The 72,089-nt window shown below is 45.8% G+C and overlaps 1 protein-coding gene across 1 annotated transcript; it reads left to right on the forward strand.

The window, feature by feature from the left end:
• The first annotated feature begins 5,130 nt into the window (after positions 1-5,130).
• On the forward strand, positions 5,131-49,120 carry LOC141191501 (oocyte zinc finger protein XlCOF29-like). Its single transcript, XM_073661396.1, has 4 exons — positions 5,131-5,197; positions 43,872-44,043; positions 44,173-44,352; positions 48,968-49,120. The coding sequence occupies exons 2-4, from the start codon at positions 43,972-43,974 to the stop codon at positions 49,118-49,120; spliced, it is 405 nt and encodes a 134-aa protein (XP_073517497.1). The 5' UTR covers positions 5,131-5,197; positions 43,872-43,971.
• The last annotated feature ends 22,969 nt before the right edge of the window (positions 49,121-72,089 follow it).

Consider the following 72,089-nt stretch of genomic DNA (forward strand, 5'->3'; position numbering starts at 1 on the left):
CTTATCCTCAGAAACAGAGGTGACACTTGGTCTTCCTTTCCTGGGGCGGTCCTCATATGAGTCAATTTCTTTGTAGCGCTTAATGGTTTTTGCAACTGCACTTGGGGACACTTTCAAAGTTTTCACAATTTTTTGCACTGACTGACCTTCATTTCTTAAAGTAATGATGGCCACTCGTTTTTCTTTACTTAGCTGCTTTTTTCTTGCCATAATACAAATTCTAACAGTCTATTCAGTAGGACTATCAGCTGTGTATCCACTAGACTTCTGCACAACACAACTGATGGTCCCAACCCCATTTATAAGGCAAGAAATCCCACTTATTAAACCTGACAGGGCACACCTGTGAAGTGAAAACCATTTCCGGTGACTACCTCTTGAAGCTGATCAAGAGAATGCCCAGAGTGTGCAAAGCAGTCATCAAAGCAAAAGGTGGCTACTTTGAAGAACCTAGAATATAAGACATATTTTCAGTTGTTTCACACTTTTTTGTTAAGTATATAATTCCACATGTGTTAATTCATAGTTTTGATGCCTTCAGTGTGAATGTATAATTTTTATAGTCGTGAAAATACAGAAAAATCTTTAAATGAGAAGGTGTGTCCAAACTTTTGGTCTGTACTGTACATATATTATCCCACATGAATATTGCTCCACTCATATGTGTGAGTGTGTGTGTGTGTGTGAGTATATATTATTATTATATATATATATATATATATATATATATATATAATGTGTGTATATAAGACAGTGTGCTTTGCTGGAGGGGGAAGGACTTTTCTCTGAACAGAAGCTCAGTCTGGGCAAATCAGAAGCAGATTTACAATAGTTGTGTAAAGGTGGTGTATACAACTCGTAACACCAGTTCCCTTCTGTCCTATCAGCTGAGGTTACCAGGGTTCATCATAGCTCTTAGTCAGTGATGGGGGAAAATGGGAGAATACAATAGGCTGGTGATATCAGTCCCCCACATCGGGGGCTGGAGATGCTCCTCTTGGACTGGATTTAAAATCATAAGACACATGTGCTGTCTCTCTCTTACTCCATGGACACAATGACGACCATATCTGGTTTTGATACATTACAGACCAAAAGTTTGGACACACCTCATTTAAAAGATTTTTCTGTATTTTCATGACTATGAAAATTGTACATTCACACTGAAGGCATCAAAACTATGAATTAACACATGTGGAATTATATACTTAACAAAAAAGTGTGAAACAACTGAAATTATGTCTTATATTCTAGGTTCTTCAAAGTAGAAGGGAAGGACCAAATGTATGACGATGGGAAAATGGGGGAAACCCAACAACTAGGGAAAATGAGAGAGGAGACCCCCTAGGCAGATCTTACAACACCCTGACTCCCCTATCGTCCTTAATCACCAAGAAACTCCAAGAAGAAACTAGCCAACTGCTAGAACTCCAGGCCTGAACAGAGGAAAATAGTTCACCGGTGACTCTCTGGAGACACTGTGGGTTTTTAAATATCAAGCAAGGGTGTGTCAATTAGCAGCAGAAAGAGGAGATCACTGCTGGGTCCTAGCGAGAGGATAGCACTACACTACAGGGATGAAAGAATCAAAAAGGTGTCTGCAAAGCCAAGCACAGCGACCTTCTACAGCAGGATCCAGAACTACTGTCTGTCAAACCTGATACACCCGTGACACCCTCCCAGAATGTTAGACATAATTATTCCAGCAGCCATTACCCCCATCGTGGGGGAGGAATAATAACAAATGTGGGATTAGAGGCTTAGAATACATAGGGGCGTGATGAATTCTAAGTCTTTCTATGAAATAGAATAAAAATGATAACAAAGATGGACGGGCACATTGGGAGATGAGAGGAAATAGGATGGGGTTTATTGATAATTACTATTTCACCCTTATTACTACTAACACTGAATGACTGCAGAGGTTGGCACCCTAAGAAGTCCATAGTCTAAAGGAAAGACTTAGAATTCATCATGTCCCTTTGTATTCTAAACCTCTAATACCAGAGGAATATCGTTTCCTAAGTGGGTTCACTGTAGTGGGAGAGGGGGTCTGCTGTTTTGGCCGCTGCACAATATTCCAGACAAATCAGCAATCCAGAAACCATATACAGTGGGTACGGAAAGTATTCAGACCCCTTTAAATTTTTCACTCTTTGTTTCATTGCAGCCATTTGGTAAATTCTAAAAAGTTCATTTTTTTCTCATTAAAGTACACTCTGCACCCCATCTTGACTGAAAAAAACAGAAATGTAGACATTTTTGCAAATTTATTAAAAAAGAAAAACTGAAATATCGCATGGTCATAAGTCTTCAGACCCTTTGCTCAGGCACTCATATTTAAGTGACATGCTGTCCATTCCTTGTGATCCTCCTTGAGATGGTTCTACTCCTTCATTGGAGTCCAGCTGTGTTTAATTAAACTGATAGCACTTGATTTGGAAAGGTACACACCTGTCTATATAAGACCTCACAGCTCACAGTGCATGTCAGACCAAATGAGAATCATGAGCTCAAAGGAACTGCCCAAGGAGCTCAGAGACAGAATTGTGGCAAGGCACAGATCTGGCCAAGGTTACAAAAGAATGTCTGCATTACTTAAGGTTCCTAAGAGCACAGTGGCCTCCATAATCCTTAAATGGAAGATTTTTGAGACCACAAGAAGTCTTCCTAGACCTGGTCGTCCAGCCAAACTGAGCAATCGTGGGAGAAGAGCCTTGGTGAAAGAGGTAAAGAAGAACCCCAAGATCACTGTGGCTGAGCTCCAGAGATGCAGTAGGGAGATGGGAGAAAGTTCCACAAAGTCAGCCCTCCACCAGTCGGGTCTTTATGGCAGAGTGGCCCAACGGAAGCCTCTTCTCAGTGCAAGACATATGAAATCCCGCATAGAGTTTGCTCAAAAACACATGAAGGACTCCCAGACTATGAGAAATAAGATTCTCTGGTCTGATGAGATGAAGATAGAACTTCTTGGTGATAATTCTAAGCGGTATGTGTGGAGAAAACCAGGCACTACTCATCACCTGCCCAATACAATCCCCACAGTGAAACATGGTGGTGGCAGCATCATGCTATGGGGGTGCTTTTCAGCTGCAGGGACAGGACAACTGGTTGCAATTGAAGGAAACATGAATGCGGCCAAGTACAGAGATACCCTGGATCAAAACCTCTTCCAGAGTGCTCTGGACCTCAGACTTGGCCGAAGCTTCACCTTCCAACAAGACAATGACCCTAAGCACACAGCTAAAATAACAAAGGAGTGGCTTCAGAACAACGCTGTGACCATTCTTTACTGGCCCAGACAGAGCCCTGACCTAAACCCAATTGAGCATCTCTGGAGAGACCTGAAAACGGCTGTCCACCAACGTTCACAATCCAACCTGATGGGACTGGAGAGGATCTGCAAGGAAGAATGGCAGAGGATCTCCAAATCCAGGTGTGAAAAACTTGTTGCATCATTCCCAAGAAGACTCATGGCTGTACTAGCTCAAAAGGGTGCTTCTACTCAATACTGAGCAAAGGGTCTGAATAATTATGACCATGTGATATTTCAGTTTTTCTTTTTTAATAAATTCGCAGAAAAATTCTACATTTCTGTTTTTTTTTCAGTTCAGATGGGGTGCAGAGTGTACTTTAATGAGAAAAAAATGAACTTTTTAGAATTTACCAAATGGCTGCAATGAAACAAAGAGTGAAAAATGTAAAGGGGTCTGAATACTTTCCGTACCCACTGTAGTGATTCTTCCCTTCCGAGCCGTGGAAGCGAGATCTTCTGCCACATTCTGGTGTCGCCTTATTGTTGAGAAACTGCTTTAAAAATTGTGTAGCCCCCTATAAGCTATTCCTGCCCACAGTGCCCCCATCCAGCGAGTGTTTGAGAAAGGTTATTACACTGAAACGTCCCGATATTCACAACCAAGGATCACAATCTCATTTATGATTGCTACGCGCTGTTTACTGCATCAATGGAGGGAACAACTGAGATTCTCCAGACTCCACTCGCTCCTCACACTCAGCAAATGTCTGCACTGCAGACTATATACCCGAGGCATCACACACACGGCATCGTACACGAACTACTTCTGTTACATACGTTCTGCTCCGTACACACAGCTCCACTCCGTGCACCTCGTACACACTGCTCCGCTCCGTACACCTCGTACACACGGCTCTGCTCCGTACACCTCGTACACGCGCGGCTCAGCTCTGTACACCTCGTACACACGCGGCTCTGCTCCGTACACCTCGTACACATGCGGCTCTGCTCTGTACACCTCCTACACACACGGCTCTGCTCTGTACGCCTCGTACACACTGCTCCGCTCCGTACACCTCGTACACGCGCGGCTCTGCTCCGTACACCTCGTACACACGCGGCTCTGCTCCGTACACCTCGTACACACGCGGCTCTGCTCTGTACACCTCCTACACACACGGCTCTGCTCCGTACGCCTCGTACACACTGCTCCGCTCCGTACACCTCGTACACGCGCGGCTCTGCTCCGTACACCTCGTACACACGCGGCTCCGCTCCGTACACCTCGTACACGCGCGGCTCTGCTCCGTACACCTCGTACACACTGCTCCGCTCCGTACACCTCGTACACGCGCGGCTCCGCTCCGTACACCTCGTACACGCGCGGCTCTGCTCCGTACACCTCGTACACGCGCGGCTCTGCTCCGTACACCTCGTACACGCGCGGCTCCGCTCCGTACACCTCGTACACGCGCGGCTCCGCTCCGTACACCTCGTACACGCGCGGCTCCGCTCCGTACACCTCGTACACGCGCGGCTCCGCTCCGTACACCTCGTACACACGCGGCTCCGCTCCGTACACCTCGTACACACACGGCTCTGCTCCGTACACCTCGCACACACGCGGCTCTGCTACATCCACACTGTAAACCCCTCCTGACCCCACACATAAACTTCAGCTCATCCAGCACCATGACAACCAGCACAGCAGAGTCCTGCATCCACTGAGGCCCCTGATCATGTGACCCCTGACTCCTCCCCTCCTGTGACCTCATCACAGGTACTGTGCGCACACAACAGCCATATATGTGGTTTGAGCCTAGAATGTATGGGCTCCTTCTAGGTCCTGAAGGACATGCCCCCGAAAAGACGTCATACCTGGAAGGAGCCCATACATTCTAGCATTTACCTATATATGTGGTGGCGGCTCTGCAGGTGGAGGTATGTGGAGACCCCCATTACTGGGACAGGGTGCATTAACCCCTTCAGCACGGAGGCTCTTTGGGGGTCTTGTGTTGCCCCTTTATAAGAATCATAAGGTTTCTGTTCTGTTTCCTGTAATAGATACACTATGGAGACAGGAAGGGAGGAAACGTATTGTTCTCAGAGTACAGGACCCCCCACAGTGTAATGCCCCCATTATACCCCTTATGCAGGATGTATGATGCCCCCATTATGCCCCTTATGCAGAATGTATGATGCCCCCACACAGTGTAATGCCCCCATTATGCCCCTTATGCAGGATGTATGATGCCCCCCACACAGTGTAATGCCCCCATTATGCCCCTTATGCAGGATGTATGATGCCCCCCACACAGTGTAATGCCCCATTATGCCCCTTATGCAGGATGTATGATGCCCCACACAGTGTAACGCCCCCATTATGCCCCTTATACAGGATGTATGATGCCCCCACACAGTGTAATGCCCCCATTATGCCCCTTATGCAGTATGTATGATGCCCCCCTCCACAGTGTAATGCCCCCATTATACCCCTTATGCAGTATGTATGATGCCCCCCTCCACAGTGTAATGCCCCCATTATGTCCCTTATACAGGATGTATGATACCCCCACACAGTGTAATGCCCCCATTATGCCCCTTATGCAGGATGTATGATGCCCCCACACAGTGTAATGCCCCCATTATGCCCCTTATGCAGAATGTATGATGCCCCCACACAGTGTAATGCCCCCATTATGCCCCTTATGCAGGATGTATGATGCCCCCACACAGTGTAATGCCCCCATTATGCCCCTTATGCAGGATGTATGATGCCCCCCACACAGTGTAATGCCCCCATTATGCCCCTTATGCAGGATGTATGATGCCCCCACACAGTGTAATGCCCCCATTATGTGACGCGCCCCTGGGCCTGTGTCGCGCTGCGCTGCGCATGCGGGAGCTTACCCGGAGCCGGATCTGTGGAGGGTTGTAGTCTCGTGGCGGTGACCCGGTCCGTGCCCAGGGAGTCAAACCAGACGGCAGTCCATTAGTAGTAAATGGTTGATGACTACGCCACCCGTTGAGTGCAGCCAGGGGGCTGCTGCTGCAGGGCAGACCGCTGAGGCCGATGGTGGGATTGTGCAGCGTGATAGTATAACCCCCAACGGGAGGGGTATGGCCTCAGGGCAGCCGACGTGGATGATGGGGGTAGCAGGAACCACTCAGAGACGGTACGGTGTAGTTCAGGGTCTTTACTGGTAACAACAAAAGACCCTCCCGGAGTACTTGCTAGCGGATGGGGCCTGGTCAGTCCTTGAGCAGATGGGATCTCCCCTGGCCAGGCGTAGTTGTAGGCCTCCCAAACTGACTGTACTCTTCTGGCTACCTTGCTAGGAGCTGATGTAAGTAGCCCACGTCCCTGAGTGTACCGTGTGGTGCTCACCCGTATGGCCGGTGACTCGGGGCCTTCTAATGGCTTCCGCTCCACAATGGCGGTGCTGGTCCCACGCGTGTGACCGTGCCTTCGGGCTTCTGGGCCAGAGGACCTGAAATCCCCTGCCTGACGGATTCTGCTGCTGGGCAGGAATTAGTCCCCACAGCCTCGGACTCCGGGTCCGGTAAAAAGTCTTCTTAGTCAGGGCGAACTCTGCAGCTGCCAGCCCCTGACTCCTTGTAACTGCTGTTTCTTCCTATGCTGTCTCTACTTCTTCTCTTCTTCTACTCACTCACCCTGCCTCAGCCCCAGGTTTATATAGGGGAAGTTCTTCCACTCCCAAGACTGGGCAGGAGGTGTGGCATGCACAGGATCCCTGACTAAAGGACCTCCCACCTGCTCTCAGACATAACATTACGTTACTGTGGCAACCAGACCCCTGGGGTGTCACATTCCCCCCTAGTAAAATTTAGTACTCCGGGACTAAACACATTTAGAAAACATAACAAGGCAAAACATTAATAATACAATAAGAAAACACATAAAGATGGTTACGGCGTGTCCGCAACCGGGTGCAGTCTCTGAAGAAAGCAAGGTGTCCATTTCACCAACACAGGGAGACGTAACCAGGTAGGGGTCTGTTCTACCCCGAGTCCTTGACAGTCTTTAGTCCATCCTGGGTTACGCTCCAACTATATACAAGGATTCCCGGTAAATCCACCAAGGATTCCTAAAAACAACTAGAAATACAAAATTACACACAAGCAACTATAGACAGGTAAACATTATAAAATAGCTTAAACATTTAGATCCTCCAACGTGCGGGTAACTGGCCTCTAGTGGCCCTAGTGGACCTACGGAGCTGACTGTCTGGCCCTGAACTACAGGGTGTAGGAGCTGTCAAGAGTAAACTGGGCAGCTGTCTACCGGCTCTTTGTCTCACTAGGGGTACGGCAGGCTCACTATAAGCAGAGGGTTGATTCTCCTGTTCTACTTGTGTGGAGTCTTCTGCCTCCTGGACCGGCTGTTCTTCCAGCTCTACCCGTTGCTCCGTAGGTTCTTGGGATGATGGTTGGAGGAAGGTGAGTACGGGTACCACAACTGCACCATTGACTTGAGTCCAAGACCGAGGGAAGTCCCCGAGCACGGTACTAACCATATCTTCCCTTTCTCCCACGGGTCGATGGTCTTCTTGTTCCTCTTCAGGGTTCCTCAGTTGTTCGGGACACTTCTTCAGGTGGTCCCGGGATACAATGGCTGTGGTTTCCCCTCCGTCTTTACTGATGGTACAGACCTTCGGGTTCTCGTGGCTTGAGGGCAGTACGGTGTACGGGTCCTTCTCCCACTGGTCATCCAACTTGTGGAGCCGTCTTTTCCTCTTCAAGACCTGCTCTCCGGGTACCAGGGGAACAGCGGGAGCATACTGGTTGTAAGTCTTCTCTTGTCTTTCCCTAGCCTGACAGAGACTTCGCTCCACGCTCTCCTGTACTCTCCGGTACTGCTGCTGCCTCTCTGTGTCCCAGTCTGTTTCTGGTGAAGTGTCCTCAGGTGTCAGGACTCCCATTTCCAGGTCAACAGGTAACTTACCAGGTCTCGCCCTCATTAGGTAAGCCGGGGTACAGTTGGTGGAACCTACCGGGATGTGGTTGTATAGGTCCACCAGATCGGGCAACTTCTCAGGCCACAGACTGCGTTTTTCCAGGGGCAATGTTTTTAGAAGATCCATTACCACCTGGTTCATTTTTTCACAAAGTCCATTAGTTTGCGGATGGTAGGGTGTCGTCCTTATCTTCCGGCAGCCATACAGATTGCAGAATTCCTGGAAGACCTCCGCTTCAAAGGCAGGTCCCTGGTCCGTCAGCACTTGGTCCGGGTACCCGTGTGGACGGCAGAAGTGCTGCTGGAAGGCCCTAGCTGCTGTTTGAGCCGTTAAGTCCTTGACGGGGACGACAACCAAGAACCGGGAGTAATGATCCACGATGGTTAACGCGTAGACGTAGCCACTTCTGCTTGGGGTCAGTTTTACATGATCCAAGGCTACCAGTTCCAACGGTTGCCGGGTGACGATGGACTGCAGGGGAGTCTTCTGGCTGGCCCGGTCCTTCCTTCTCAGATTGCACGGGCCACAGTCTCTGCACCACTTCTCGATGGTTCCCCTCATGCCTACCCAGTGGAACCGCTCGCGCAGCAGGAACTCCAGCTTTTTCCACCCGAAGTGTCCAGCTCCGTCGTGGTATGCCTCCATCACCATGGCTGCGTCTCTTCGGGGCACCACTACTTGCCAGAGTAGTTCATGCGTCCGGGAGTTGACCATTCTGCGGCACAACTTCCCCTTGTAAAGGAATAGTCGACTCTTCTCCGCCCATAGTTGTTTGGCTTCCTCCGGAGCGTCTGGTTCAAGGCGAGCCTCCGGCCGAGTCAGCATCTCCTTCACCAGTCGGACGGCAGGGTCGCTGTCTTGCGTTTCCGCCCAGTTGTAGTGGGGTAAGGGGTTCAACGTAGCAGCCTGCTTACCCCTTACCCGGTGGGAATACTGGATAGTCCCATGACGGTGGAACGCAGGGAGTTCAACTTCTTCCAGTCCCTCCGGATCTTCTCCTTCGTCCGGCAGGTTGGGCATCCTGGACAGGGCGTCCGCGTTAGTATTGGAGCGTCCTGCCCGGTATTTGATTGTGAACTCGTAGTTGGACAGACGGGCCATCCACCTCTGCTCCAGGGCACCGAGTCTTGCCGTGTCCAGGTGTGTCAACGGGTTGTTATCCGTGTATACGGTGAACCGGGAAGAAGCGAGGTAATGCCTAAAGCGCTCGGTGACTGCCCATACCACGGCCAGGAACTCTAGCTTAAATGAGCTGTAATTTTCGGGGTTCCTTTCGGTGGGTCGCAGTTTTCGGCTGGCATAGGAGATTACTCGTTCTCTCCCCTGCTGAATCTGGGACAGTACGGCTCCTAGCCCGATGTTACTGGCGTCGGTGTAGAGGATGAAGGGCTGGCTATAGTCCGGGTACGCCAAGATTTCATCCCCCGTGAGGGCCATCTTCAGCTGGCGGAAGGACTCTTCTTCTAGCTTTTCCCATTTGAAGGGCGGCTTCTGGTTCTTGGCCTTCCGGGACTGGCCTATCAGGAGGTCCTGCATAGGTGCTGCCTTTTTGGTGAAACCGGGAATAAACCTTCGGTAGTAGCCTACCAACCCTAGGAACTGCCGCACTTCTTTTACGCTGGAGGGGCTTGGCCATCCCTTAATTGCGGTGATCTTATCGGGGTCGGGAGCCACTCCGTCAGCGCTCACCACGTGTCCCAGGTATTGCACCTTTGGTTTCAGGAGGTGACACTTGGAGGGTTTCACCTTTAGGCCGTAACTCGCCAGAGCTTCGAACACCTCCGCCAGGTGTTTCAGGTGGTCCTCATAAGTTTTGGAGTATACGATGACATCGTCCAGGTACAACAGGACCGTCTCGAAGTTTCTGTGGCCCAGACAGCACTCCATTAATCGTTGGAAGGTTCCTGGGGCGTTGCAGAGTCCGAACGGCATGCAGGTGAACTCGCTAAGTCCCATCGGGGTGGTGAATGCGGTCTTCTCCCGGTCCGCCTCTGCTACAGGAACCTGCCAGTACCCGCTAGTGAGATCCAAGGTAGAGAAGAAGTTAGCAGATCTTAAAGCAGCCAATGACTCCTCTATCCTTGGTAAGGGGTACGCATCCTTGTGTGTGATACGGTTGATTTTCCGGTAATCTACACACATCCTCATGGTATTGTCTTTCTTTTTGACTAAAACTAGTGGGGCTGCCCAGGGGCTACAGCTATCCCGGATTACCCCAGCCTCCTTCATGTCTCTAAGCATCCCCTTGGCGTGTTGGTAATGTGCAGGGGGTACGGGTCGATACCTCTCTTTTATGGGAGGATGATCTCCCGTGGGGATGCGGTGTTCTACCCCCTTGACTCGCCCGAAGTCTAACGGGTGTTTACTAAACACTCTCTCATACTCTTGAACCACCCGATAGACTCCTTGTTTCTGATGTGAGGGAGTGGAGTCAGTACCCAGATGTAGTTGCTGACACCAGTCCTCCATGTCTTTCTTAGAGCCGTTACCTTCCTCCGGGTGAGATGGAGGCAAGGGTTCCACAGATTGTATAGAATTTTGATTAGTGGTATATAATTTGGCTAGCGTGGCATACCGGGGCAGGTACACTTCCCTCTCCCCGATATTTATTATGCGAACGGGCACCCTCCCATGGCGTACATTGACCACCCCCCGTGCTGTCAAAATGGTGGGCCTACTGTCTGAGTAAACTGGTTCTACCATTGCCTGGTAATCTCTACCTCTCAGACCAATAGCTGCCCGGCACCAAATCATCATTTCACTTTTTGGGGGCATGGCAATAGGAAAAGGGTCACACATTCTTACGCTACCAATCTCACCGCCGGAGAGTTCCACTTGTTGCCGTTGCATCAGTGCCCGGATCTCTTTCTGGAGCACCCGCTGCTCGCCGGAGCTGGCGTTCTTGGCAACCTGCTGTAAAAGGAAAATCACCTCTGCAAGACAATTTTCAATTACGTTAGTTCCTAGAGTTATTTTTGGGTGACTCTCATGTTTATCAATATCTACAATGATCAGTCCCTGTGCGGCCAGTTCGACTCTACCGATTTTGAGGGTCACCTCTTTAAATCCGATCTGTGGCACGGGCTGGCCATTGCTGGCGATGATACTCAAGTCGTCGTCAGGGTAGCGGGTAATATCCGAGTCATTCCAGTACTGCTTGAAGAGCACGTACGGGATGGTGGTGACCTGTGACCCGGTATCCAGTAGGGCACTCATGGGAATGCCATCCAGTACCACAGGCAAGACTGGATGTCCTCCCACATATCTGTCGCGCCAGTTCGATGGGCCTGGTGATCTTTTTCCTGGGGGTTGGCCCTCTACCCCAGGTTGTGCCCGTTTAAAGAACAGTACCTTTCCATATGTCCGGGTTGATTGCAGCGGCGGCAGATGGGTCGTCCGTCCTCGCTGTATCGGTCACTGGGTCTTCCTCTGGCCGGTGGGGTCCTCCTTGGTCGACGCCACGGGATGTCCTCCGGTCCGGATGCCAGCTGGATCTTCCCTGGGGTGGAAACCTGTAAAGACTGCACAGTTCGGGTTAGCGCAGCAACGCTCTTAACTAGCTCTTGGACCTGATGGTGTAGGTCTGGAGCCGGGTCATTGTCCAAAGCCTGCGCATGAGCTCCCACAGGCCCTGTCGACAAGGGCGCCGCCTCCTGGTGGTAAGTGATAGCTGGGCGCCTGTGGGTCACAACGCCACCCGGTGCTGGTTCTCGGAGCACCCGGATAGCTCTATCCTTGAACTGTGCAAAGTCCAGATGGGGATCCTGTAAGGCCATTGCCCGCAACTGGGTTCGGTGGGCATTGCAATATAAACCCTCTATAAATTGTTCAGTCAACAGCCTGTTCTCGTTTCCCACCCCATCAGGGTCGGTCTGCTTTATGGCCCTCAGGGCCTCTTGTAGGTTTAGTGCATAGTCCCTTATACTCTCATGCGCTCGCTGCTTGCACCCGTAGAATCTAAGCTTGATCTCGGCTGAGGTGCGGGTATCGAAGGTGTCCCTCAGCCGGGTTAGTATCTCTGCGACAGTCCTCCTCCCAGGTGGCCAAGATTTTACTTCTCTTTTGGCTGCCCCGGTTAGTTGGGCCACCAGGATGCTCACTTTTTGCTCTTCTGTGAGGGGGTACACCTGGAAGAGGCTATCCAGCTTTTCTCTAAAGTCATGCAGGGTATGTGACTCCCCTGAGTACTGGGGTAGCCAAGCTGCTCCCGGGATATAGGGCATGGTGAAGGGCATAACTGCAGCAGCGGTAGCGCTGGCGGGGGTTGAGGCAGTGAAGCTCTCCTCCGTATCCGACATCTTCCTCCCCCCTAGTGGACCGTGGCCTACCTTGCGATGATCCTCTTCCGTAGGCCGCGGCTCCGCAGTGGATCGTCAGGGTTGAGGACCTTCCGTCGCGCTCCTGTGACGTCGGCGTCTGCTGGGCTCCTTCCAGGACCTTACGCAACGTCCGGACGTGAGGCGGGGCTTCAGTTCTCGCGCGCTTTCGGAGTCCACGCCCCTCTTCTTCCCGCGCGGCGTCCTCAAGATGGCGTCCAATGGCGGGAAAACTCCACGGATGGCGGGAAGAAGGTAGAAGATGGCGCCGGATGGCGGGAAACCTCCACGGATAGCGGGAATCTTCACCACTGGTAAGTTTGAACAGTCTTTGCTTTTCAGGCACGCAGTACCCGGTGGTTGCGGGCACGAAATCCTGCCGACTACGCCAAAGTTGACGCGCCCCTGGGCCTGTGTCGCGCTGCGCTGCGCATGCGGGAGCTTACCCGGAGCCGGATCTGTGGAGGGTTGTAGTCTCGTGGCGGTGACCCGGTCCGTGCCCAGGGAGTCAAACCAGACGGCAGTCCATTAGTAGTAAATGGTTGATGACTACGCCACCCGTTGAGTGCAGCCAGGGGGCTGCTGCTGCAGGGCAGACCGCTGAGGCCGATGGTGGGATTGTGCAGCGTGATAGTATAACCCCCAACGGGAGGGGTATGGCCTCAGGGCAGCCGACGTGGATGATGGGGGTAGCAGGAACCACTCAGAGACGGTACGGTGTAGTTCAGGGTCTTTACTGGTAACAACAAAAGACCCTCCCGGAGTACTTGCTAGCGGATGGGGCCTGGTCAGTCCTTGAGCAGATGGGATCTCCCCTGGCCAGGCGTAGTTGTAGGCCTCCCAAACTGACTGTACTCTTCTGGCTACCTTGCTAGGAGCTGATGTAAGTAGCCCACGTCCCTGAGTGTACCGTGTGGTGCTCACCCGTATGGCCGGTGACTCGGGGCCTTCTAATGGCTTCCGCTCCACAATGGCGGTGCTGGTCCCACGCGTGTGACCGTGCCTTCGGGCTTCTGGGCCAGAGGACCTGAAATCCCCTGCCTGACGGATTCTGCTGCTGGGCAGGAATTAGTCCCCACAGCCTCGGACTCCGGGTCCGGTAAAAAGTCTTCTTAGTCAGGGCGAACTCTGCAGCTGCCAGCCCCTGACTCCTTGTAACTGCTGTTTCTTCCTATGCTGTCTCTACTTCTTCTCTTCTTCTACTCACTCACCCTGCCTCAGCCCCAGGTTTATATAGGGGAAGTTCTTCCACTCCCAAGACTGGGCAGGAGGTGTGGCATGCACAGGATCCCTGACTAAAGGACCTCCCACCTGCTCTCAGACATAACATTACGTTACTGTGGCAACCAGACCCCTGGGGTGTCACATATGCCCCTTATGCAGAATGTATGATGCCCCCCACAGTGTAATGCCTCCATTATGCCCCTTATGCAGGATGTATGATGCCCCCACACAGTGTAATGCCCCCATTATGTCCCTTATGCAGGATGTGTGATGCCCCACACAGTCTAATGCCCCCATTATGCCCCTTATGCAGGATGTATGATGCCCCCACACAGTGTAATGCCCCCATTATGCCCCTTATGCAGAATGTATGATGCCCCCCACACAGTGTAATGCCCCCATTATGCCCCTTATGCAGGATGTATGATGCCCCCACACAGTGTAATGCCCCCATTATGCCCCTTATGCAGAATGTATGATGCCCCCCACAGTGTAATGCCTCCATTATGCCCCTTATGCAGGATGTATGATGCCCCCACACAGTGTAATGCCCCCATTATGCCCCTTATGCAGGATGTATGATGCCCCCATTATGCCCCTTATGCAGGATGTATGATGCCCCCCACACAGTGTAATGCCCCCATTATGCCCCTTATGCAGAGTGTATGATGCCCCCACACAGTGTAATGCCCCCATTATGCCCCTTATGCAGAGTGTATGATGCCCCCACACAGTGTAATGCCCCCATTATGCACCTTATGCAGGATGTATGATGCCCCCACACAGTGTAATGCCCCCATTATGCCCCTTATGCAGTATGTATGATGCCCCCACACAGTGTAATGCCCCAATTATGCCCCTTATGCAGTATGTATGATGCCCCCACACAGTGTAATGCCCCCATTATGCACCTTACGCAGGATATATGTTGCCCCCACACAGTTTAATGCCCCTTATGCAGTATGTATGATGCCCCACACAGCTGGCCACATCCCAATCCACGCCCATTTACTATTTCTCCCCTGGCAGGAGGAGTAGTCAGAGGAGCGCTGGTAATGAGAGGTATTCAGCAGACGCCCGAGACTGCAGGGTGCACATCCAAATCCAGGACTGTCCTCTGTATCCGGGACAGTTGGGACTAGAGATGAGCTGATAGATTCCCGAGTCTCTGGTCCTGCATCCAGGTTGGTGGCGACTGGACAGGAGGTCATGAATCTCTAATGTTCCGATGTCCCCGGTGGCTTTTGATCACCCATGACAGCGCGATATCATCTGTGCTCCTGCTCATCTCTAGTTGGGACCTGAGGATTGTTTTTTGTTCCTTTATTCACAGTTGGAGGTGCCAGAACTTTCTCATCTTTATGTAGCTTCACTATATGACATTTTGCTTTTTTGTGTAAGGCCGTGTTCACATGTCCCAATCGTGGTATGCATGGCCCCCTCATCCCCAATCGTGGTATGCATGGCCCCCTCATCCCCAATCCTGGTATGCATGGCCCCCTCATCCCCAATCCTGGTATGCATGGCCCCCTCATCCCCAATCCTGGTATGCATGGCCCCCTCATCCCCAATCCTGGTATGCATGGCCCCCTCGTCCCAAATCGTGGTATGCATGGCCCCCTCATCCCCAATCCTGGTATGCATGGCCCCCTCGTCCCCGATTGTGGTATGCATGGTCCCCAATCGTGGTATGCATGGCCCCCTCGTCCCCAATCGTGGTATGCATGGCCCCCCCATCACTGCACACATGAAAAAAATAAACACTTCTTACCTTCCTTTCCTCTGCTCCAGCACTGCATCCAATTCTGCCAGCAGCTGCTCACCTCAGCAGCTGAGCAGGGCATGACATCACTGTCATGCATCCTCAGATGCCGAGGTGACCTGTGGGTATAGTCACTCTCCACACCAGGACTACAGGCGTGGAGAGGAGTAAATAGTCATTCTCCTTAATAGCGCGCACTGTCAGCACGGCAGCAGCTCCTGCTGCCGCTCAGCGATCCTGTGTGCCTGCCACTAAAGAGAATGAATATTCACTCTTCTCCACACCCATGGGAGTGGAGAAGAGTGAACATTCATTCTCTCTAATAGCGGGCACACAGGATCGCCTAGCCGCAGCAAGAAGCCGGAGGATGCGACTGACAGTGTGCGCTATTAAGGAGAATTACTATTCACTTCTTTCCACTCCCATGGGCGTGGAGAAGAGTGAATATTCATTTTCTTTAGCAGCGGGCACACATGGTAACTGAAGCTGCCGGCTATTACCTGTGCCCGCTGCTCCACCGCCATAACTTCCCCTCCCCCACCACCCTTTACAGCCAGAATGCATAGAAGCCGGGAAAACACCTGAGCTGTGACGAGACGCATGACTGAGCCCTCAAAGCGGGACAGTCTCGCGGAAAACGGTATGTTTGGGAGCTATGCCTTTGCCTGCTCCCCTACATGTATACTCTCGAGCATGTATATATGCATGTAGGGGAGCAGGCCTTTCTAGATATCGAGTCTTTGTACAGATATATATATAGTACAGACCAAAAGTTTGGACACACCTTCTCATTTAAAGATTTTTCTGTATTTTCATGACTATGAAAATTGTACATTCACACTGAAGGCATCAAAACTATGAATTAACACATGTAGAATTATATACTTAACAAAAAAGTGTGAAACAACTGAAAATATGTCTTATATTCTAGGTTCTTCAAAGTAGCCACCTTTTGCTTTGATGACTGCTTTGCACTATACCCATGTCTGGGTGTGAAGACAGAGGTGCATGGGAATAAAGTTAGACCTCCCAAAAAAAGACACTGGATTTGAGTTTATGTTACTCTGCTATCATTCAATGGTGTTTAGAAGTCTGGCCCCATCCAGCCTTTACTCATTTTTATAAGAGTCAGCCTGTCAGCATTTTCAGTTGACAGGCGGATGCGCCTATCGGTTAACTCCACCAGCGGCACTAAAAACCCGCTCTGATAAAATGCTAGCGGCAGGGCAGGCCAGGCCAGGATCTCCAAGGCGTAGAGAGCCAGTTCATGCCACGTGTCCAGCTTGGATACCGAATAATTATAAGGTACAGAGGAGTCACAGAGGACCTTGACTTTTCCCTCCTTGGGAGAGTACCCCACGCCTCAGGGCCTGTGCGATGTGAGGGTCTGAGAAAACTGTCCCAGAACTTTGACAGTGTTCCCCTGCCTCTGCTGGATTGCATTTGTGTCTCTCTCGCCTGTAGTTCTTGGTTGTCCAATAAACTATGACCTCTGCCACCATTCTTTTCAGATGGGAATTTTTTAAATAGTTCCGCAACAAGGGCCTTCTCGTACTGCCCCTTTTTATTAGGACTGTCCTGCGCAGGAATTAGAGACAGAAAGTTCTCCTTGTAGTGGGGGTCTAGAAGTGTCACCAACCAATAATGACTGTCACACAAAATTTGGACAACGCGAGGGTCACAGGAATGGCAGCGTAACATAAACTCAGCCATGTGTGCCAGACTGCAAAGAGGCAAGACTTCCATGTCCTTACCAAGAGGACAACTGACCATGCTCTCCCCCTCCTCCTCCCTGTCCTCAGGCCATCCACGCTGAACAGACTTTATAACAGTTGTGTCGATAGTACCGTCTATAGCGCAGGAAACTAGCTCCTGTTCTTCCTCCTCCTGTTCCTCATTGTCACCCAATCCACGTTGGGATGAGATGAGGCTGGGCTATGTGGAATCACCCTGTATGGTTCCTTGCTCCATCTCAACGTACTCCGCCTGCAATGCATCCTCTTTAATTGTGAGCAGAGAGCGTTTTAGAACACAGAGATGCGGGATGGTGACGCTAATCATGGTGTTATCGCCGCTCGCCATCTTGGTGGAGTCCTCAAAGTTTTGGAGGATGGTACATATATCAGACATCCATGTCCACTCCTGAGGTCTTATGTCTGGAGTCTGAACTGAATACCGACAGCCTTGTTGATGTTGACAGTCAATAACTGCACCCTTCTGCTCACAAATCCTTCCCAACATCTGCAGTGTAGAGTTCCAACCGCGTGGGGACATCGCAGATCAGTCGGTGAGCTGGAAGCTTCAAACGCTGCTGAATCACTGCAAGGGCAGCGGAAGCTGTAGCTGATTTTCTAAAATGGGCACACAGGCGGCGTACTTTCACAAGCAGATCCGACAGCTCCGGTTATGTTTTGAGAAACCACTGAACCAAGAGCTTAAGCACATGGGCCAGGCATGGTACGTGTGTGAGCTCACCTCGCCTCAGAGCCACCACCAGGTTCTGGCCATAGTCACACACGACCATGCCTGGCTGTAGGGTTAGTGGTGTTAGCCACAGATCTGCCTGCTCTTTCAGAGCTCTTCACAACTCTTCATAGTTGTGCGGTTTGTCATCTAAGCATATTAGCTTCAGAACAGCCTGTTGCCGCTTGGCTGAGGCAGTGCTGCTGTGATTCCAGCTTGCGACTGATGTGGTCATTTCGGAGATGGAGGCTCAAGAGGAAGAGGAGCAGGAGCTGTAGAATGTGGGGGCAACCCTTATTGACCCAGGGCCCGCAATCCTCAGCGTCGAGAGGACGTGTTCCGTCCCAAGGTCCAACTGGGTCCTGGCTTCCACTATATTAACCCAGTGTACCATCAGTGAGATGTACCATCCCTGCCCACAAGCACTTGTCCACGTGTTAGTGGTTAGGTGGACTTTCCCAGTAACTGCATTGTTGAGGGCACGGCTAATGTTGTGGGACACGTGCTCGTGTAATGCGTGGACGGCTCACCGGGAGAAATAGTGGCGCCTGGGGGCCCAGTAGCGAGGGACGGCCGCCGCCATCAGGTTGCGGAAAGCTTCCGTCTCCACGAGCCTAAAAGGCAACATTTTGAGCGCAAGTATTTACTAAATGTGTGAAGTGAATTTAGTAATATGGCCTGTTGGGCATTGGCTGCATATTTGCGCTTACGTTCCAAGGAGTGGGGTAGGGACAACTGAACGCTGCGCTGGGACAAGGATGTTGACGAGCTTGCTGATTGAGCTACTTGAGTCTGCATTAACAAGTGCAGGACGGGAGGCATCTTGGCATGCGCCGAGGACAGGGGATTGGCGTGCACGCAGAACAACAGAAGAAGCAGTGGTGTCACCCACAGACACTGTTGCTGTACCCTGGGGTTCGGCCCACTTAGTCGGGTGCTTTGCTGCCATGTGCCTGATCATGCTTGTAGTGGTCAGGCTGCTAGTTTTGTTACCCCTGCTGATTCTGGCCTGACAGATGGTGCAAATGGCCTTTTTGGGGTTACCTGCAGAGTCTTCAAAAAATAACCAGACTCAAAAAGACCTAACAGTTGTACTGGCAACTTCCGTCGTGTTGGCCTTACGAGGAACGCTTTCCCATCTTGTGTCTGTGGCCACCACACTGCTTCTTCCTGCCTGTTGTGGTGCTATGCCTCCCTCCCCTTGTGTGCTGCTGTCCTCTCTCTATATGTCCACCTGCCAGGTTGGGTCAGTTACTATAATATTCACCACTTCGTCTTCAACTTCCGCACCCTGGTCCTCCTCCTGACTTTGTGGCAATTGTGTCTCATCATCATTATCCACCTCTTGCGACAGTAATTGCACTTTCCCACCATCGCCTTCGTGTGACCGTGGCTGCTCCAATATTTGGGCATTGCTACACGCATTCTCCTCTTGACTCGCTTGAAGCTGGCTGGGCGAGAGGCCTGAATCTACAAATGGAAAAGTGAACAGCTCTTCTGAGTGTCCAAATGTGGGATCAGTTGTCTCCAGGCACTCGTCTTGGTGGGAGGAAGGGGGCTCAGGGTGAGGAATATGCGGTCCTTACTCACGGCTACTGAGACTTGACCGTGTGGAAGACAGGGTGTTGGTGGTGGTGGCAAAGTGACTGGACGCATTATCTGCTATCCAACCAACAACCTTTTGACGCTGCTCTGGGTTCAATAGTGGTGTTCTGCGGTCTCCTAGTAATTAGGACAGGAAAGTCGAGCGACAAGGGGTGGGTGTTTGCTGTGGCACAATTTCAGCTTGCCCACAGCCAACTCCTCGTCCTCGAATGCACCATCACGTCCTCTTCCCCATCCCTTGCCACGCACCTTGCCCATTCTAAATGGAGGACAATATTTTCCACGTTCACGAGAAATGGCTGATTTTGGAACGCAGTTATATGTGATACGTCTGACAGAGAACCGCAAATCTTAAATAGCAGGCCTGTAATTTTCTACTATTATTCTACACAGAGACCTAGTGTGAATAGCTTAACCGACACACTGCAACAGAATGGAAATGGAAGAAGTGGCTGATTTTGGAACACTCTTATAGGTGTTATGTCTGACAAAGAACCATGGTTTTAAATAGCAGGCCTGCAATTTACTAATGCTATTTTTCACAGACACCTAGTGTGAATAGCTTGACCGACACACAGCAGCAGAATGGAAAATGAGGCTAATATTTTCCACTTTCAGTTCAAATTTCTGGATTTTTATCTCTCAAATATGGAACAGATCTGGCTTTATTCTGCAGTGCTAACAAGCAAATAGCAGACAGATCTTGTACTCTGGATTTCTTTTTAAGCAAATAACCAGGATTAAGATAAAAAAAAAAAAAAAAACAATTTGCCCTGGTATCTAGGGCTATGTCTACAAATATCTGTAATTATTGCAGCAGACAGGACGTTCAATGGACCATCTTGTGCTGTCTCATACACTTCAGTCAGCTACATACACTGTCTGCCTAGCACTGATTATATGCAGCTGGATTAGTCCTCAGAAGGACTGTTAGTTCAGATGGAGATATACAGTTAGGTCCATATATATTTGGACAGAGACAACATTTATCTAATTTTGGTTCTAGACATTACCATAATGAATTTTAAACAAAACAATTCAGATGCAGTTGAAGTTCAGACTTTCAGCTTTCATTTGAGGGTATCCACATTAAAATTGGATGAAGGGCTTAGGAGTTTCAGCTCCTTAACATGTGCCACCCTGTTTTTAAAGGGACCAAAAGTAATTGGACAGATTAAATAATTGTAAATAAAATGTTCATTTCTAGTACTTGGTTGAAAACCCTTTGTTGGCAATGACTGCCTGAAGTCTTGAACTCATGGACATCACCAGACGCTGTGTTTCCTCCTTTTTGATGCTCCGCCAGGCCTTCACTGCGGTGGTTTTCAGTTGCTGTTTGTTTGTGGGCCTTTCTGTCTGAAGTTTAGTCTTTAACAAGTGAAATGCATGCTCAATTGGGTTGAGATCAGGTGACTGACTTGGCTATTCAAGAATATCCCACTTCTTTGCTTTAATAAACTCCTGGGTTGCTTTGGCTTTATGTTTTGGGTCATTGTCCATCTGTAGTATAAAATGACGACCAATCAGTTTGGCTGGATCTGAGCACACAGTATGGCTCTGAATACATCAGAATTAATTCGGCTGCTTCTGTCCTGTGTCACATCATCAATAAACACTAGTGACCCAGTGCCACTGGCAGCCATGCATGCCCGCGCCATCACACTGCCTCCGCCGTGTTTTACAGATGATGTGGTATGCTTTGGATCATGAGCTGTACCACGCCTTCGCCATACTTTTCTCTTTCCATCATTCTGGTAGAGGTTGATTCTTGGTTTCATCTGTCCAAAGAATGTTCTTCCAGAACTGTGCTGGCTTTTTTAGATGTTTTTTAGCCTTTTTATTCTTGATGCTTATGAGTGGCTTGCACCGTGCAGTGAACCCTCTGTATTTACTTTCATGCAGTCTTCTCTTTATGGTAGATTTGGATATTGATACGCCTACCTCCTGGAGAGTGTTGTTCACTTGGTTGGTTGTTGTGAGGGGGTTTCTCTTCACCACGGAGATTATTCTGCGATCATCCACCACTGTTGTCTTCCGTGGGCACCCAGGTCTTTTTGCATTGATGAGTTCACCAGTGCTTTCTTTCTTTTTCAGGATGTACCAAACTGTAGATTTTGTCACTCCTAATATTGTAGCAATTTCTCGGATGTTTTTTTTCTGTCTTTGCAGCTTAAGGATGGCTTGTTTCACCTGCATGGAGAGCTCCTTTGACCGCATTTTTACTTCACAGCAAAACCTTCCAAATGCAAGCACTACACCTCAAATCAACTCCAGGCCTTTTATCTGCTTAATTGAGAATGACATAACGAAGGGATTGCCCACACTTGTCCATGAAATAGCCTTGGAGTCAATTGTCCAATTACTTTTGCTCCCTTTAAAAACAGGGTGGCACATGTTAAGGAGCTGAAACTCCTAAACCCTTCATCCAATTTTAATGTGGATACCCTCAAATGAAAGCTGAAAGTCTGAACTTCAACTGCATCTGAATTGTTTTGTTTAAAATTCATTGTGGTAATGTCTAGAACCAAAACTAGAAAAATGTTGTCTCTGTCCAAATATATATGGACCTAACTCTGTATGTGTATGTGTATGTGTGTGTGTGTGTATATGTATATATATATATATATATATATATATATATATATATATATATATATATATATATATATATACACATACACACACACACACACACACACACACACACACACACACACACACACACACGGTATGGAAAGTATTCAGACCCCTTTAAATTTTTCACTCTTTTTTTCATTGCAGCCATTGGGTAAATTCTAAAAAGTTCATTCTTTCTCTCATTAAAGTACGCTCTGCACCCCATCTTGACTGAAAAAAACAGAAATGTAGAAATTTTTGCAAATTTATTAAAAAAGAAAAACTGAAATATCACATGGTCATAAGTATTCAGACCCTTTGCTCAGTATTGAGTAGAAGCCCCCTTTTGAGCTAGTATAGCCATGAATCTTCTTGGGAATGATGCAACAAGTTTTTCACACCTGGATTTTGGGATCCTTTGCCATTTTTCCTTGCCGATCCTCTCCAGTTCCATCAGGTTGGATGGTGAACGTTGGTGGACAACCATTTTCAGGTCTCTCCAGGAATGCTCAATTGGGTTTAGGTCAAGGCTCTGGCTATACCAGTCAAGAATGGTCACAGAGTTGTTCTGAAGCCACTCCTTTGTTATTTTAGCTGTGTGCTTAGGGTCATTGTCTTGTTGGAAGGTGAACTTTTAGCCAAGTCTGAGGTCCAGAGCACTCTGGAAGAGGTTTTTATCCAGGATATCTCTGTACTTGGCCGCATTCATGTTTCCTTCATTTGCAACCAGTCGTCCTGTCCCTGCAGCTGAAAAACACCCCCCTAGCATGATGCTGCCACCACCATGTTTCACTGTTGGGATTGTATTGGGCAGGTGATGAGTAGTACCTGGTTTTCTCCACACATATCGCTTAGAATTATCACCAAAAGCTCTATCTTCATCTCATCAGACCAGAGAATCTTATTTCTCATAGTCTGGGAGTCCTTCATGTGTTTCTGAGCAAACTCCATGCGGGCTTTCATATGTCTTGCACTGAGGAGAGGCTTCCGTCGAGCCACTCTGCTATAAAGGCCCGACTGGTGGAGGGCTGCAGTGATAGGTGACTTTGTGGAACTTTCTCCCATCTCCCTACAACATCTCAGGAGCTCAGCCACAGTGATCTTGGGGTTCTTCTTTACCTCATTCACTAAGGATCTTCTCCCACGATTGCTCAGTTTGGCTAGACGGCCAGGTCTAGGAAGACTTCTGGTGGTCCCAAACATCTTCCATTTAAGGATTAAGGAGGCCACTGTGCTCTTAGGAACCTTGAGTAATGCAGAAATTCTTTTGTAACCTTGGCCAGATGTGTGCCTTGCCACAATTCTGTCTCTGAGCTCCTTGGGCAGTTCCTTTGTGCTCATGATTCTCATTTGGTCTGACATGCACTGTGAGCTGAGAGGCCTTTCCAAATCAAGTCCTATCAGTTTAGATTAACCGGTTCCCGACCGCCCACTGTAGATAAACGTCCGCGCTGCCTGGGCTCTGTGCAGCGCCAACGTTTAAAAACGGTGGGTGGTCTCGCAGTGCTCAGGACCCCCAGGGTCCTGCAAGCACTGCGATTCCAGTACAGAGCGTTAGCTCTGACAGGGTACATCATCGGGACCTGATTAGATCAGGTCCCAGTGATGTTAACCCTTTGCTGTCTTCTATATGCTGTGATCTATAGTGATCGCGGCATATAGGAGACAGCAGGAAGAGAGGGGGTCGTCTTACTTACCTCCGAAGACCTCCGTTTCGTTTGAGGACCTGGGGTTGCTATGGCAGCTGGAGGTCACATGACCGCCTCCAGCTCTGCCATATATGGTGTCCTTCCTGTCTGGCTTCAGCCTGTATGTAGCTGATGCCAGACAGGAAACTGACTGAAACAGTCAGTGAAGATCTCATGTAATGTAATATATGTCTATTACATTACATGAGATCAGTGATCAGAAAAATAAAAATTAATGTCCCATACAGGGACTAAGTAAAAATGTAAAAAAAAAGTTTTTAAACTATTAAAAAAAAAATCACAAAATAAATAAAAATAAATAAATAAAATATTAAACCAATAAATCCGTATATTATTACAAAACCAAAAAAAGTACACATATTTGGTATCGCCGCGTCTGAAACAACCCGAGCTATAAAACTGTCACACTAATTAACTCCTTCTGTGCACACCGTAATAAAAATAAATAAAAAACGGAGCAAAAAAATATGCTTTTTCATCATATCGCCAAACAAAAAGTGGAAAAAAATGCGATCAAAAAGCAGAATAGAAATAAAAATGGTACCACTGAAAACTTCATCTTGTTCCGCAAAAAAAAGCCGCCATACAGCTCCATCAGCCGAAAAATAAAAAAGTTATAGCGCTCAGAATAAAGCAATGCAAAAAAAATATTTTTTTTTCTATAAAATTGTTTTATTGTGTAAAAGCGCCAAAACATAAAAAAAATACAATAAGTGTAGTATCGCTGTAAACGTACTGACCCGAAGAATAACACTGCCTGATCACTTTTACCACACGCAGAACGGCATAAAAAAAAACTCAAAAAACAATTCCTGAAGTGTTTGTTTTTGTTAACTTTACCTCCCAAAAAACGGAATAGAAAGCGATCAAAAAATGTCACGTACCCAAAAATGGTTCCAATAAAAATGTCAACTCGTCCCGCAAAAAACAAGCCGTCACATGACTCTATCGGCCGAAATATGGAAAAATTATAGCTCTCAAAATATGGTGATGCAAAAACTAGATTTTGCAAAAAAAGCGTATTTTAGTGTGTGACAGCTGTCAGTCATAAAAACCCGATATAAATCTGGTATCTCTGTAATCGCACCGACCCAAAGAATAAAGTAATCTAATCAGTTATATCACACTAGGAACGGCATAAAAAATAAATAAAACAAATATTATTCACCTGCTACTGATTTGTTTATTATGTCTCCCAAAGATCCCAGTAAGGCTCTGCTCACATTTATCCTGTGCTCTGCGCTGAGCACTTACACCAGAGTTTCCGTGTAAATCTCTGAAATACGTGATTCAGCCAGAACCCATGATGGAAGATTCCCTGTAATGAGGCAGATATAGGCCACTGTGGACGCTGTCTAGCCTGGGATCCCACGGTGTCAGTTTTTTTAGGCGTGCATAAAAGTGCGGTTGGCCACAGTTTTGTGCACTTCTGAAAAAAAGGACACCGCTAAACAGAGGCCAGACGGAGTCCAGAGTAACTCTGCTGCCTCATTATAGTGAATGGATCCTGCAGGGGTTTCATCTGAATTACATCACTTGGAAATTTAGATGGAAACCCCGATGTAAGTGCTCAGCCTAGAGCGCCGGATAAATGTTGCATAAAATGTTCCCAATAAAAGCTTCAACTCAGTCCTCAAAAAAAGCTAGTCCCCACTCAGGTCCATCATCTGTTAAAAATATAAGGGACTTCCAAGTTACTGGTAGCAGAAAGGCTCTGGAAAAGCAAAATGGTCCTTGCCCCCCAAAAGAAATTCAGAAAATTTTGTGCTCCCAAATCCAAATGCCTATTCTACAATAATTTGTTCTCCAATTGTCAAATAGCACTCCTTCCCCCTCAAATCTCACCGTATGGCTAAGTGGTACGATACAGCCACATATGGGGTATTAACACTTTTAGAAGAAATTGTGTGATGCATTTCGGCACCATTTTTACCCATTGCCCTGTGTGAAAATGTAAAATCTGAGGGTAAAACATTTTTTTGTGGTAAAAATATAATTATGCTTTTTTCACTGCCCAATGGTATAAATTTAAAAATTAAAAAATGCTCACTACTTCCCTAGATGAATTCCTTGAGAGGTGTAGTTTACAAAATGGGGTCACTTGTGGGGGTTTCTGCTGTTTTGGCATGTCAGCGACTCTTCAAATGTGACATGGTGTCTGCTGCCTATCCCAGCCAACATAGCGCTTCTTTCTCTTCCGAACCCTGCCGTACACCAAAGCAGTGGTTTTCCCCCACGTATCGGCGTACTCAGGAGAAATTGTACAACAAATTTCATGGTGCAATTTATCCTGTTACCCTTATGATAATGCAAAATTAGGGAATGAAAAACATTTTTTATGGGAAAAATGTGAAAATTGCATTTTTACGGCTCAATATTATAAACTTCTGGGAAGCAGCTGGGGGTGCAAGGTGCTCACCACACATCTAGATAAGTTCCCTAAGGGGTCTAGTTTCCAAAATGGTGGCACTTGTGGGGGGTTACCACTGTTTAGGCACATTAGGGGCTCCCCAAATGTGACATGGCGTCCGCTAATTATTCAAACAAATTTTACATTCAAAAAGTCAAATGGCGCTCCTTCCCTTTCAAACCCTGCCATGTGCCCAAACAGTAATTTGCCTCCACATATGGGGTATCAGCGTGTTCAGGAGAAATTGCATAACAAATTTCATGGTGCAATTTATCCTATTACCCTTATGATAATGCAAAATTAAGGGATGAAAAACGGTTTTGTGGGAAAAATGTGAAAATTTTATTTTTACAGCTCAATATTATAAACTTCTCTGAAGCACCTTGGGGTTCAAGGTGCTCACCACACATCTAGATAAGTTCCCTAAGGGGTCTAGTTTCCAAAATGGTGTCACTTGTGGGGGGTTTCCACTGTTTAGGCACATCAGGAGCTCTCCAAACGCAACATAGCGTCTGCTAATTATTCAGACAAATTTTACATTCAAAAAGTCTAATGGCGCTCCTTCCCTTCCGAACCCTGCCGTGCGCCCAAACAGTGGTTTTCCCTCACATATGGGGTATCAGCACGCTCAAGAGAAATTGCACAAAAAAAATTGGGGTCCATTTTTTCATGTTACCCCTGTGAAAATAAAAAAAATTGGGTCTAAAGTAACATTTTTGTGAAAAAAGTTAAATGTTAATTTTTTTCTTCCACATTCCAAAAATTCCTGTGAAGCACCTGAAGGGTTAATAAAGTTCTTGAATGTGGTTTTGAGCACCTTGAGGGGTGCAGTTTTTAGAATGGTGCCACTTTGGGGTATTTTCTGTCATAAAGACCCCTCAAAGTGACTTCAAATATGATGTGGTCCCTAAAAAAATGTTTTTGTAAATTTTGTTGGAAAAATGAGAAATCGCTGGTCAACTTTTAACCCTTATAGCTCCCTAACAAAAAAAAATTTTGGTTCCAAAATTGTGCTGATGTAAAGTAGACATGTGGGAAATGTTATTTATTAACTATTTTGTGTGACATATCTCTCTGATTTAAGGGCATGAAAATTCAAAGTTTGAAAATTGCAAAATTTTCAAAATTTTCGCCAAATTTCCGATTTTTTCACAAATAAACACAAGTTATATCGAAGAAATTTTACCACTATCATGAAGTACAATATGTCACGAAAAAACAGTCTCAGAATCAGGGGAATACGTTGAAGCGTTCCAGAGTAATTACTTCATAAAGTGACAGTGGTCAGAATTGAAAAAATTGGCCCGGTCACAAAGGCAAAAACAGGCTCTGGCGCGAAGTGGTTAATTAAACACAATTAAACACAGCTGGACTCCAATGAAGGAGTCGAATCATCTCATGGAGAATCACAAGGAAATGGACAGCATGTGACTTAAATATGAGTGTCTGAGCAAAGGGTCTGAATACTTATGACCATGTGACATTTCAGTTTTTCTTTTTTAATAAATTTGCAAAAATTTCTACTTTTCTATTTTTTTTCAGTCAAGATGGGGTGCAGAGTGTACTTTTGCGAGAAAAAAAATTAACTTTTTAGAATTTACCAAATGGCTGCAATGAAACAAAGTGAAAAATTTAAAGGGGTCTGAATACTTTTCGTACCCACTGTATGTTGTGGAATACCTATACTAACTATAAAGAAGCAAATCTCTCCCTGACTCAGCAGCACCTCTCCCTACTCTGCCTGTTTCCAGGGAAGACTGTGACGAGCATAGCGGAGTCAGGTCTTATATAGACCTGATGATGCTGTGCAGCCAGCCAATCACTGTAATGCCCACAACCAACATGACTACGGCATTACAGTGCGTGGCAGGCAATCCCTGCATGTTCATTGGCTCTCCAAAGAGCGCCAAACATGCAGGGAGGGGACCCGAGTTCTCGCCCGAGCATCCCGTAAATACTCGCTGAGCTTGTTGAGCACCGAGCAGTGGTGAGAACGTTCGCTCATCACTATTAGTAACATATTATGCCGCCATGGATTAAAATCCTACAGAACCCCCTGCTCATGCCAGCACATGTCAGGGCCCGTTTGAAGTTTGCCAATGATCATCTGGATGATCCAGATGAGACATGGGAGAAGGTCATGTGGTCTGATGAGACCAAAATAGAACCTTTGGTATTAACTCCACTCACCGTGTTTGGAAGAAGAAGGATAAGTACAACCCCAAGAACACTGTCCCAACCATGAAGCATGGTGGGGGAAGCATCATACTTTGGGGGTGCTTTTCTGCAAAGAGGACAGGACAACTGCACTGTATTGAAGGGAGGATAGATGGAGTCATGTATCTCGAGATTTTGGCCAACAACCTCCTACCCTCAGTTAGAGTATTGAAGGTGGGTCGTGGCTGGGTCTTCCAGCATGACAATGACCCAAAACACAGCCAGGGCAACTAAGGAGTGGCTCTGTAGGAAGCATTTCAAAGTCCTGGACTGGCTTAGCCAGTCTCCAGACCTAACCTGAACCCAAGACAAAATCTTTGGAGGGATGTTGCCCAGCGACAGCCCCAAAACCCGAAAGATCTGGAGAAGATCTGTATGGAGGAGTGGGCCAAAATCCCTGCTGCAGTGTGTGCAAACCTGGTCAAGAACTACAGGAAACGTCTGACCTCTGTAATTGCAAACATATATATTGTATCAAATACTTATTTCATACAATAAAATGCAAATTACTTATGTAAAACTCCTACAATGTGATTTTCTGGATTTTTTTCAAGATTCTGCCTCCCACAGTTTCCCTACTGTAAGTGTGTGTGTGTGTGTGTGTGTGTGTGTGTGTGTGTGTATATATATATATATATATATATATATATATACACTGCTCAAAAAAAATAAAGGGTACACTTAAACAGAATATAACTCCCAAGTAAATCAAACTTCTGTGAAATCAAACTTTCCACTTTTATGAAGCAACACTGATTGACAATCAATTTCACATGCTGTTGTGCAAATGGAATAGACAATAGATGGAAATTATTGGTAATTATCAAGACACCCTCAATAAAGGAGTGGCTCTGCAGGTGGGTACCACAGACCACATCTTAGTACCAATGCTTTCTGGCTGATGTTTTGGTCACTTTTGAATGTTGGTTGTGCTTTCACACTCATGGTAGCATGAGACGGACTGTACAACCCACAGAAATTGCTCAGGTAGTGCAGCTCATCCAGGATGGCACATCAATGCGAGCTGTGGCAAGAAGGTTTGCTATGTCTGTCAGCGTAGTGTCCAGAGGCTTGAGGCGCTACCAGGAGACAGGCCAGTACACCAGGACACGTGGAGGGGGCCATAGGAGGGCAACAACCCAGCAGCAGGACTGCTACCTCCACCTTTGTGCAAGGAGGAACAGGAGGAGCACTGCCAGAGCCCTGCAAAATGACCTCCTGACTGCCATTAGGTACTGAGATGAGATCCTTGTGAGACCATATGCTGGTGCGGTTGGCCCTGGGTTCCTCCTAATGCAGGACAATGCCAGACCTCATGTGGCTGGAGTGTGTCAGCAGTTTCTGAAAGATGAAGGCATTGAAGCTATGGACTGGCCCGCCCGTTCCCCAGACCTGAATCCCATTGAGCACATCTGGGACATCATGTCTCTCTCCATCCACCAACGTCACGTTGCACCACAGACTGTTCAGGAGTTGGCGGATGCTTTAATCCAGGTCTGAGAGGAGATCCCATAGGAAACCATCCGCAACCTCATCAGGAGCATGCCCAGGCATTGTATGGAGGTTATACAGGCATGTGGAGGCCACGCACAATACTGAGCCTCATTTTGACTTGTTTTAAGGACATTACATCAAAGTTGGATCAGCCTGTAGTGTGTTTTTCAATTTTAATTTTGGGGGTGACTCCCAATTCAGGCCTCCATTGGTTAATAAATGTGATTTCCATTGATGATTTTTATGTGATTTTGTTGTCAGCACATTCAGCTTTGTACAGAGCAAAGTATTCAATGAGAATATTTCATTCATTCAGATCTAGGATGTGTTATTTGAGTGTTCCCTTTATTTTTTTTTATATATATACAGGGGTTGGACAAAATAATGGAAACACCTTGAAACATCAACAAAAGTTAGTTTAATATGGTGTAGGTGTTATGATCTGCTACAAGAACTAAGGAAAGAAAGGGAATCTGTCCCTACAATAAGACTGAGCTGATTCCCTACGTTGCAGCGGGCGACCTGTTCCTTGTGAACAGACCCGCCTTCGTCCTCAGCTAGTCTGAACGCAGACCTATAGAATAAAGGGAGGGGTCCCTAAAAGAACTAAGGACTGGGACAAAATTGGACACCTCCTAGCAGATGTTGTAGAGGAGCAAAAAGACAAACAGACAAAAAGTACTTAGAGGTCCAAAGAACCAAACGAACTAGAGAAATAGGTACAAAAGCACCTGGCTAGATAGAGAGTCAAATAACACTGAAGTCCAGCAAAGCCAAAAGGGCGGGGCTGGATTAAATAGGCAGCAGGTCACGTGACCACAAAATAGAAAAAACTAACAGAAGAGTTCTAACAGTAGGTCCACCTTTTGCGGCGATTACAGCCTCAATTCTCCGAGGTATGGATTCATACAAGGTGTAAATTGTTTCCAAAGGAATTTTAGCCCATTCTTCAGTTAATACACCCTCCAGTTCTTTGAGTGACGATCGCGGCGGAAATCAACGTCTAACTTGAATCTCTAAAATCGACCATAAATGCTCAATAATGTTGAGGTCTGGGGATTGTGGGGGCCAGATGAGATGCTCAACTTCATTAGAATGTTCCTCGTGCCATGCTTTAACGATTCTAGCTGTATGAATTGGTGCATTATCATCCTGAAAGATGGCGTTCCCCTCCGGGAACAGTGCTTGAACCATAGGATGCACTTGGTCGCCCAAAATGCCTAAATAATCTTGGCTGTTAATTCTTCCATGAAGGGATATCATTGGCCCGGCGGATCTCCACGAAATAGCACCCCAGATCATCACAGAACCTCCGCCATGTTTTACAGTTGGGAAAAGGCAGTCTGGATGGAATGCTTCTTTCGGCTGTCTCCAAGCGTACACTCGGCCGGAGGTCGGAAAAGGGTAAACAATGATTCGTCGGAGAATATCACATGTTTCCACTGCTCGAGGGACCAATTCTGGAGGTTTCTACACCACTCTAAATGCTTGGAAACATTTGTCATTGAGAGCAGCGGTTTTGTAATTGCAGCTCTTTCGTGGAATCCAGATTTGTGCAGCTCCCGACGAACAGTTTTCGTGGAAACTCGGTTCTGTAGGTGTTCATTGAGCTCAGCAGTGATTTTCAGAGCCAAGGTCTTGCGATCCTCTCTCACAATTCGCTTTAGAGTCCGAAGGTATCTGTCAGTCAACTTCGACTTCCAGCCGGACCTGTGCTTTGCTGTGGACGTTTTTCCTTCTCTTTCAAACTCAGTCATTACTTTGGAGACAGTAGCTCTTGACACGCCAAGCATTCGGGCACTTTCTGATACACTAGCGCCTGCCATACGAGCACCAAATCTGAGAGGTCTGCCATTGGTATCAGGTTCTCATCAATGTTTTTACAATTTCGCAAAACAAACAGTTAATTTACATACACATATCACATAACACAAATAATCAACTACAAAACATTATAAACATGCAAACCGTGACATATGATAACATGTTCGAAGATTATGATGCCAAAACGTTAGGTGTTTCCATTATTTTGTCCAACCCCTGTATATACAGTACAGACCAAAAGTTTGGACACACCTTCTCATTTAAAGATTTTTCTGTATTTTCATGACTATGAAAATTGTACATTCACACTGAAGGCATCAAAACATGTGGAATTATATACTTAACAAAAAAAGTGTGAAACAACTGAAAATATGTCTTTATATTCTAGGTTCTTCAAAGTAGCCACCTTTTGCTATGATGACTGCTTTGCACACTCTTGGCATTCTCTTGATGAGCTTCAAGAAGTAGTCACCGGAAATGGTCTTCCAATGATCTTGAAGGAGTTCCCAGAGATGCTTAGCACTTGTTGGCCCTTTTGCCTTCACTCTGCGGTCCAGCTCACCCCAAACAATCTCGATTGGGTTCAGGTCTGGTGACTGTGGAGGCCAGGTCATCTGGCGTAGCACCCCATCACTCTCCTTCTTGGTAAAATAGCCCTTACACAGCCTGGAGGTGTGTTTGGGGTCATTGTCCTGTTGAAAAATAAATGATGGTCCAACTAAAACGCAAACCGGATGGAATAGCATGCCGCTGCAAGATGCTGTGGTAGCCATGCTGGTTCAGTATGCCTTCAATTTTGAATAAATCCCCAACAGTGTCACCAGCAAAGCCCCCACACACCATCACACCTCCTCCTCCATACTTCACGGTGGGAACCAGGCATGTAGAGTCCATCCGTTCACCTTTTCTGTTTCGCACAAAGACAAGGTGGTTGGAACCAAAGATCTCAAATTTGGACTCATCAGACCAAAGCACAGATTTCCACTGGTCTAATGTCCATTCCTTGTGTTCTTTAGCCCAAACAAGTCTCTTCTGCTTGTTGCCTGTCCTTAGCAGTGGTTTCCTAGCAGCTATTTTACCATGAAGGCCTACTGCACAAAGTCTCCTCTTAAAAGTTGTTGTAGAGATGTGTCTGCTGCTAGAACTCTGTGTGGCATTCACTTGGTCTCTAATCTGAGCTGCTGTTAACCTGCGATTTCTGAGGCTGGTGACTCGGATAAACTTATCCTCAGAAGCAGAGGTGACTCTTGGTCTTCCTTTCCTGGGGCGGTCCTCATGTGAGCCAGTTTCTTTGTAGCGCTTGATGGTTTTTGCAACTGCACTTGGGGACACTTTAAAAGTTTTCTCAATTTTTCGCACTGACTGACCTTCATTTCTTAAAGTAATGATGGCCACTCGTTTTTCTTTACTTAGCTGCTTTTTTCTTGCCATAATACAATTTCTAACAGTCTATTGAGTAGGACTATCAGCTGTCTATCCACCAGACTTCTCCACAACACAACTGATGGTCCCAACCCCATTTATAAGGCAAGAAATCACACTTATTAAAGCTGACAGGGCACACCTGTGAAGTGAAAACTATTAACGGTGACTACCTCTTGAAGCTCATCAAGAGAATGCCAAGAGTGTGCAAAGCAGTCATCAAAGCAAAAGGTGGCTACTTTGAAGAACCTAGAATATAAGACATATTTTCAGTTGTTTCACACTTTTTTGTTAAGTATATAATTCTACATGTGTTAATTCATAGTTTTGATGCCTTCAGTGTGAATGTACAATTTTCATAGTCATGAAAATACAGAAAAATCTTTAACCCCTTAAGCCCCGCGGGTGGTTTGCACGTTAATGACCGGGCCAATTTTTACAATTCTGACCACTGTCACTTTGAGGTAATTACTCTGGAACGCTTCAACGGATCCCCCTGATTCTGAGATTGTTTTTTCGTGACATATTGTACTTCATGATTGTGGAAAAATTTCTTCGATATCACTTGCGTTTATTTGTGAAAAAAACGGAAATTTGGCGAAAATTTTGAAAATTTTGCAATTTTCAAAATTTGAATTTTTAAGCCCTGAAATCAGAGCGATATGTCACACAAAAGAGTTAATAAATAACATTTCCCACATGTCTACTTTACATCAGCACAATTTTGGAACCAAAATTTTTTTTTGTTAGGGAGCTATAAGGGTTAAAAGTTGACCAGCGATTTCTCATTTTTCCAACAAAATTTACAAAACCATTTTTTTAGGAACCACATCACATTTGAAGTCACTTTGAGAGGTCTTTATGACAGAAAATACCCAAAAGTGACACCATTCTAAAAACTGCACCCCTCAAGGTGCTCAAAACCACATTCAAGAACTTTATTAACCCTTCAGGTGCTTCATAGGAATTTTTTGAATGTGGAAGAAAAAAATGAACATTTAACTTTTTTCACAAAAATGTTACTTTAGACCCAATTTTTTTTATTTTCACAGGGGTAACAAGAAAAAATGGACCGCAAAATTTGTTGTGCAATTTCCCCTGGGCACGCAGATACCCAATATTTGGGGAAAAAACACTGTTTGGGCGCACTGTAGGGCTCGGAAGGGAAGGAGCGCCATTTGACTTTTTGATTGTAAAATTTGCTTGAATAATTAGCGGACACCATGTTGCGTTTAGAGAGCCCCTGTGTGCCCAAACATTGGAGCTCCCCCACAAGTGACCCCATTTTGGAAACTAGACCCCCCAAGGCACCTATCTAGATGCATAGTGAGCAGTTGCAACCCCCAGGTGCTTCACAAATTGATTCGTAAAAATGAAAAAGTGAAAAAAAAAAACACTTTTTCATTGTTACGAATCAATTTGTGAAGCACCTGGGGTTCCAAGTGCTCACTATGCATCTAGAAAGGTGCCTTGGGGGGGTCTAGTTTCCAAAATGGGGTCACTTGTGGGGGAGCTCCAAAGTTTGGGCACAGAGGGGCTCTCCAAACGCAATGTGGTGTCCGCTAACAATTTGAGCCGATTTTCCATTCAATTTGTTAGCGGATACCATGTTGCATTTAGAGAGTCCCTGCGTGCCCAAACATTGGAGCTCCCCCACAAGTGACCCCATTTTGGAAACTAGACCCCCCAAGGCACCTATCTAGATTCATAGTGAGCACTTGGAACCCCAGGTGCTTCACAAATTGATTCATAAAAATGAAAGTGTTTTTTTTTTTTACTTTTTCATTTTTACGAATCAATTTGTGAAGCACCTGGGGATTCCAAGTGCTCACTATGCATCTAGATAGGTGCCTTGGGGGGTCTAGTTTCCAAAATGGGGTCACTTGTGGGGGAGCTCCAATGTTTGGGCACACAGGGGCTCTCCAAACGCAACATGGCGTCCGCTAACAATTTGAGCCGATTTTCCATTCAATTTGTTAGCGGACACCATGTCGCGTTTGGAGAGTCCGTGATGTGCCTAAACAGTGGAGCTCCCCCACAAGTGTCCCCATTTTGGAAACTATACCCCTCAAGGATTTTATTAAGGTGTATAGTGAACATTTTGAACCCAGAGGTACGGCACAGAATTTGTTTACATTAGGTCATCATATTGAATAAGTTGTCATTATTCTTGAGCGCAAGTGCTCGCTACTTGAGTTTGCATCGGGTACTCAGGTATGCACCATGTACAGCGTGTGCTCGAGTGACATGCTCGAGTCCCTGCTCCGCATGTTTCACGGTTATTAGACACCCAAAAAAAACCATGCGGGGATCGCTCGTGCATGGCAGGCAATCCCCGTAAAGTTTTTTGGCCGCGAAACATATGGGGCAGAGACTCGAGCATGTCACTCAAATACCCACGATACTCAATGTATACCAGAGCACCCGATGCAAACTCAAGTAGCGAGCACTTGCTCTCAACACTAGTCGCCATATCGTCATCTTTTTTTCTTACTTTTGAAAAAAATCCCAACCCCAGCCCTAACCCTAGCACAACCCTAACCATAGCACAACCCTAGCCCCAGCACAACCCTAGCCCCAGCACAACCCTAGCCCCAAACCCAGCCCTAACCCTAGCCCAATCCTAACCCAAGAGTTTATTTTTGACGCCGTTCCTTGTGCGGTATAAGTGATTAGACGACTTTATTCTTCGGGTCGGTGTGATTACAGCAATGCCAGAATCATATGGGGTTTTTATGACTGACAGCTGTCACACACTAAAAGACGCATTTTTTGTAAAATCTAGTTTTTGCATCGCCATATTTTGAGAGCTATAATTTTTCCAGATTTTGGCAGACAGTCATGTGACGGCTCGTTTTTTGCGGGATGACTTGACGTTGTTATTGGTGCCATTTTCAGGCACGTGACATTTTTTGATCGCTTTCTATTCCGATTTTTGGGAGGCAGAATAAACAAAAACCAACAATTCAGGAATTGTTTTTTTTGTTTTTTTTTATTCTGTTCCGCGTGTGGTAAAATTGATGAGGTAGCTTTATTCTTCGGGTCAGTACGTTTACAGCGATACCACATTTGTATCATTTTTCTATGTTTTGGCGCTTATACACAATAAAAGCTATTTTATAGAAAAAAATATTTTTTAGTATCGCTTTATTCTGAGAGCTATAACTTTTTTATTTTTCGGCTGATGGAGCTGTATGGCGGCTTGTTTTTTGCGGGACGAGATGACGTTTTCAGCGGTATCATTTTTATTTATATGCGTCTTTTTGATCGCGTGTTATTCCACTTTTTGTTTGGCGGTATGGTGATAAAGCATTGTTTTTTGCTTCGTTTTTTTTTTTTTTTTTTTACCGTGTTCACTGAAGGGGTTAACTAGTGGGACAGTTTTATAGGTCAGGTTGTTCCGGACGCGGCGATACCAAATATGTTTACTTTTATTGTTTTTTTTTTATTTTTTTTATAATAATATTTATTGATGGGTACATTCTATTTTTATTTTTGGTGTATTATTTTTTTTATTTTTTTTATAATATTTTTGCACATTTTTTTTTTTTTTTTTCCACTTTCACACAGTTTATACACTTTATTACTTTGTCCCACTCTGGAACTTTCACTTTTTTTTTTCTGATCGCCTGCATGGCACAGGAATGGAGTACCATCCCTATGCCATGAAGGCTGTCAGAAGTGCACAGTGTGAGGATTGCTTGGAGATGCACTGCGCATGTCCAAGCAATCTTCCTGCTCTCTGGTGACCCGGATGTTGTCATGACGACATCGGGTCGTCATGGCAACACCCGGGAAGCCTTTGCAGACTGCGCTGGAAGCCGGAAGAGGAGGGGAGTATCGCCGATCACCTCCCCTTGCCCCCGCAATGCCGCGATCGACTTCGATCGCAGCATCGCGGGGGTTAATGTGCTGGGAGCGGTGCAGGACCGCTCCCTGCACATAGTACCGGGTGTCAGCTGTGACAATCAGCTGACACCCGGTACTATCAGCTGACACCCGGCGGCGATCGCGCCCGCACAGCCTGTGTGCGCGCGCGATCGCGATGACGTACTAATACGGGTCTGGCTCTTAAGTCCCAGGGCACAGACGCGTATTAGTACGTCAGATGTTATTAAGGGGTTAAATGAGGTGTGTCCAAACTTTTGGTCTGTACTGTGTATATGTATATGTGTGTATATATATATGTATATGTGTATATATATGTATGTGTATATATATATATATATATATATATATATATATATATATATATATATATATATATATATATATATATATAGTAAGCAGACAGACAAGCACGGCAGGTGGACAGGCTGGCGGGCTGGCGGGCACGGCTGGTAGACGGGCTGGCGGGCAGCATGGGGACCTAAGAACTGACAGAAAGGTTAGGAGGCCAAACTAACACGTTGCACAGGCACCTCCATGCTGGGGGAGGTGCCTTATATATTACCTGTCCTCCAGCCATTGGCCGGGGACATCTTAGGACGGGGCACGCGGCCCCTTTAAGAGACAAGGAGCACGCGCGCGCCCTAAGCACAGTGCCCAGGGTTCTGCGCACACGCTGGACGCAGCCAGCGTAGGAGACAAGCTGCGGCGCGGGAGACACCTGGAGGGGGCCGCAGTGATAAGGAGGTCGGCGTCTCCGCCGGGCAGGAGGCAGACATGCCAGAGCTACAATTGATACAGGGTTTGTCTCAGTATATAGCATAAGGAACAGATAACGTTAAGCATCACTAATATTTGTGTATTAATTAATAGTCAATTTTGAAGTTAATTAATATCGGACCCCAATAGAGGTGGAGAAAGTCCCCCTGTAATAACTATAGTTTAGAGGAAACTTTCTGCCCTATTTCAAATAGTAAAATAAAGTAATAAAACAAAACCACCGTATAGATAAAGAACAGTACAGGCCTGTTAGAGACGCTGCTGCCCCTGGATGTACTGAGGTATATCAAGGCCTCACTAGGGGCAATTTTACCCTTTCCTCCCTGGTTGTAATCAGCCATTTTGACTCTTCTGCACATGGTGGGACACATGGGACTGAGAAGAAATGCTATTCTGTCTGTGTAAATGCCTTTTCTCCATCACAATATTGCTGGACTCCTCACAATAACAATTCCTTGCAATATGTCCAAAGTGACCACATTTATATCATTTACCAGAGCAATATTTCCTCTCTTTTTGTACCTGACCATTTGCAATACCTGCAATATGCCCAGAGCCAGCACAGGCAGAACATCTAACACCCGCCGTGCTGGATTACGGGCCCCTAACAGAACATACTTCATTCTGTTTGGATCTGCTATACTGTTCCATTACTAGGGAGGCACTTTTAACCGCTTCCCGACCGCCCACTGTATATAAATGTCGGCGCTGCCCGGGCTCTGAGCAGCGCCGACGTTTATGAACCGTCGGTGGTCCTGCAGCGCTCAGGACCCCCAGGGTCCTGCAAGCTCTGCGGGTGTGGTGCAGAGCAGTAGCATGACCACCTCCGGGTCTGAAATGTACGGTGTCCTGCTAGGCCCAGCCTGCAGCTGAGTCTCGCAGGAGACACTGACAGTGTAAAACTGTCAGCAGAGCTCGCATGAAATGCAATACATGTCTATTGCATTGCATGAGAGCAGGGATTAGAAAAATAAAAATTGATGTCCTATAAAGGGACCAAGTAAAAATGGAAAAACAAAAGTAAAAAAAAATGTTTTCAAACTGTTAAAAAAAAATCACAAAATAAATAAAATTAAATAAAGAAAATATTAAACCAATAAATCCGTATATTTATGCAAAAACAAAAAAAGTACACATATTTGGTATCGCCGCGTCCGGAACAACCCGATCTATAAAACTGTCACACTAACCCCTTCTGTGCACACCGTAAAAAAAAAAAAAAAAAAAACGGAGCTAAAAACTATGCTTTTTCATCATATCGCCAAACAAAAAGTGGAATAAAATGCGATCAAAAAGCCAAATGGAAATAAAAATGGTACCGCAAAAAGCAAGCCCTCACATGACTCTGTCGGCTGAAATATGGAAAAATTATAGCTCTCAAAATGTGGCGATGCAAAAACTAGATTTTGCAAAAAAAAGCTTCTTTTAGTGTGTGACAGCTGTCAGTCATAAAAACCCGATATGAATCTGGCATCGCACCGACCCGAAGAATAAAGTCGTCTAATCACTTATACCACATGAGGAACGGCGTAAAAATAAATAAAACCAATTCTTCACCTGCTACTGATTTGTTTATTCTGCTTCCCAAAGATAGCAGTAAGGCTCGGCTCACATTTATCCTGCACTCTGCGCTGAGCGCTTACACCGGGGTTTCCGTGTAAATATCTGAAATACGTGATTCAGAGGAAGATTCCCTGTAATGAGGCAGATGGAGGCACTGTGGACGCCATCTGGCCTGTGATGCCACGGTGTCAGTTTTTTTAGGCGTGCATAAGAGTGCGGTTGGCCACAGTTTTGTGCACTTCTGAAAAAAAGGACACCGCTTAACAGAGGCCAGACGGAGTCCAGAGTAACTCTGCTGCCTCATTACAGTGAATGGATCCCGCGGGGGTTTCATCTGAATTACATCACTTGGAGATTTAGATGGAAACCCCGATGTAAGTGCTCAGCCTAGAGCGGCGGATAAATGTTATGTAAATTGTTCCCAATAAAAGCTTCAACTCAGTCCTCAAAAAAAGCTAGTCCCCACTCAGGTCCGTTATCTGTTAAAAATATAAGGGACTTCCAAGTTACTGGTAGCAGAAAGGCTCTGGAAAAGCGAAATGGCCCTTGCACCCCAAAAGAAATTCAGAAAATTTTGTGCTCCCAAATTCAAATGCCCCCCTCCCTTCTGAGCCCCACAATGTGCCTGAACGACATTTAGGGTCCACATGTTTGGCATTCCTGTAGCGATGAGAGCTTGCCTAATTTACAGGTGCATGTCTCCAGAAGCACGAGCTGGGCACAACGTACTGGTCACTACAGCGTATTGGTCACTTCAACGGCAGTTTTAAATTTTCTCTCAGCATCCTCCATTGCTGCTTGTTTCTGGAAAAGACCCATGGAGTCAAAATCGTCACTACACCTGTAGGTAAATTCCCAAAGGGGTATAATTTCCAAAATAGGGTCACTTGAGGGGGGATTCTGCTCTTCTAGCACTTCGGGGCTGTGTGTATGGAGTACACAAACTATTCTACAATAATTTGTTCTCCAAGAGTCAAATAGCGCTCCGGATCTCGCCGTATGGCTAAGCAGTACTGTACAGCCACATATGGGGTATTGCCACATTTAGAAGAAATTGTGTGACACATTTCGGCACCATTTTTACCCATTGCCCTGTGTGAAAATGTAAAATCTGAGGCTAAAACATTTTTTTGTGGTAAAAATATAATTATATTTTCTTCAATGCCCAATGGTATAAATTTAAAAATTTAAAAATACTCACTACTTCCCTAGATGAATTCCTTGAGAGGTGTAGTTTACAAAATGGGGTCACTTGTGGGGGTTTCTGATGTTTTGGCATGTCAGTGACTCTTCAAATTTGACATGGTGTCTGCAACCTATCCCAGCCAACATAGCGCTCCTTTCTCTTCCGAACCCTGCCGTACACCAAAGCATGGGTTTTCCCCCACTTATGGGGTACCCTTATGATAATGCAAAATTAGGGGATGAAAATTTTTTTGGTGGGAAAAAAGTAAAAAGTTTATTTTTATGGCTCAATATTATAAACTTCTGTGAAGCACATGGGGGTTCAAAGTGCTCACCACACATCTAGATAAGTTCCCTAAGGGGTCTAATTTCCAAAATGGTGTCACTTGTGGGGGGTTTCCACTGTTTAGGCACATCAGGGGCTACACAAACGCGACATGGCGTCCGCTAATTATTCAAACAAATTTTACATTCAAAAAGTCAAATGGCGCTCCTTCCCTTCCGAACCCTGCAGTGTACCCAAATAGTGGTTTTCCCCCACATATGGGGTATTAACTTACTCAGGAGAAATTGCACAACAAATTTCATGGTGCAATTTCTCCTGTTACCCTTATGATAATGCAAAATTAAGGGCTGAAAAACGTGTATGTGGGAAAAATTTGAAAATTTTATTTTTATGGCTCAATATTATAAACTTCTGTGAAGCACCTGGGGGTTCAAGGTGCTCACCACACCTCTAGATAAGTTCCCTAAGGGGTCTAGTTTCCAAAATGGTGTCACTTGTGGGGGGTTTCCACTGTTTAGGCACATCAGGGGCTCCCCAAATGCGACGTGGCGTCCGCTAATTATTTTAACAAATTTTACATTCAAAAAGTCAAATGGCGCTCCTTCCCTTCCGAACCCTACAGTGCACTCAAACAGTGGTTTTCCCTCACATATGGGGTATCAGCGAGCTCAGGAGAAATTGCACTACAAATTGGATAGTCCATTTTTTCCTGTTACCTTTGTGAAAATAAAAAATTGGGTCTAAAGTAACATTTTTGTGAAAAAAAGTAAAATGTTCATTGCTTTCTTCCACATTCCAAAAATTTCCGTGAAGCACCTGAAGGGTTAATAAACTTCTTGAATGTGGTTTTGAGCAACTTGAGGGGTGCAGTTTTTAGAATGGTATTACTTTTGGATATTTTCTGTCATAAAGGCCCCTCAAAGTCACTTCAAATAAGATGTGGTCCCTAAAACAAATGGTTTTCTAAATTTTGTTGGAAAAATGAGAAATCGCTGGTCAACTTTTAACCCTTATAGCTTCCTAACAAAAAATTATTTTGGTTCCAAAATTGTGCTGATGTAAAGTAGACATGTGGGAAATGTTATTTATTAACTATTTTGTCTGACATATCTCTCTGATTTAAGGGCATGAAAATGCAAAGTTTGAAAATTGCTAAATTTTCACCAAATTTCCGATTTTTTTCACAAATAAGCGCAAGTGATATCGAAGAAATTTTACCACAATCATGAAGTACAAGATGTCACAAAAAAAATCTCAGAATCAGGGGGATCCGTTGAAGCGTTCCAGAGCTAGTACCTCATAAAACGACAGTGGTCAGAATTGAAAAAATTGGCCTGGTCACGAAGGCGAAAACAGGCTCTGGCGGGAAAGGGTTAAAGTTGTTATGGACGTGACTTAACTACCATTGTGCAGTGAGTCTGTTTTCCCTAACGTGATGGATATTTCTTGTTGCTAAAACTGATATTTTTTTCACGTTAAACCTTCTTTTTTTAAACTTTAACGACCGCCGATACGCATTAAAACGGCTGTCGTTAAGGGGCCTTATTGCCTCATTGCTGTTTTAAAACTGCAATCAGGAATAAGAGAATATTGCCACCCGATAGGTGTCAGCTGTATGTATGTATGTAATACTAACGGCCCCATACACATGAGATAAGTGTTGGCTGAACGATCATTTGGCAGACGGCTATCTCTTCCGACTCCTCCATACACAAATATTCCAGCTTTCCTGTGGTCTGTATGAGAGAGTCGCCTCCAGACTCCTCTATCGGAGGATTATCTACAGGAAGAACAATCGGATTAACCTCTGACATCATCTGTCAGGAGGTCCCCAAATACTTTATGTAGTCGACCAAACCCTGGAAATCAGTGCTTTCATGAAACTTTAGTCTAATATGTATGGGGGCGTTAAAAAGTAACTTATTGGACGCTGCCTCTGGCCCGGCCTAATAGACTTTTCTACATTGCAGACCCAGACACCATTATTGGTTATTTAAGTATCGTAGTAACTAGGCAGTGAGCCGAACTCTGTCAAACCATCTTAGATGCCATGTTTGCTCTTGACAGCAGCAAGTGGTTAAACTGCCAGGGTTGGTGTAGCAGCCGTACCTGTCCCATCCCTGCGGTGCACTTCTATGTTCTGGTGCCCAAAAGAGTTACTTTTTAACATGTTAAACATTTGTTTTAAAATAATTAACAAAATGTTAATATCTGCTTTTTTATGGAGTTTTTCTTGTAATGTATAGGAAAGCCTAAGGCCAGAAATAGACTCCATAAAACACTGTATATGGAGACTTTGGCATCAAATAACTCATGTCCTGGTGAGACTGCTATCAAATAATTTCTGTCCACGGTGTTTGTTTAAAGAAACAAGCTTTTATAAATGCCTCAAACTTCTGTGTGTGAATTAGACCTGAGCTCTAATGCGTTAGAAGATGACAGTCTGGTGAAGACAGGAAACATATAGACGGCCATTGATGATGTAGTTTGTGACAGACACTGGCTAAATATATTTATAGAGCCGTAGTAGAAGATGAAGATGTCGTCCTCATCATGAAATAGTTATTTCTCATGTCACATGTAATGAATATCTCCTGCAGTATTGCTAATGCCGTTTCCAGTGTCAGTAAATGAGACGAGAATTAGCAATAAGGTTCAGGAGTCTATGAGAAACGTATTCAGCTGCCGGCGCCGAGGAAGAAACTGCTTGTTGTCTGTGGCCTAAAATATATAGGTTTTATTAGTAGATGTAAAGAAAAAACTAAATACTGTAAAATAATAATTCTCATATGTTTCCCTTATTATCTCCAGTAATTGCATTATTACACAGGATTTTTATGATGTTACATCGGCTCATCTTCTTCTTATTCAGGTCTCTACAATATCAGATCCTCTCAGTGAATATATTCTATTCTATATCATATAATATATTCTATATCAGAGAGTTTTCCTGAGAGTTTTCAAAGATCGTTATGGACACAGACAAGATGGCGGAGAGGATATTACACCTCACCCTAGAGATCCTCTTCCGGCTTACTGGAGAGGTGAGAGATTCTGATGACGTCACATTACATCATTCTTATCTATGGGAATAACAGATGGACAGAACTGGAGAGGTGAGGACTCTGGAAATGTCTGGAGTGAGATTTATTAATGTGTCTCTCCATAACCAGGATTACACAGTAGTGAAGAAGACCTCTAGTGAGCGCTGTCAGGACCCTGTGTCTGAGGGATGGGGAAGACCCCTGAGCCCAATCACAGGACCTCCACCTCACCCCCTGATACATGAGGACATCAATGACCAGAAGATCCTAGAACTCACCTACAAGATGATTGAGCTGCTGACTGGAGAGGTGACACTGCTGGGAATGCTGGGACATTATACAGTAACGCTATGAAGGGATCGAGGGGATGACTGTATCATTGTATGTGTAAGGTTCCTATAAGGTGTCAGGATGTAGCTGTCTATTTCTCCATGGAGGAGTGGGAGTATTTAGAAGGACACAAAGATCTGTACAAGGACGTCATGATGGAGGTTCCCCAGCCCCTCACATCACCAGGTAATAGACAGGACTAAATACACACGGCCTATAATTATCTGTATGTAAAGAATGAATTCAGTCCTGTATGTGTTTCCTCCAGATCTATCCAGTAAGAGGACAACACCAGAGAGATGTCCCCGTCCTCTTCTTCCACAGGACTGTAAACAAGAAGATCCCAATGTTCCTCAGGATCAGGTAGATGGAGAGAAGGTGTCACGAGATCTCCCCTATTGGTCTTGTTTTATCCACCAGTATTATATGGTTTATACTTGTGACTTGTACAATATTGTTTCAGGGTGAAGATCTGACCCAGATTAATACTACAGAGACATATGTGAGGGGTGATGAGCGGTGTAAAGAGGAGATTCCTACATATGACTACCCAGGTGAGTAGTAACTACTAAATGCAGAGAAGTCACAGATTCTTCTCAGTCACCGGCTGTGGCTGCTTTATCGGTCGTGTAGTCCGGCGGTATCACAATCGTGTGATCACCATTTTGCATCTAGACCAAAACCTTCTCTTCCACCAAAAACTGTTCAAATGACTTTGGACATTGAAAGTCCGTTTCTATACAACTTACAACCTGGAAGATCCACCTACCAAGTGAAATTAGAAGATCCTGACTTTTACCTGCCCAGGTCTGTAAACTACCAATCCAAATGACAGCATATGTAGAAAGTGCTGAAAAGTTAGAAAATCACTTGAAGAAAAATATTATGATGGGCCTGTAAGAGAAAGTGGAGGGTAATGATGGTGTTGGCTTCCTAGATCCCTGATATCTTATTAGATGAATCTACCTTCTCTCCCTTCTGTGCAGCTGAATGTTCTCATATGGTTCCTACAAGACCAGGTCCAGTCTTTATGACCAAACCTCGCTTTTATGATCGACAACACTAAATGTGCAGTGAGGGCCAAGTGTGAATTTCTGTACAATAACAACAGAGTTTCCCTTTATCCTGACTTTTCAAACTATCTTCAAACAGGATTGCGATAAACTACGTAAATAACATTACTCCTGTGCCATGATATGTCTCTAAGCTGTGCGTGGCTGATTGCTGTAATATACATCTATTCACGCCTGCAGGAGATGTGGTGGCATGGCTCCAGCCCTGGTTTCATGGATTCACTCCACGTCATAAATTCCATTATGTTTTCAATCCTAAAGAATTCAGGTAAAATCTCTCCTAAAATGGGGGCACTAATACTTTCTCTACTCTTCTGTTCAGGACTCATAGTAGCTCCAACGGTCCACCATAAATGAGTGCAACTCTGGTTTAGTGTTCGCGTTCTCCCCCCAAACATACGTTGTTGTTGGGGATGTAACATGTTTTTTCTAATAACCCCCCCCCCCCATGACAGCACACCGGAGGATGTAACCCCACCCTAAAAGGGACAGGAAATATGAAGAGGTTTAAATAGCCCCTCCCACATCCTCCCTTCTGTGTTATTTCCTGTCCCTATCAGGGATGAAGAGGTCATCCTTGGTGTGCTGGGCCGGCGACAGGCACTGGGGAGAAAACTACAAGCCGAGCAGCAGAGGATCGAGTGGTTTACCTCTCCTCCTCACATGCGCTGCTCCCATCTCCTCTGGATTCGGGACCCCCTCCTCCAGTCCTCGCCTTCGGCAAAACCTGCAGGATATTCTGGCCGGAAGCCTCTCTGAGCTCTCCGGCCCATCTCCTCCTCCTTCTCTCTCCCCTGCTGGATGCGCGGGTGATGCCGGTCTTCAGGATGTGGAGCGCGCGCCGCTGCGCCATAGGTGACGCCGGGCGGTGGATGATGACGTCCCTTCCGCCGATTATGCATTCCACGGTGGAACGCAGCAGGCTCAGTGGGGGGAAAAGCGGCGATAGCCGCCGGTGATCACACCTATCTTCACCTGGACACTGGGAGAGGAGCCCTCTAATCAGAGGGAGGCACAGGTCCAGTCGCCCATAAAGAAGCCCTGGACAGGAAGACATCTGCAGGTAGGACAAAACCATGTCTGTTGAAGCATCTTCTCCTTCTGCATCTGTAGAGCCCAGCCCCGGGCCGGTCCCAGTATGTATGGCACTAGTAGTCCATCTCCCAGATGAAGGTAATAGTGATTATAGCTCCCTTTCCCTTCTCCCCTCTCTTGTAGGGGGACAAGGAACCTGCATCTGGAGACAAAGCTAGACCGTCACGCAGATGTCCCATCTGTACAAAAAAGCTATCGTCCTCCCATAGAAAGCCCCTATGCAAGGACTGTATGGAGAAAATTATCAGGCAGGAACAGCCTTCCTTAATGGAAGAAATAAAGGGGATTGTACGTCAAGAAATCAAATCCTCCTTAGCCTCGTTCCAGGAAGAAATTGGTGTTCCCTATACACCAGAGTATTAGGGACTAATACTAAGCAAAAGTTGTAGCACTGTGTACTTACCTCTGCTTCAGCCCTCACGTCCCGCTGCCAGCCTGACTACCAGTCCTGCCCGCCAGCCTAACTACCAGTCCTGCCCGCCAGCCTAACTACCAGTCCTGCCCGCCAGCCTAACTACCAGTCCTGCCCGCCAGCCTGACTACCAGTCCTGCCCGCCAGCCTGACTACCAGTCCTGCCCGCCAGCCTGACTACCAGTCCTGCCCGCCAGCCTGACTACCAGTCCTGCCCGCCAGCCTGACTACCAGTCCTGCCCGCCAGCCTGACTACCAGTCCAGTCCGCCAGCCTGACTACCAGTCCAGTCCGCCAGCCTGACTACTCTCCCGCCCGACAGTCTGTCTACTGTTCAGTCCACCAGTCTGTCTATGGGCTCTGCCCACTTGCTTACCTGGAAGCACCTGCCTGTTACCTGTCGTGACTGCCAACCTACTTGCTTACCTGGAGGCTCCTGCCGTGCCTACCAGCCAGCCTACCTGGAGGCTCCTGCTTGTTACCTGCCGTGCCTACCTGGAGGCTCCTGCTTGTTACCTGCCGTGCCTACCTGGAGACTCCTGCTTGTTACCTGCCGTGCCTACCTGGAGGCTCCTGCTTGTTACCTGCCGGGTCTGCCAGTCCGTCTACCCAGATAGCCCGCCTGCCGTCCTCATCTGCTGTAGCGGTCAGTCCCTGCCTTCTGACCCATGAGAGTCACTCACCTGCTCTCATACAACGTCTGGCCCAGAGTAGCACCTGGTCCCTCTGCTCGGTCCTTCCCTGGTCACGGAGTCGATTGAGCCGCCGTACGACCTTCGTCAGTCCGAGTTGATACCTAGTTACGCCCCTCTGGTCCCTCCTTGCACCGCAGCACAGAGGTTCCACCACCCGGATCCGTAACAAAGGATAGATTTCCTGTAGACAACAAGACAGCAGAATGCTGGTCCGAAGTCCCAAGAGTGGATATCCAGATTGCACGAGTGGCAAAGAAGACTACATTGCCCTTTGAAGATTCCTCTCAGCTAAAGGACCCCATGGAACGCAAGATGGAGGGACTACTTAGGAAGTCCTGGGAGACCTCGGCAGCCCTATTAAGCACCAACGCAGTCTCTACGGGCGTAGCTCCATCAATGGCTCGTTGGCTAGATAAACTGGAGGAACACCTAGTCTTTGGCACCCCCAGAGAAGACATCTTAGCATCCCTACCGCTTCTCCAGAAAGCTACGGGGTTTTTAGCAGATGTTTCTGCAGAATCGGTGAGAGTAGCGGCCAGAGTATCTGGGTTATCAAACTATGTGAGACGGGACCTATGGTTAAAATCCTGGAGCGGTGATGTGGCATCAAAGATGAAATTGTGTTCCTTCCCCTTTAAAGGGAAATACATGTTTGGGCCAGCCCTAGATGATCTTCTCGAGAAAGCCTCAGACAAGAAGAAAGCCCTCCCAGAACCTAGAAATGTAAGGAAAAGGCCCTTTCGTCCTTCTTAGGAGCCGACCCCTCAATATAGAGGTAAAGGAAAACAGGTCGGTGAAGCCTACCCAAAAGGAAGAGGCGGCAAAAATCTTTGTTCTCTCCCAAAATCAACGTAGAATAAACCATGACGTCAGGACAGTCGGGGGCCGCATCTCAAACTTTCTCCCTCAGTGGAGAGAAATCTGCTCAGCCCCACGGGTCCTGAGGGCAGTCGAGTTTGTGGATAGCAGGAGAATTCTATTTTTACTCCTGAGAGTAAAGATAACGCGGCTCTCTTCTCAAAGTCTGCAGGCCACCATGATATCTGGTCTAACAGACCTATTATCCTCAGGGGTGATATCCCTGGTTCCTACAGGGGAGATAAGCAGAGGACATTATTCCAATCTCTTCCTAATAAAAAAAACAATTGGCTCGCACCGGATTATTATCAGTCTAAAATCACTGAATCAGTATATCCACTACCAGAGATTCAAGATGGAATCCATCAGATCGACGGTCCCTCTGATAAGACAGGACCATGTCATGGCCACAAACGATCTCCAGTATGCATACTATCACATCCCCATACATCCACTTTACAGAAAGTTCTTAAGATTCGCAGTGGCTCAGGGGGAACAGATAGTCCACTACCAGTTCAATGTTCTCCCTTTCGGGATATCATCAGCCCCACGAATATTTACAAAGGTCATGGCTTATATCAGGGGTCAGAATGTTTCAATAGTACCATACCTTGATGACCTGTTATTAATCGGCCCCTCAGTACCATTGCTCCAAGAGCATATACAGTTGACCACTCAGATGCTTTCTTCTCTGGGCTGCTTAGTGAACCACAAAAAATCAGATATGGTTCCCTCCATGACAAAATCGTTTCTAGGAGTACTATTGGATTCCCACAGCTAGATGTCTTTTCTGCCCAAACAAAAACAGGTCATGCTAAAAGCAAAGATCAATGTCCTAAGAAGCAGGAGATTGGTATCATTGAGAAATGCTATGTCGGTCCTCGGATCTATGTCATCCTGTATCCAGATGGTGATCTGGGCTCAGGCACATACCCGAACATTACAGACCCACATCGTTATGAATTGGGACGAATCTCTACGGTCTCTGAACAGGAGAATTCCTATACCACCATGGGTAAAAACCTCTCTATTCTGGTGGCTGAGCATGAAGAATCTAAACAGAGGAGTACCATGGATCCAGAATCCACTAGTAACCATAAGAGTGGATGCCAGCAGGAAGGTATGGGGAGCCATAGTCTCCCAGGAGCTATTCCAGGGTATATGGTCCAAAGAGGTAAGCCAGCGCTCATCAAATTTCAGAGAATTAAAGGCCGTAGAGGAAGCAGCAGAGCCTCTGGTCCAGAAAACCCACATACAGATATTTTCCGACAATATCACCACAGTAGCCCACCTTCGTCATCAAGGGGGCACAAGACTTGAAAGCTTAAAAGCAGACTATGCGAGAATATTTTCCTGGGCTGAAGAACATTTTCCATCCGTGTCGGCTGTTCATATCAAAGGTTCAGTCAACGTGCAGGCCAATTTCTTAAGCGGAACAAAGATTCATCCAGGAGAGTTGAGTCTAAACCCAGACGTCTTCCAGATGTTAATCGAAAGATGTGGCTATCCAGGGGTAGATCTCTTCGTCGGACACCAGAACGCGAAGGTGCCTCAATATTTCTCCCTGGATCCAAACTGCCCTTGCATGGGCGTAGACACATTCGCTCACTAATGTGAATTCAAACTAGCGTATGCCTTTATCCCCCCCATCAGACCCCCGCTGCCTATCCTTTCAAAAACCTTGCAAAAGATAAGGACCGAAGGGACCAGAGTAATCCTAGTGGCTCCTCTCTGGCTAAATAGTAGTTGGTTTGGTACATTAACCAGTCTGAGTGTGGAGGGCCCTCTAATCCTTCCTCCCATCAGAGATCTTCTTCTCCAGGGACCGATTCACCATCCGGACCCCTAGAGACTACACCTGGCTGCCTGTCTTCTGAATTCCTGATTTTAAAAACAAGACGCCTCTCAGACAAAGTCATCAAAACTCTCCAGAAGAGCAGGAAACCTGTAACTAACACCATTTACCATAAGATCTGGAAGACCTTATTAAAGTTGTGTGCGCATACTCACCCTCATAGGGCCGATGTAGCACAAATTCTAGATTTCCTACAAGAAGGTCTGGACAAATGCTTCAGACCTAGTACCCTTAAGGTCCAGGTAGCAGCGCTAAGCTCGTACTTTGATCAAAGCCTAGCTGAACATCAGTGGGTGAAGAGATTTATGACAGCAGCCACCCGCATCCAGCCTAGAGTAACAGACTTAATTCCCCCCTGGGACCTTAACATTGTCCTGAAGGGGTTAACCCTTCCACCCTTTGAGCCCTTATCAGCCATAAGACTTGAGAGGCTGGCCTGGAAAATGGCTTTCCAGGTAGCAATAACTACAGCCAGGAGAGTGTGTGAACTACAGGCCCTTTCGGTCAACGAACCCTACCTGAGAATCCTGGAAGATCATCTAATTTTCCGACTTGACCCTTCATTTCTACCTAAAGTGGTCTTGAATTTCCAGAGATCTCAGGAAATAATTCTTCCATCGTTTTGTGACAACCCAAAAAACGAGAAAGAAATGGAGTTCCACACTCTGGATGTTCGAAGAATAGTACTGCACTTTCTTCAGGAAACAGAAGAAGGAAGGAAAGACAAGAACCTATTTGTCCATACACAAGGTCCAAACAGAGGAAAGAAAGTAGCAAAATCCACAGTAGCCAACTGGATTAAGAGGGCAATTACGGAGGCTTACCAAATCCAAGATCTGCCTCCTCCGGAAAAGCTCAAGGCCCATTCTACAAGGGCGATATCTGTCTCCTTGGCTCAGAAAGCCAGCGCATTCATCAAACAGATTTGCAGAGCTGCTACGTGGTCCTCAATTCATACATTCTCCAAACACTACAGACTAGATCTAATGTCCGTTGGAGATTTAGCCTTCGGAAAGAAGGTTCTTCAGGCTGTTGTCCCTCCCTAGTATATCATTGGTATACCTCCGGTGTGCTGTCTTGGGGGGGTTATTAGAGAAAATAGAATTAGACTTGCCAGTAATTCGGTTTCTAATAACCCACCACAACAGCACGGATAATTCCCTTTGTTTATTGTTTCTACGACAGTTAGATCAGTAGAAATAAAAATTAATTTGAAGCATCTATACTCTTGTGGTCCTTTGTAATAACACTCGAGGTAGGATGTGGGAGGGGGCTATTTAAACCTCTTCATATTTCCTGACCCTATTAGGGTGGGGTTACATCCTCTGGTGAGCTGAACACAGAGGACTGAACCAGAGGAGAAAAAGGCTGTATCTGGCACCTTCTGGCAATATGCTTTGAGCTTTAGTATGGTGTGATGCTTTCCATTTGGGTTAATTAGGGAGCATATTTGACTCTGAAAAGAGCGGATTTTGCTGGATTGGTTTACGAAAGCCATGTTGCTTTTCAAGAGCCTTTGAGCCACTAATGATGTCGAATTCTCTGTTTTTCCATTGACAGATGATAGACCTGAGTGGTGGCTTTTTTGTGAGATGAGTAGAAGTTTTTATGTTATTATTTTTGCTTGCATAACATTGTGTGGTGCATTTTTATTCCACATTTGGGAGGAGAATGAACAAACAGTTGAACACCATGCTCTACTGGTTCATGATATGAAGTTTTCTATTATTTATTTATTTTACTCACTTATATAGTGCCATTAATTCCATAGCGCTTTACAGACATTATGGGCACTGTCCCCATGGGACTCACAATCTTAATTCCCTATCGGTATGTCTTTGGAATGTGGGAGGAAACAGGAGTACCAGGAGGAAACCCACGCAAACACTGGGAGAACATACAAACTCCTTGCAGATGTTGTCCTTGGTGGGATTCGAACCCAGGACCGCAGGGCTGCAAGGCTGACCACTGAGCCACCGTGCTGCCCATAAGACTGTGAACTGTCATTGTCTTGGTGAATAATTCAATATTTTTACATAACTTGCCATTTTTACTGACAGTTTAAGTAGAAATGTTCAAAAATATAAATTACAAGAATATTTTATTCAAATATAATATAATATTTTTTTTTACTTAGCAGATGACTCTACCAGGAGATCAGAGGGACAGCTGATATCTTCAATTTTCAAATCAGATGATCTTGAGATCCCACAGGATACAATTGAAGTGAATGCCATTACTCCAGATCTACCATCATCCCTTCACAGCAAAGATCTGTCATCTGATCCTACGAAACAGGTCCTGTCTTCTGATTCATTACCGACTACTAAGGAAAATCAAAGTCTCAAAATAAGTATTAAAAACTAACTGCTCCTAAAGCTAAGAAGCCATTTTCTCATTCAGAATATGGAAAAAGTTTTCCCCTCAAAAAGTCTTTTCTTAAACATCAAAAAATTCACACAGCAAAGAATAGATTTTCTTGTTCCAAGTGTAGAAAATGTTTTAACAAGAAAACAAATCTTCTTAGTCACCAGAGAACTCACACAGGGGTGAAGCCATTTTCGTGTTCACAATGTGGAAAATGTTTTACACAGAAATCATCTCTTGTTACACATCAGAGAACTCACACAGGGGTGAAGCCATTTTCATGTTCAGAATGTGGGAAATGTTTTATCCAGAAATCAGATTTGATTAAGCACCAGAGAACCCACACAGGGGAGAAGCCTTTTTCCTGTTCAGAATGTGGGAAATGTTTTACAGAGAAATCATCTCTTGTTACACATCAGGGAACTCACACAGGGGAGAAGCCATTTTCATGTTCAGAATGTGGGAAATGTTTTAAACAGAAATCTGCTCTTGTTACACATCACAGAACTCACACGGGGGAGAAACCTTTTTCCTGTTCAGAATGTGAGAAATGTTTTACAGTGAGATCAGGTCTTGTTACACACCTTTGAACTCACAAAGGGGAGAAGCCTTTTTCATGTTCAGAATGTGGGAAATGTTTTAACCAGAAAAAAGTCTTTATAGACATCAGAGAAATCACACAGGGGCGAAGCCTTCATAATATCTTTAATGTGGAAAATGTTTTACATGGAAAGACACACTTTTAGCAAGAAAAAATCTTGCTAATAAGTGAGTAAATTCTATAGATTGGAGGCAGCTTTCTGTGACTGCGAACAATGCGGCAGTGTCCTTTCCGATCAGTGAGAGAACTGCTCTCTCCTTCGGCCCCACACTTATCTAACTGATTGGTGCAGAGCAGGAGAGGAAGGTACCGGATCGTGTACAGAGGCCGCACGTCCTGACTGAGCAGCTGAAGAACCTGCCACCCGACTAGCTCAAGGATCTTTCAGATCCTGTAACACTGTTTTACATATTTTCAAATTGTCTGGTTCAGTTATGTATGGAGCCATTTCTTAATGAGTTTGACCTCCTGAATTCAAATTGGACAATGAAAATATTTACTGTATTTTTCGGACTATAAGACGAACCGGACCATAAGACGCACCCCAAATTTTGGGGTGGAATATAGAAAAAAAATATTTTAATAAGATGGGGTCCATCTTTTATAGTCTTAATAGGTACAGTATCTTACCCGGAGGTCGGTGGAGCGAGGGTCACAGAAGGCAGGGTCCTTCTGGAATCCTATGCTCCAGCAGCGGGGAGTTGCGGTGGAGCAGGATTGCAGGGCCCCCCGTTCCCTCCCTCAGGAACCTGGCGGCTGCAGCAGAGGAAATGGCTGGTGCCCGATGCCAGGCTGGGGGCCGAGGCCTGGCTGACGCTCAGTGCATGGCTGGGGGCCTGGTTGAGGCCCGGTGCATGGCTGGGGAACGGAGCCAGTGTTTGGCGATAGAGGCTTGCCTGCTTGCCGCCGAGGCCTGCCTGGAGACTGAGACCAGTGGTAGTGGTGGTGGCGACGGTGGCAACAGCAAAGTAGGAGGAGGTGAGATGCTGGGGGCCGTGGGTGTCTGGCTGGGGGCCCTTGGTGTCTGGCTGGGGGCCCTTGGTGTCTGGCTAGGGTTAGACTGGATGTGGGCAGTGTCTGACTGCGGGCCGGGGCGGTGAGCGGAGGAGGTGAGATACTTCTGGTGTCTGGCTGGGGGTCTCTGGCTGGGGGGGCTGCGCGGGTTGAACTGAATGCGGGCAGTGTCTGACTGCGGGCCAGGGTGGTGAGCTTTGCAGGTTTCCGGTGTGCGCGGCCATCTTCCTGTAGCTGTGGTCTACAGGAAAATGGCCGCCCACGCTACAAGTCAGTGCATGAGCCGGCTCGAGCGGCTATTTTCCTGTGGATCACAACTTCAGGAAGTGACCGTGCGCACCGGAATCCTGCGCCGCTCACCGCCCCAGCCCGCAGCCAGACATTGCCCGCACTCAGTTCAACCCGCTCTGGCCCCCAGCCAGACACCCGCAGCCCCCAGCCAGACACCCGCAGCATGTCACCTCCTCCTCCTTTGCCGCTGCCGCCAAGGAGGGAGATTCCGCTCCACCACCACCGCAGGTATGCAACGTTCGGACCATAAGACGCACTCCCCATTTTCCTCCCAAATTTTGGGGGAAAAAGTGCGTCTTATGGTCCCAAAAATATGGTAGTTGTCTCTTGTTTCTATGATACCAAAGAGTTTTTCTTTTACTGCTACATGTAAGTAATGCATAAAAGTTTCATTACTTTGAAACATTATTATTTTTGTAAATATACAGATGCAGAATTTCTTGTTATGCCAATTTTCTAATATTTATTTAAAGAAAACAAGAATTCAAATAACGAAAACCTGCCTAAACACTATTCTGAATTCTAAACAGTTACAGAAATTGCACTACAAAACTTGGTCCAAAATACTATTTTTTGCTTGTTTCTTGTAATCCTGTATCAGATCATTTCTTGCAATTTCTTGCAATCTGCAAGCATTGATGGATTCCATTTTCCTTGATATCTTTTCTCTCCATAGCTGCAATATCTTGGTTAAATCTCTCACCATCTTCGTCTCTCACTGCTCCGCAGTTTGGTGGAAGTAAAGTGTAGAATGTAAGAAATTAATTGTTAAGGACATGTTACAGCCAAGATCCTTATATCTTTTGAGGAGAAATAACACCAACTCTTCATGGTTACTGTATCTGCTCATGAGTTTCCCAAAAAATTAGTTGCCACAAATGCAAATGCAGCCTTTTCCTTGCCCTGTAACAAACGAAGAAACTCCTCATCTTGAAGAAATTTATGAATCTGAGGTTCAGTAAACATTCCTTCCTTTATATTTGCTTCACTTAACCTTGGAAAGGTATCAATGAGATACATGAATGATTTTACATTTTTATCCTTTGCAAAGTTCTTCATTAGGCCTAACTTGATAAGATTTTCTTACCACCATTGCTTAGGTGGGTCAACAACTTCTGGATGCAGGACAGTTTTACTCCCTTGCTGAAGTGAATGTCGGCGAGGCCAGTCTCTTTTATTGTAATGATATTCTCTTGCATGACTATACCACTCACACAGAAAGCAGCAGTACTTTTGTGTATCCACACTGGAGACCAAATAAGAGGGCAATAACCTTGACGGCTTGTGTGAACGTGCAGATGTAGGAGCTCTTGCCGAGCATCTAGCTGTTTAGCTATTTTTCCGATATAGGACTTGACTATCATCCTGAAAATCCTCATATATCTTCCGGATTCATTTCTGAGTTTGGAGGTACTTTGCTCAAGGGAAAAAAATAATTAAGAAAAGCCACAGAAAGATGGCGGGAGAAGCAGGCTCTCGGCTCCAAGATGACACCACGGTCGTTACGCTGGAGACAGATTGAGCAGGGGAGACGAGGAGGAGGGAAGTGGTGGCCAAGCTGGAGCAATATGCCTGCACAGAAACACAGGTCTGAGCAGGTGACCATGGACTTCTTATAGCAGCTACCCCGTACCTGTGCACTAGCTCCAGAGCGGAAGAGTTGGGTGAGCAGGAGATGGGAGAGGCAACCGCATTGAAGGAGGTGAAAACATCGCAAAACTGCATGTGACACAGTACTTGCTGCCCCATTGCCTAATCTGCACCAATGCTACATACAGGTACCTGAGGAACCTACTTTAAAGACTTTCATTGCAGTGGTACATTGTAAATCCTCTCTATTTGCTTTAAATGTACATTTTGGTGGTCTTAAAGATGAGATAGCAGGTATACAACATATCTGCAAAAAACATAGCAGAGTCAGTGGAAGTCAGAGTCAGCGCGATTGCGGATCAGATAGCCGATACAAGCAATGAGAACAGGCTTGAAGCACAGCAAATATCAGCACTCCTGGCAGAAACAGATAATCTTGAAACTAGATCAATGCTCAATGATATACCACTTATTGATATGCCTGAAAAAAATAGAAGGCTCCTTTCCTACTAAATTCTTTGAAAACTGGCTGAAAATTAAAATTAATAATCAGGCTTGAAACCTTAACCCCCTATAGGCTGTAGAACAATTTCATAGGGTGCCGACCCGTCCTCTTCCTCCTGGGCTTCCACAAAGATCTGTGCTAGCTAAAGTTTTACACTACCGGGACATAGATATTATCCTGCGACAGGCAAGGGATTATCCAGATGTAATAATCAATGGATCCAAAATCTCGATCTTTCCAGATTATTCTATAGAAGTGCAGAAACTAAGAGCCAGATTCATTGATAGAAAAAAAATCTGAGAGCTCTGCATGTTTCATATTCAATTATATTTAATAAACCTTTCTGAATTGACATCTTCAATAAACCAGCAGCGCGGGAAGTATCCACAAATTTCTCCAGATCCTGATATTCATCGGCTTTGACAAATCCTTGGATCCGCAGCAGCTGAACATCAAACTTAAAACACCAAAGAAAAGAATACGGATCAGGTTAGCACAATCTGATACAAATACTCTTAAATGTTTGTTGGATAAGACCCTATTTTTGCTACTTTCTCCCTAGTGTTTTATCTTGGATACAGAAGCAATACCTTGGAACCGTCTCCCAGTCTGGCAATTGTCAAAGGAGAGCCCGGCTGCAGAGGGAATTATCTATATATCTACATCATGGAATACTTTTACAATCGACTTTCATCAAGTGAACGGCTCATGTTACAAACTATTGGACAAACAGGAGGATCCGTTATGGACACGGACAATTCCACAAACTCATTCAGTTAGGAGGACACGAAGTTTTAAGAAAAAAAATTTATTAACATAGTAACATAGTTTGTAAAGCCGAATAAAGACTTGCGTCCATCAAGTTCGACCTGTTAGTTCTTTAATTGCTAAAGTTGATCCAGAGGAGGGCAAAAACCCCAAATGATTTGGCCAATCTTCACCTGAGGAAAAATTCCCTCCTGACTCTGAAACCAGCAGTCAGAATAAATCCCTGTATCAACCTACTATTTTATTTTATTTTTAAGTATATGCTGAAATCTGCCTGGTATCTAGAAATGCATCCAGTCCCCGCTTGAACTGGTGTAGTGAATCCGACATTACCGTCTCCTCACTCAGTGAATTCCATATTCTCACTGCTCTTACCGTAAAGAACCCCTTCCTATGCTGGTGCTGAAACCTTTTCTCTTCCAGTCTTAGTGAGTGCCCTCTTGTTACCGTAATATCCCTCCTTTTGAACAAATCCCGGGCAAGATCTCTATACTGTCCCCTAACATATTTGTACACATTTATTATGTCCCCCCTCAACCTTCTCTTTTCCAGGCTGAATAGTCCTAGTTTTGCCAACCTCTCTGGGTATTGCAGTCCCTCCATTCCCTTTATTAATTTTGTTGCCCTCCTTTGTACCTTTTCAAGCTCATTTATATCCTTTCTATATATTGGGGCCCATAACTGAGCACAGTATTCCAAGTGTGGTCTGACCAGAGCTTTGTACAGTGGAAGAACAATGTTCTCCTCCTTTGCAGCTATACCTCTTCTGATACATCCCATTACCCTGTTTGCCCTTACAGCAGCGGCCTGACTTTGGGCACTCCAATTTAGTTTGCTATCAATCAAGATGCCCAAGTCCTTCTCCATCTCTGAATTCCCCAATGATTTCCCATTCAGTGAGTACTGGTGACTTCCATTTTTCCTTCCCATATGTATGACCTTACATTTCTCCTCGTTAAACCTCATTTGCCATTTAATGCTCCACCTACCCAGCTTATCCAAATCCCTCTGTAGGTCTGCACTGTCCTCTTTTGTATTAATTGTTTTACATAACTTTGTGTCATCTGCAAATATTGATATTTTACTATTTATCCCGTTGACTATGTCGTTAATAAAGATATTAAATAACATTGGGCCTAGTACAGACCCCTGTGGTACCCCACTAGTGACGCTTACCCAATCTGAGTATATTCCATTTATAACCACCCTCTGCCTTCTATCCTTTAGCCAGTTAGCTACCCACTTGCAGACATTTTCCCCCAGCCCCATCATTCTCATTTTGTATACCAACCTATTATGTGGCACGCTATCGAACGCTTTTGAGAAGTCGAGATACACGACATCCACTGGTTCCCCCTGATCTACTCGAGAGCTAACCTCCTCGTAGAAGTCAATCAGGTTTGTTTGGCAGGAGCGATTCCTCATGAATCCATGTTGGTTCGGGATTAAAAGATTATTAGCATCAAGATGCTCCGTAATTGCCTCTTTAATGAAGCTTTCAAAAATTTTGCCCACAACGGACGTCAGACTCACCGGCCGATAGTTTCCGGCGTCACTTTTCCCTCCCTTTTTGAATATTGGCACTACATTCGCCTGTCGCCAATCAAGTGGCACAGACCCAGTCTCAACAGAGTCCTTAAATATAAGATATAACGGTCTGTCTATCACATTACTTAGTTCCCTTAGTACCCGTGGGTGTATGCCATCAGGTCCTGGTGATTTGTTTATTTTAATGTTACTGAGGCGTTTCTGTACCCCAGCTTGGGTTAGATTTGTCATACTTAGTGGAGGATTAAGCTTGTCACTTCTCATTTCTCCTGTTATTTCGATTTCCTTTGTGAAAGTTGTCGAAAAAAAATTATTTAATAGATTCGCTTTATCCTCATCTTTCTCTATGATTTTGCCTTCCTCACTTTTTATCGGTCCAATATTATCCGATTTAATCCTTTTACTATTTATATACGTAAAGAACAGTTTGGGATTTGATCTACTTTCCCTAGCAATACGTCTCTCTGTTTCCTCCTTCGCTATTTTTATTTGTTTTTTACAGGTTCTCGTTTTTTCCTTGTAACACATTAGTGCTTCCTTACTGTTTTCCTGTTTTAATCTCTTGAATGCCTCTTTTTTTGCTATTTAACGCCCCTTTTACGTTCTTGTTCAACCATATTGGTTTCCTCTTCTCCTCTCCTATATCTTCCCTTAGTCTGGGTTTTAGACATGACTTTACATATAAGCAGACTCCTCCGCCTTTCCCCTGTTTCCGGTCCCTTCTAAATAAACTATAATCTAATAAATTTACCGCCCAGTCGTAGCTATCGTCTAGCCAAGTCTCTGTTATACCTACGATGTCATACCTCTCCTCCGATATAAGCGCCCGCAGCTCATCCGCCTTATTGGTCAGGCTTCTTGCGTTGGTCAGCATGCAAGATAAAACTTTGGGGTTATTTAGCATCCTATTCTTCTCTAACGATCTAACTGTACTATCCCCACCCCCCTCTCCACCCTCATTATATTCACTTCTCCCCTTCCCCCTTGCTTGCCTCACATCCCACCTATTTCCTTGGTTCCCCCCCCCTTCGTCTCTAGTTTAAAAACTCCTCCAACCTGTTAGCCATCTTCTTCCCCAGCACCGCTGCACCCTCCCCATTGAGGTGCAGCCCGTCCCTACGGTAGAGCCTGTAGCCGACCGCGAAGTCGGCCCAGTTCTCCATGAACCCAAACCCTTCTGCCTTGCACCAACTCTTTAGCCACTTATTCACCTCCCTAACTTCCCGTTGGCGCTCCTGTGTGGCTCGCGGGATTGGTAGTATTTCTGAGAAAACTACCTTGGAGGTCCTTGCCCTAAGCTTCCTACCTAGGTCCCTGAAATCATTTTTAAGGACCCTCCATCTACCACTCACTTTGTCATTGGTGCCGATGTGGACCATGACCGCTGGGTCTTCGCCAGCCCCACCCAGTAACCTGTCAACCCGATCAGCGATGTGCCGGACTCGAGCGCCAGGGAGGCAGCACACCGTTCGGCGATCCCGGTCTTTGTGACAGATTGCCCTGTCTGTCCCCCTAATAATAGAGTCACCCACTACCAGAACTTGTCTTGCCTGCCCTACACTTCCCCCCTCCCCCTCATTACTGGAGCATACACTCCCCCGGCGGTCAGAGGATCTGTCGTGCTCCAATAATGCCGATTCTGAACCAGCCTTCCTATACTTCTTCCCTCTATCCCTCCTAACTGTTATCCAGCTCCCTGCCTGTTCAGCCTGCACTTCCCCTCTATGCTCCACCCCCAGTATTGACCCATTGAGTGTCTGCTCGGTGAGCAGCAAACTCCGTTCCATGTTGTCGATGCTCCTCAGTATCGCTATCTGAGCACTTAGATCCAGAATTTGGGCTTCCAAGTGCACGATATGCTCACATCTCTCGCAGCAGTATGGATCCTCGAGCGGTTGCTCACGGAATGCATACATTGCGCAAGATGTACACTGCACGGCTCCGGCCAAAATGGACGTCATTCTAAATATGGGGATACAGTCAGTATATATATACAAGTACAAAACACAATTATTTATATATAGGTGTATGGACGGGGATCAATTAGGGATGTGCAAGTGTATCAATTAGATATCGGCGGGGGATCAGTTAAGTATCAAGTATGGACGGGGGAATCAGATAAGTAGGTCAGGTGGATTAATTAAGTAAAAAGTAAAGTAAAGAAAGAATGAAATACAGTCAGCAATTCAGTCCTAAGTCCTCCCTTCCAAACTCCCTGAATCCAAAGTCACTGAAAAACAAGTCACACACTTACTTTCGTTCGCACTTACGCTCCGGACACACGCAGCTCGTTCACACTCGCAAACTAAGAGATTTAAAGAGGTTTTTTTTTTTTTTTTTTTTCTTCCTTTTCCAACAATGTACCCTTCACCTCAATGCACTTCCAAAGACCGATTAAAAGAGTAACTTCATTTTGGTCTGGATGTCCAGTTTTTAACTATTATGGATGAAAAAAATATGTCTGAGGGGCCTCAGGTTGGTACATACCCCTCCATTTCCTAATGACAATACGTTTACACTTGAATGGGACTCTAATTTAAATAATTGGATGCATAATATGTTAAAATGTTTACATAAAAATAGAACATAATTACGTGAAACTTCAACTAAAAAAGTCCTATCTTGAGCTAAGGACCTATTTAAGGTTTGAATCTCATCCAGAATATAAAAAAAATCAATTCTAACATCACGTCCATATTACAATTGGAACATGAGACTGCAACGAGATAGGGATGATTATCGTATTATGAAAAAAGAATGAAACACAAAGTGTGCCCCGAGTGATCGAACAAAAATCTAAAAATTGAAAAAAATTAAAATAATAAGATCAAACCAAAGATGATGATAATAAAATAATTGAAAAAGTCCTACCAAATAGAATTGTAACTTTTATCAATTGCAACAGTTGAATCTACAAAAAGTTCTGTGAGCAGCAGCTCAAATTTGACAAACACTCCTCCTATACAAAATTCAAATACCCTTCTATCTTCCGAATGGAAAACCTCTACCGTCAGCTCTTGATGCAAAAAAAATCTAGAAAACATTAGACTACAAATAAATAGAATCAATGAAGAAAGGGAAAGGGCTCTTCTAAGTAAAAATAAAAAAACTGAGACAACTAGTGGCAATAAATGAAATAAAAGTCTAATTCCACCTAATGAAATTGAATTTCCTGCTCTAATCGAATTCTCAGATCCCATTTCTACTCCACTACTGGACCTCTCAATATATGATGCTACATCAGACATTGTTTCCTCTACTAAAATAACAAGCAATACTATTATAGTGGACAATACCACAACTGGTACTAAAGGTCTGATACCTTTTTTACCTTGGGATATGTCTCCTAAGAAAGGGCATATAAATCAATACTTCTCCCCCAAACCAGGGAAAAGAAAAGACCTGCTAGAGGAACGCGAGGAGAAAGAAAAAAAGAGAATAAACCTACCCCAAACAATAATGCCCAAAAATATTTTTCATCTGTCGGACTACGTTTTATCAAATTATGAGAAATTAATACTATCAAAAGGACTTTCCTTTTATGTATGTTTGTTCTGTAAGTTATTACTAAATCTCTATTAATAATCTCTATCTACATACCACCACCATATTCCAGGAGAATCATACATAAATTCTCACTATTATTGCCAGCTTCTCTCAAATCCCCTATATTATATTAGGGGACTTTACCGGACTCTCACTGGGATAGAGGGAGACATGAAGCTAAGAGGGTAATAGGCAATTGTACCCCTTTAGGTCAGTTAAGGAGACAGTCATAATTGCTCTTTGGAGAGCCCGTCCTCCTAATGTATACCAATACTCCTGCTCTTCCTCCACATTCTCCTCATTGTGGAGAATGGATTTGGCTCTTGGAAATGAACTGATGCAGGGTCTTATATCTGACTCCAGCTCCTGCCCAGAGCGCTATCCCATCATTCTCCTCTGTGTCTCCCTAAACTTAATCTCCCAATGCAGAACAGACCCACAGGGAAATTAACCCCTTTTGGCTGCAAGTTATAGATCTTAAGGGGAAAATTGAGGGAGATATAAAGGAATATCTTGTGATTAATAAAAATACAACTTATTTTTTATATGTATGGGAAGCCATGAAGGCCGACCTTAAAGGAATATTTATAACAGAAATCTCAGCAGCTAAATCCCGTACTAAGCAGCAGGGTCGATTGGTGTTTCAGGAATTGGGAGCTGCAGAGAGTGCGATGATTACAGATCCAACGCCGGCTGCGCAAAACAGAAAGCAGCTCAGGACCTGCTGAATCAGGGAACATTGCAGCTGCAGGAAGGAAGAAGCTGCTTCACAAGGTGCAATAATGTGAAGAGGGGGGAAAGCAGGTCACTTATGTCATCAAGCAATAGCATAAACAGTTTTTAAAGGTAGAAAACAGAAAAGGTACTTTCCCAGATGAATATAATATAGGATTATTCAAAGGATACAAATTAAAAAATAACATTTAATTTATTAAAATAGAGACACAAACAAAGAACACATGAAACTTTTCTTCTCTGTGTGGGATTCACCAGAGAATTACACCATTCAGTTGTGTAGGTCTTCAAGTCTCCTCCTGTGTAATAGCGACCTGTTCCCCGGTTCCCGTTAAATAACTCAAAAGCACCGAGCAAAACCCTTCATTTCTGAACACCACAACGTCATTTCCTCTTATTGGAACGCATTATTCTGCAGCGTGACATCGCAACACGTCACTTCTGGTGCGCCAACGATCTGCATACTGCCGGAACGCGTGATTCGTAATAGCACGCACACGTGCAAGTCCTTCTATGACAAAGTCCTTCATATTCCAAACCGCAGACACATGTGGCTTTATAGATGACCCCTTCACTTCTGCAATTCATGAATGATCTGAGGACATATTTTTCTCCCGTGGCTTTGTTCTAGAAGGACTTGCCTACATTAATGGCCTTACATGCCACACACCCACATCCTTTGTTCTTTCCAAATCTACCAATAACTTGCTTTAGGTAGATAGCAGCAAGGTGAGAATAATAATATAACATAACTTTGATTAAAGCGTATAAAAACAACTACAGTAGTATAAAAATAAGAACACCTCTGTTTCTCATAAATATAGATTTAAATGAAGAGAGCGCCACAGTGGTGGACAATATATCTGTAAATGGAGATAGAACTGTAAGAAACCTGCATGTAAATGCCTGAAAATGACAGTGGTCATATATAATGCATACCAAGTGTAGGAGGAAATGTCAACAAGTTTACTTATTAGGATGGTGTAAGGCAGCGCTAGTCATCATACTGGGGGATACTCGCTGCACCGAGTAAATTAAGCACACGTGCAATGTCCTTCCGGTATTTTCTCAATACAGCAGTTTATTATGTTATCATAAACCGCTGTTCACACACATAATGTCCATCTTAGTTTGTCACCGGCTTGTTTACACACTTAACATCCGGGAGTCTCTCAAATAGCAGACAGGCCCAATTGGCCCAGGACACAGGACTTCAGCAAGGTAATACTATAGCAATGTCCATAACACAGTCCATGTAACAAAGTGCCGGGTTTAGTTTCTGCAGTCCCTTTAATCCGCCACCACTGTGGCTTTGTGGCTTCCCAGGTAGGGGTCTCTAGCCGTCGTCCCGTCTAAGGCTACTGGAATGTTTCACTCACACACATCCAGTCTGCGCCTTTCCGGACTCTTCACCAAGCCTCTGCCTTCCAAGGCCACTAGCATCCACTCACAGGATCCAGTCTCAGCCTTTCAGGCACCAGGCTTCACTCAGCCTCACTAGGCAGAATGGTGTCCCACACACATGGGGAACAGGCCTCATGTCTCTCACACCGAACACACCTGTCTCCAATTACCGGGGTTTATATATCCTGTGGACACATACACCCATACTGACAGGACCTTGCTGATGTCAGTCATGTGATCAGTCAGCTGTGTGTATAGGTCCTGTGTGCTGTCCTAGTCATGTGTACAGACCTTTACTGTGCATACAGGACCTGTGTGATGTCACAGTCATGTGACCAGTCAGTTAAAGGGGAAGGTATATGGTCAGGTAAAACACATCCTGGACCATTTACAGTAATGCTAGAAAGCTGCTGCATTACATATCCCCCCCTCTGTTCAAACTTGTGGGGTTGAACACATAATATACACAATAACATTATAACCCCCAGCTCACATAGAGACCATGTACTTTACAATTGTGCTACTCAGCCCCTGGAACCTTAGTCAATGACATTAGCCCATTCCTTAGGGACCTACCATTTGTCATTGTCACTGACTTCGTCAGGTCACCTTTCCGGGTCGCAACCTTGTCAGGTCTTCCCCGCTCCCAGTGGTCAGTCATAATCTTGTCAGACCTCCCCCGCTCCCAGCGGTCAGTCGTAATCTTGTCAGGTCTTCCCCGCTCCCAGCGGTCAGTCATACCGCGGTGTGACTCACATGCCCTGGTATCTAAGGTCCGGTTCGACTCAGTACTGTCCCGTCCTCTATTGGTTCGTTTGTATGGGCTGCTCAAACCTGAGTTACTGGAGGTCTCACTACCTCTAAACCCACGCCCCCTACTCTCAGGACATCTTGAAAGGTCCCTAACTCCAGCTATAGCTGTTCTGTTATTTAGGGGGCCCTTTCTCTGTCTGGTCTCGTAATTTCTAGATGGCTGCCATCTTCTGTTACTCAGATGATGCTGTCTATCCACTCACAGTCTAGCGAGATTCAACTGTTCTACCTCTCGCAGGTAGGTTACTCGGTACTCCAACAGCATGCGTATATATTCTAGGCTTTCTTCTGTTCCTACAGCGGAGAATGATACCATGCCGTCTTCGTCTGGTATCCAGTCCTGACTATCATGTGGACTGCTTACTTTCACCACACCAGACTTCTTGACCATCATCTGCATGGCTCGACCGCTTCTCCCAATGAGCTTTCTCACCAGAACATGAGGCACCCGGATGACCTCTTCACGCATACTGTTAGCTTTCCTCATCAACTCCAGTTGTCTAACGGCTTGTTCCGTCTTCAACCGGAGAAACCGCTTCGTGCGAATACATCGCCAATGCATATCACTTAGGATCGCCACCCTCTTCACTGTGACTTCGGTCATGGACAGAACCACCAGCTGTTTAGCTTCGGAGGTCAAGTACACCTTACAGGCTCCCACAGCCTTCTTAAACTCTTCATGCACGGACTCACGTGTGCATTCTTCCCTCAAATCCTCGGGTACATCTACGAGGCATTTGTACCAAGACGTTTCGGTCTCACCAGTGGTTTCCAGACGATCAACCAGCTCAGGGTTCAGGGACAACTGACTTTCAGCTTCTTCCCCCTGTATGCTTACCCTGAGCTGACTCACAGCTACAAATTCACGAATTTTCGTCTTGACCACTTCCACTTCATATTTATCTTCTGTTATCATGCTCTTAGCTCTCCTCAGGTCCACCTTCTCATGGTATAAGGGAGTGAGTGCAACGTGTTTGCCCTTTTCCTTCTCCAAGGAGGCCTCGTTCACTGAGTGATACTTTGTCATGCGACTTTTGAGCCCGGAAACCTCTTCCTCTAGTTCCGTCACTCGCCTCTCAGCGGCCCGTCTCTGAAGCTCTTCCTGCTTCAACTGCTCTTTTAACAGTAGAGTTCTCTCAGACCTCTCTTGCTTCAAATGGGCCTGAAGCAATTCCTTGAGCTCCCTGATCTCGGCTCTTACTTCCACCGAATCATCCAAGCTCGCATCACTCGAGGAGGTATCTGCTTCATACCTCCCATCACCAGCGGTCAATTCCTGGCCCTGGTCTGTGGCTTTTCCGATGGACTCCTCCATCCTCTCTCGCCCAGCTTCCATCTTGCTGACTGTTTCCTTAAGGTACGTCTCTGCCTTCTGGAGAGTATCACAGGACATCTGTAGCTCCTTCACCTGAGCTTCCAGATCTAGGGTCTTTCCCCGGAGACCATCATTCTCCTCACGGGTGTCTTGCAGAGTGGTCTCAACCACTTGGCGCACTTGCTCTGCACCCGCCTTATCCTCCTCTAGTTTTGCTTTTACCTTGAGGAGATCCTCTTAATCTCTCTTAAGTTGTTGCAGTTCCATACCGAACTTTTCATCACACTCCTTCTTGGAGTCACACAGCTCCTGGTTGAACTGTTCGCGCAATCGTTCTAGGTTTTGTTCACGCCCAGCAACTTCATGCTGCAGCGCCTCTTTGAGGGCAGACAGCTCTAACTGTACCAGGGAGAAGCGATCTTTCACCTCGCATAACTCATCTTCACACACCGCTTTGTCAATCTCTAATTGAAAAACCTCCTCCTTTATTTTGCGGCGGTCCTCGTTAATTCCGTAGAACATTTCCTTCCACTGGTTAATTTCCGCGTTGCTTCCCTCCATGTCTCGCTGCCTGTTCCTCATAACCTGGTATATTTTCTGCTGCTCAGACTCCAGGTTCAGCTGGTCTGAGGACACGTTCCCCAGGTTTTCACATAACTGCTGCACGTCAATCTGACACTGCGGCCTGATAGACTCCCTCTCTTGGTCATGACTGGCCGCCTCCCCTTTCAGGGCTGTCGGATCCTGATCCGTCAGTCTCCGTACCGTACCGGAGGTTGCTACTGGCAACTTCATCTCCTCTTCTACCTCTAAAGGAGGATCCACACTTGAAGCATAGGCACACAGTACTATATTCTCTTTATTTTCATTTTCAGGGAGTACTACCGGAGCAACCTTTTTGTGGCCCTTGCGCCGTCGACGACGAGAGGGGGACTCTCTCCCCTCGTCTAGCCCCTCCTGACTGAACTCACTTTTTACTTTTATAGTGTCACAGTCAGCTACGGGGTCTGTGTCACTCCCCATGGTGTTGTGGACTAACAGGTCACCTCCCACTTTGACGTCACCCCCTTCCACTGGAGTTACCCCGTTATCAACGGTCACATTGTCATTTTTAGGAGGTACCAACCCACAACCACTAACAATTTTCAGTTTTCTACACTCCACACTCTTGTGAAAATCCGCCCCTTTTTTAGACCCGCCCCCTTTTTAACAACCACACCGGCAGGGTAATTTTTACACAAAAATCAGCAGTAGTCTTAGGACTCAGTTCACAACATCTCTTACCACCTCCCCGGGCACTCTGGGACAACACTGGCGCCCCCGGAGAGTTCATAGAATGGTCCACTGCCGCCATTCCACATGGTGCCCACAGCTCCCGCACCATGTCCAGTTTCATGTCCAGTAGACGTTTCTCATATATGCGGTCCGACTCGTCAGACCCATTTGCTGCTCCGTTCACAGCCATTGCGGTACGCTGTTCACACTAGAACTTCACCGCTCTCCCGGAAAAATATTCGTGGCCCCGCCGAGCCACCGCAAACCAGGTTTGAGTGCGACGATAATCTTCGCAACCCCGCCGAGTTGCCGCAAGATGCTTTAAACTTCGTGAGCCCCGCTGAGCCACAGCAAACCAGGTTTGAGTGCGACGCCAATCTTCGCAACCCCGCCGAGTTGCCGCAAGATGCTTTATCCACACTCGTCATCCTGTGCCGTTGACGCTAGCAACCGGGCTGTCGTTGCTGCTAGCAACCGGACTGCAGTTGCCGCTAGCAACCGGACTGCAGCTGCCCGCATCCTCGAACCATATGTAAGGCAGCGCTAGTCATCATACTGGGGGATACTCGCTGCACCGGGTAAATTAAGCACGCGTGCAATGTCCTTCCGGTATTTTCTCAATACAGCAGTTTATTATGTTATCATAAACCGCTGTTCACACACATAATGTCCATCTTAGTTTGTCACCAGCATGTTTACACACTTAACATCCGGGAGTCTCTCAAATAGCAGACAGGCCCAATTGGCCCAGGACACAGCCTTCAGCAAGGTAATACTATAGCAATGTCCATAGCACAGTCCATGTAACAAAGTGTATTACCTTTGCCGGGTTTAGTTGCTGCAGTCCCTTTAATCCACCATCACTGTGGCTTTGTGGCTTCCCAGGTAGGGGGCTCTAGCCGTCGACCCGTCTAAGGCTACTGGAATGTTTCACTCACACACATCCAGTCTGCGCCTTTCCGGACTCTTCACCAAGCCTCTGCCTTCCAAGGCCACTAGCATCCACTCACAGGATCCAGTCTCAGCCTTTCAGGCACCAGGCTTCACTCAGCCTCACTAGGCAGAACGGTGTCCCACACACATGGGGAACAGGCCTCATGTCTCTCACACCAAACACACCTGTCTCCAATTACCGGGGTTTATATATCCTGTGCACACATACACCCATACTGACAGGACCTTGCTGATGTCACAGTCATGTGATCAGTCAGCTGTGTGTATAGGTCCTGTGTGCTGTCCTAGTCATGTGTACAGACCTTTACTGTGCATACAGGACCTGTGTGATGTCACAGTCATGTGACCAATCAGTTAAAGGGGAAGGTACATGGTCAGGTAAAACACATCCTGGACCATTTACAGTAATGCTAGCAAGCTGCTGCATTACAATGGATAATAAAATTGGAAATCTCTCACTCAAAATTCAGATCCACTGAGTTAATAGGAAGTTCCTCCTCATCCAAGGCAAACAAAGGACAGAATCCTCCTCAGGTCTGGGAAGGGTAGAGATAGGAGCAATTAGCATTATTGTGCCATATAGGTCAGTACCGTAACCCTACATGCCCCATGACTCCTGCCCTTTCAAGTCCAGTCCACAACTTTCCTTTAGTGTCCACGGCTTTCCTGGAGGGTCCACGACTTTCCTGGAGGGTCACAGCTTTCCTGAAGGGTCCACGGCTTTCCTTAAGCCCTTAAGCATCCACAGCTTTCCTGGAGCGTCCACAGCTTTCCTGAAGCGTCCACAGCTTTCCTGAAGCGTCCACAGCTTTCCTGGAGCGTCTTATTGGATTTTTATTACAGGCATCTTTTTTACACATATGTAAAATATATATTTGTGTGTGTGTGTTAATAGTGAGCTTCTTGCTGACTTCTTTTCACCATTTTTCATCTTTGAAAGCCTAAAGCGGTTAGATGAAGCTGAAAGATAGTGAACTTATGCACAAGTCATTTTTACATTGCTGATCACTTGATTCCTTTCAGTGTGTACATAATCTCACTCACTCTATCGGGGTCCAGCAATTCCCCTTGCCACTTCTTGCACCTTTGTTGTTCACGTCTGCAGTGCTGTAATCTGTCACCGAGCTCATTGACTTGTGTTTACATCAGACGCTGAGTTCATTGATTGACTGCAGCGCTGCAGACACAACTTTACAGCTGCAGCCAATCAACAAAGATAGAAAGAGTAAAAGCTCAGTTTTTGGGTTTGTTTTTTATATCCCTGAGCTTATGGAGTAATTTTTGAAATGGGACAACCCTTTTAATGATTTACTTTTTAGTATTTCTTTGGGCGTGGGGAGGTTGTAATTTTTTTTACTATTATATATTTGCTATAAACAACATTATAGATATATTAATTTATTCATTCTGCTTATAAAAAATGGCAGTTATTTTTTTAAAGGTACATGTGTTTTATCATTTTTCTGGCACTTTTAGTTAAAGCATATATGCTGTTTAATGTCTGTCTTTTATCTAAAAATGTTACACGTATACACATTCACTTATTCGCATAAATGCAGATGACATATACACTGTATTTATTTATATAGTGTGTATATATGTGATTTGTGTATGCACTTTACACACACAAATAAGGTAGCTGGATCTCCGGCAGCAATGAAGACGATGGGGACCCCCTGTCCCCATCACAGAGAGCAGTGGGGGAAGGTAAAGTGATATCATCAACTAGAGGGCAGAAGCGGGAGAGGGGGCAGGGAAATTGCAACTGCGTGGGGCAAACAGGAAAAGCAGCTTTTGTTGGAGTGGAGGACAGGAGAGAGTAGTGAGGCTAGAGAGATAATACAGGAGGCTCCAGTACTCACTTCGGGTCAGCACTGTGCTCCGCTGGAGCCTCCCGTATTGATAGTGCCAACTACAGAATTTAGCTGACACAGCAATGCACGAGAGAGGGGACTCCTTCTCTTCACTTCTTTCTTCAGCAGCGATTACACAGTTCTCCTGGCCACATGTCCCAGCAGCCTGAGACTCCACAGCAGGTCCGTGCTGGTGGCGGAGCTAACTGTCGTGACGCTCCAGGAGAAGCGTAGGGAGTTGCGGTGCACACAGCCTTATGCTCAGATTTTCTCCCCTCTTCAGATGGATGGGGAGCGGCGGAGCTTAAATTGGGCATGCAGGCTATGTGTTGCATGCTGAGAAAAGAGAGACTGTCGGATTCAGTGCCCACGGGAGGATCCTCAGATTTCACGGTAGGCCATTCCGAGCCTGGACTCATCCTTTATATCCAGTCTGGAGACTAGGGAGGATAATGTGGTACAGTCCACAGTGGACATACTGAAAGTGTTGGAGGAATACTATGCAAAGCTGTATACTTCTCAGGCTCAACCCTCAGAAGAACAGACCCTGACCTTCCTAGATAAGGTTCAGCTCCCGCTCCTTTCCTTAGACTCTCAGAATTTATTAGTTGAACCACTTGATATAGAAGAGTTAGAATGGGCACTGAGCTCAATGGCCAACGATAAAGCACCGGGAATGGACATTCCTTCAGAGGAAGTATATAAGAGATATAAGGAAGTATTAAGCTCAGTGATGTGAAAACATGCGAGTTCTCCTGCACAAGTAGGTGCAGAGAGAGTTAGTACAACCACATTTGAAAGGGAATGTTTTTAGTGGATAAAGAAAGTGCTGGGCGGGACGTTATCCACCCTACCTCCCAATCAGGGGAGTGTCTGGGCTTTAAATAGTCAGCCCTGACACTCAGGTGTTTTCAGTACCTGGGGAAACTTTGCTCCAGGAAGGAGCTGGTTCATGCTATACTGAACCTGTGTGTGCTTAATCCAGAGTGGCCAGACCTTGCCCGAAATACGGACTGTGCAGCGAGTTTTGTATGTTTGTTTTGTCTCTTTGGCCGAATGGGCTGTGTTTTTGTTATGAACTCAAGGGTAGTTTATGACTGCTGAATAAACTAACCCGAACATTTAAAGAGACAGTATCCCATGTCTTTCC

The sequence above is a fragment of the Phyllobates terribilis genome, unplaced genomic scaffold, assembly GCF_046119375.1.
Source record: "Phyllobates terribilis strain yellow unplaced genomic scaffold, ASM4611937v1 Scaffold_46__1_contigs__length_10046794, whole genome shotgun sequence".
NCBI classification, from domain to species: Eukaryota; Metazoa; Chordata; class Amphibia; order Anura; family Dendrobatidae; genus Phyllobates; species Phyllobates terribilis.

Bases quoted from the DNA above. Each gene is read 5' to 3' on its own strand.
- LOC141191501 (XM_073661396.1), top strand. From the start codon at position 43,972: ATGGACACAGACAAGATGGCGGAGAGGATATTACACCTCACCCTAGAG. The intron at 44,044-44,172 runs GTGAGAGATTCT...CTCCATAACCAG, and splicing joins TCTTCCGGCTTACTGGAGAG to GATTACACAGTAGTGAAGAA. The intron at 44,353-48,967 runs GTGACACTGCTG...TCCACTTTACAG, and splicing joins TTGAGCTGCTGACTGGAGAG to AAAGTTCTTAAGATTCGCAG.